Raw genomic sequence first — 72,089 nt, 5'->3', positions numbered from 1 at the left:
GAAACCGGATAGAAATTAGAGAGCAACTTAGATCAATATTTTTCATTCATATCCAAACACTAAACATACTTTGCGTATTTATAGGCTTACAAAACAAAGTGGAATAAAGATAAATAACTAACAGTACGTGCATGTGCATGATGGAGGTACCACTAACCCACTAATTTAACTAAATGACAAATAATATAAACAATAAAATATAGTAATTGCAATAAAGAAGGAAATCATGTAGATGACTGAGTCTTGCATGGATTTCGTGGGTTTGTTGAAAAAGGCACACAACAATCCCGCCCGGTTGAAAACGTTCTTGTCCTCAAGAACGGAAACAATTCGCCACGGTGGTCGCCATTCGATTCGTCCGATTGCATTTGGTGCAGTCTCAACCGGTCGCCATGGTGGGCGCCACTCGCGCCTTCCGTTTGTGGCACCTTCCGCTTTATCTTTTTCATCCATTTCCAAGGGCACAAGATTTATTTTTTCTGCAATACTTGCATAACACCCATAAGCAACATCTGCACTTCCCATATGGTGAAAAGTGTTGTATTTTGAATCATACAAATAATATTCATTTTCCTTACTGCAGGGGTGTACAAGCAAATCGACTTCCAAGTCTTCCATTTCTAACCCAAAATTTGCTTTGTTAATAGCCTCCAACAAAGCCGGTTTGTTGATGGCTTGGAGCAATTTGTTAGAGTCGGGAAATGGCTGGGATGGTTCACGTGACGATGTTGGGGCCAGGGTCGGGGCAAGCGGATTAGCTAATGGCGATTGTTTTGGCGGCGGCACGGCATCGGAAACGGTTGTAAGTTGGCCGAAGATGGTGGATTTTGGGTTTGGTTTCACGGTGGTCGTCGCGGGTAACGGGACAGGCTGTGCGGTGGTGGAAATGGGTGGTGGAGGTGTAGGGGTTTGGGCTTCCCACATGGTTCGGAACGATCGGAACTCGTTGAAGAGGGTTTGCAACTGAGATTCGAGCTTTACAAGGGATTCACTCATCCATTGATAAAACTCGGCTTCGGAGAGAGCATGAGCAACCATGGTCCGGGGGGATCACGACAGCTCTGATACCACTTGATGTGGTTCCAACCGATAATCGATTGGCCAAAGAAACAAGACGGAAACCGGATAGAAATTAGAGAGCAACTTAGATCAATATTTTTCATTCATATCCAAACACTAAACATACTTTGCCTATTTATAGGCTTACAAAACAAAGTGGAATAAAGATAAATAACTAACAGTACGTGCATGTGCATGATGGAGGTACCACTAACCCACTAATTTAACTAAATGACAAATAATATAAAGAATAAAATATAGTAATTGCAATAAAGAAGGAAATCATGTAGATGACTGAGTCTTGCATGGATTTCGTGGGTTTGTTGAAAAAGGCACACAACACTGTACACCAACATCCAACGGTTCTAAGCTAACAGGCATGTTTTCCTACCTTTTTTTCGCTTATAATATATGCAATTATATTATAGAATATGGATTAAGCACTCTTTGAAATAGTTTCAAACTTATATGTGTCCAGGGTACTTATATCCTTCTCCACACGTGTGTGAGCATTAACTTGAGGCTTAACCCTAGTTATTGAATGGAGTGAGGTCCAGTCAAAGGTGATTGGGACCCACTTTCATGCTGGAAGGATATATAACTCCCATTTACATCAACAGGGGATGCCACATTTACATTTTCTTTGCTTTCCCATTAGAGACTTTGGATTATTAGGTATTATCTTTTGCCCTTTTCCTCCCTTTTTTAAGTATTGCCATATCTTTCTTTGACTATAGGTTTAGTTCCTAAACACAAAGGGTTGAGTAATGTTTAAGACCACATAAATTTGCTCCATTATTGCATCATATAGGTTGATAAAGCCAGAATAGTGCCTATAGTGAGTTGAAAACCTTATGAGAAGGACATTATTAAAGCATAGTAGTCAAAGGCGCACTCCTTGAAGGCACAAAGGCACCTAGGTGCACATGAAGTCTGATAGGAACACTCCGGTGTTAGTTATCGAGTCTATAAGATCCAATTGGATCCATCTTTGTATCAATTTAGTCTCATAGGAACACTCCGGTGTTAGTTATCGAGTCTATAAGATCCAATTGGATCCATCTTTGTATCAATTTAGTCTCAGTTTATGTTACTTCTTTCGATTTCGATTTCAATTGTTAGTAATCATAATCCTATCATTGGTCCGACTTGCCTCACCTCTGCTCTCCTTCTAATTTCAATTTCTAGATCTGTGTCACATTCGGATCTCAGATCCAATTTGATTTCAGTCTGCTCGACCTGCCATTGAACTGCTGAGACAATGGTGAATCCGACATCTAGTCTAGATTGGATGTTCACAACCAGCAGATTCAACAATTACAATCCGATGTTGCGGAAATCAAATCAACGTTGAAATCGGTGGAAGAAGAACATGTTGAGTCAGCTGAATTTACACAACATGAGAAGAAAAGGGAAGAAGAGTCGTTTGGATCTAGTTTTAGATCTGGATCAGTATTAGCTCAACTGGAGACGATAGTTTCCAGATCTGAAGAACGCTTGAGTGGTTGTGGACAATTGATGTCGAAAGGTCATACAGATTCACGCTCTCTAGGTTATGATTCTAAATTGCCTACTCCAAGTACGCCACTTGCTTCCGTCAGATCTAAATCTGACAAAATTCCGATCAATACTTCACAATCCGATATGTTTGGCGCTGTTAATATGTGATCGATTAGCTCTTATTATGTATCTTCGTCTCCTGTGGCTCAATTGCCTGTGCTCATCTCCGGTTCTGAAGATAAGTCGTCTGGTTAGGGAAGTTTGATGTCGACTAGGGCTAATTGGGCTATATATGATATTGTACACTGGAAATTGGGCTCTGAACCTGTGATGGGTCACATGTGGGACTGAAAATAGTTGTAGATCTGGATTATGTTGATCTGGGTCGTGGTGTGGGGTAGAAAATGGTTGTAGGCTTGATTTTTTCTGTTTTGAAATTGCATGAGAAGGGAAAAGTTCCATTTGACAGGGGAAATGATTCATTGTCTCACCGTCTTTTCAATGGAATGCGATTGACGTTTTCGACTACGTGGCACTTATGGCCATGCATGGGCAGCCTCTACCGCCAGAAGACTCATCGGATGAGGCCCTTATTGGCATTCCGGGACACGTTTCTGATCAAAGTCTCGAGTACAAGACTTTTTGAAGGGGGAAGTAATGATAGGAATCATGTTCTAGTTTCTAGTCTAAATGTCAATTGTCTATTTTAGGAGGGGGTAAGTGCAAATAATATAGTATAAGTATGAGTCAGTAATTACTTGGGGAAGGGGGTAAGAAAATACGTAAGTTTGTTAGGCTCTAGCTTGGCTTAGAGAGAGGGCGTAGCCCTGGGAACACTTCGGTGTTAGTTATCGAGTCTGTAAGATCCAATTGGATCTATCTTCGTATCAATTCAGTCTCAGTTTATGTTACTTCTTTCGATTTCGATTTCAATTTCAATTGTTAGTAATCATAATCCTATCAAAGTCCCATAAGTAGAAATAAAATTGGAGATAGAGAGGCCTAGTTTAGCAGACCTAGAGATAAATGGAGAGTGGAGAAAGAACGTTGAGGGAGTTTGTGATGATCGGAAAAGAGGGAAGGAATCCTTGGAGAAGTGTCAATAGTGTGTGAGATTCTAAGAAGACACTTTCAAACCCTAATATTTGTTGAATAGCATTACATTATAAAATTGTTATGCCTTGATTGTATCAAACTAGTTGATGCCCCGCCCGCGTTACGGGGCAATAGCCAAATAATTCTCAATCAATTAAAAAAACACTACTATAATTTTGCTAGAAAAAAAAACTAAAACGATATTTTTCGGATCAGGGCAAAACTGTAATTTTTCAGGACTAATGAGCGAGTGTTAGGCGGCTCCTTGACATGGAAAAAAATTAAATGAAGTCAACCAATTAAAAAAATGTTTTCTACTTTTGCTAAAAAACTAAAACGATTGGAAAACGTAACTTTTAACTGAGGGCGAAATCATAATTTAATTCAGGGATAAAATCGTAAATTTAGTAGACCAATGGGGGAGTGCCAGGAATCTGCCGACATGACTGTAATTTTACATTGGGGGCAAAATTGTAGTTTCACCAGGAAAACAAACAAAAACGATGGAGAAAATGTAAATTTAAGTTGAGGGCAAAATCGCAACTTGGCTGTGAGAAAAAAAAATAATGGCAAAACTATAAATTTATACGAGGCAAAATCGTAATTTTGAACCGAGGGTAAATTGGAATTTTTAGCAGGGAGCAAAAGCGTTAATTTATTTTTAAATGGGGGTGAAAACATAACTTTGAACCGATGGCAAAATCGTAATTATAAGTGAAAAAACTAATGGCAAAACTGTAAATTGAAACGAGGCAAAGTCATAATTTTTAACCGGGGGCAAAATTGAATTTTTTAGCTGGGAGTAAAAGCGTAAATTTATTTTTAAGTGGGGGCAAAAACATAATTTTGAACTCTTGGTAAAATCGTAAATTTAAAGGGGGATAAAATTGTAAATTTGTTGGGCTAATAGAGAAGAGCTGCCTGGCACTATTCCCCTGACGTCCATTTTACCCAATAGAAAATCACTATTGCTCCAATTGGGTTTTTTAGATATTGAATGTGAGGTTATTTTTTTATGGTCTTTGAGCTGACCTAGCCCTTTGACTACTTATGATTAAAGATTACGGTGTAATAATATGCTAAATTAATTTGGGAACTCAATAAAGAATATTGAACTTTTCTCGTTAGTGGGTTGACCGTTAGAAACTGATTTATAACGGATTTCTTTGTTTTATTTTTGAACGGCAAATTTCTTACTCGTCATCTGTGGGACTTAAACTTAAGACCTCCCCCTCTCAAGGCGTTTAAAAGTTTTACTTTCACTAATGGATCACCACCCCTATTGGTTCTAACGGATTTCTTTTGATGTCTAAGACTGAGGCTTTGGCCTCAAAGTCTCATTCTAACGAATTTCTTTTGATGTCAGTGCTCCGGGTACACCACAACAATAAAAACGAGTTGTCAGATCAAAAGATCTTACAATTTAATTAACATAATATTGTCTAATAAACCCATCATCTTTTGAGTCATTGAAGTTAAAATGTTACTCTTATAATTAAGGATTCGAACCCCGTTAAAATCGAATTTGATATAATTTAAGCTCTTATCAAAACTATAATCTTTTGAATCTATACTATATAATAAAAGAAACCATGTTAGGGACACATGACGCTCTATGAGGCATTCTTAATTATTTTTTTTAAATATTTATTATGAAAAGTTAATTATTGATAATATTAAATTTAAAATTTATAGAAGAGATTTAATGATAAAAATAAAGATAACTGATAATAATATATTAATATTATAATCATATATTAATTATTAAAATCTAAAAAAATATATTAGCGTTTTAAATATTTAGAGTTAATTACATAGTTAGTCCATGTGGTTTGCATAAAATAACATACTTAGGTACTAATAGTTTAAAATCACCTTTTAGGGTATTAACTTTTCATTTTGTAACGTTTGGATGTACTAACTTCTAGGGTATTAACATAGTCCCTTTGGTTTGCACAAAATAATATACTTAGATACTAATAGAATGTGATTTTAAACCTACAAATAACGTTAATACCTCCAAACGTTACAAAATGAAAAAGTTAATATCATAGAATGTGATTTTAAACTATTAGTACCTAAGTATGTTATTTTGTGTAAACCACAGGGACTAACTATGTAATTAACTAAAATATTTATAAAGATAAAGATTTTATTTAATTGGTAGCTTTAATTGTTTTTATATTTGATGATAAGGACAACAATAACTGATAATCACATATTAAAATAAAAATATTTATTTTAATCAACTATTTTGTTAAAAGGATTTATTCAATATATGATGTAGAACATATATATTTTTTATACATGTAGTATAATTAGAATCCTACCTTTAATAAAGGATCGCATTATGGTTTTACACTACAATGAAATAATAATATTACATCATAATATCCAACTTATCTCTTGTGTATTTAATATTTTTTATTAAAATATTTCTTTTTTTTCTGCTGATTATCCAACATCAAGTAATACGTAAGTTTCTAACCTAATAGTAAATAAAAAAACAAAGTAAAATGTTATAAACCATGTAATACACAAATAAAAAATAAAGTGAGATGTTACAATAAGTAAATAGTACCTCAAAGTTCATTTTGTTAGAAAACACATCTTGATGACTAAATGTGTTAACGGATTACATTATTCGTGTAAGACATGTGTTTATTTAAATCGTGCAATACACGTGTTTTTAAAAGATGTAACTATTTTATTACTTAGTATATAAAGTTATATTTATTCAACCCATGTAATACACAGGGTTCTAATCTAGTTGGTAATAAAACAATTTTGATGCACCTTTACCAATTTTTGAATTGCAAAAAGGTGTTTGATTTTGACATTATTACATTAGATGATCTCATGACCACATGGAGGCCATATTTGTTGACCAAATAAATGCATTGATATTGAATGATATATTGGGAATGTGTATATCAAATTTTGTGCTTCTTGTTAAAATAATTTTTGTTTTCAACTGTAAATTTAGATCACTAACGTACTACTGAAGTATCATCGTGTCATCAGTAAAATCACTCGATCATATTCATCTTCACTAGGCATAATGCATGTACGGCTGTACACCAATTAAGGAGGAAGCCTAATAAATACGAGAATAACCTCCCTTGAGGAAACCATGTAATAACCTCCCTTATTGGTTTCAAAGCCTTATCCCACTCCAACAATGACACTAGGTTATAAAACCATGGGCTCGTTAAAATAAATGGCCTATTACTTTCACACTAGAGTACTTATGATTATGTGAATGTGAAAAAAATGTTGTCATTTAATGTTGTCATTTCAGTGTCGTATAGGTAAGAATTAAGAAAGCACTTACACTCAATTGCTTTAAGAGGTGTTGTGGTCATATGGGTATAAAGAGGTTTTGTATCAATTTCCCCTGTTAACATTTGTAGAATATACATATGTGTGTGCATGTGTGCCTATCACCTTCTACTTCCTAGGATTAAAGATCACAGTTTAATAAAATATTGACCATTTCTCGTTAGTAACTTGACCTTCAAGATTGTTTTATGAGGTAGTGGCATCAAAGTCCCCCGGTCTAATGGATGCCTCTTGATGGGTTAAACATGATCCAGTGCTACGGTTACACCTCAACAATGAAGACTAATTGTCAGGTTATTTTAACAATAATCTTTGAAATTTAAACTAAACTAGGATATAGTGTCTAATGAACATGACATTTTTGAAACTAGTATTGAAACTTTTTAATGCACCTTTACCAAATATTGAATTGCAAAATAGAGTATGATTTTGACATTATTGCATTACTTGATCTCATACCCACATGGAGACCATATATGCTGACCAAATTAAATGCAATGATCTTGAATAATATATGGGAATGTACATATCATTTCTAATTACAGTTGTGGCCTAGTAGAGGGAGATTTGGGTTTTTTAATAGAGATCCAAGTTCGATTTCTACTTGTGTCATTTTGGGGTGGATATTGGCAACAAAGGATTTGAGCTAGCCCTTGTGTAAGGTTGTCAATTTGATTCTCGAGCCTAGCCGGGTTTTCGTCCCACCGCGTGTTATGCCAAAGAGTTCTGCTCTTGTGGTGGCACTACGACTGTCAATTGGCAGCCGAAGGTATGGTTTCCCAGGGAAACGCCAAAAAAATCAAACCCTGAAATCAGCATGGGCCCCGTTAAGACAACATATTTTAGCCGGAGTGGGGCAATATAGGGTTGTCTGATTTGGGAAGTGTGGTAACCTTATACATGTAGTTCATTGTTTTAAAAAAACATATCATTTCTTATATTACTGTAAAAATAAATTGCAGTTCAGTTTCATTACAATTGTTACATGCCATGCCACATTTAGAGGGTGTTTGGGATTACGTTTTGAAATGATTATTTGATTATTGCGTTTGTAAAACATAAATAATCTAAAAAAGTGTTTGGATGAAAAAGTGATTATCTGCCTCCAAAACGCAGTTTTGGAGAAGCATGTACCTACATGCTTTTTCAAAATGCAGTTTTAAAAACGCAAAATCTATTTTGAAAACGCAACACCAAACACACCCTTATTAACATTCTCCTTTTTACCATAATTTATACTCTCAAACTTTACTTCTAAATTAGACCTTTTATTTTTGACAATCAAAAGAATTGAACTTTTACAAATTTAAAAAGACGTCTTATTCAACTGTTATGTACCGTTAAAGCAAATGCCCTTTGGTTCAAAGTGTCTCTTCTACCATTCAAAAGTCTAAACTACCACTAGCTTGTAATCTTGTATGGTCAAAGGTAATGTGTAAGGATTTATGGTGCCTTGTTTGTAGAAATAAAACCACATGTAGCTAAAAAAGATATAATAAATATTGCTATGATAAGGTAGATGGGTGATTGCATCAATCTTTGAATCCTGAAGAATTACGTACAAATCTATTGGAAAGGGACATTTTATTTTATATGATTGCATAGATATCGGTACGGGTGACTTACCCATTGTGTGTGATGATGTGAGTGTCTAGAAGCTCCCACTTAGCAGAGTTGGAAGCAACAAGCTGGAAGCAGTTGCACGAATAACTAGCAGCTGGAAGCTCGGTTAATCTACACACATCAAGTCCTGAGACTGTAAAGTCAACTCGATCTGACTTTATCAAAAAGTATACAAAAGTAACATTGAGAAACACAATTCAAACTTCCACCAAAAAGGAAAGGCAACCTACATAAGCAACACATTAAGAAGCTATCTCTTAATGGAACCATTAAGAATTTTACCAATGAGAAGGTAGAAGAATGTGACATGTGATGATTTACCATTCAGAGGTTACCTTTTAACCATTCAGACTTGAGGTTACCTCTTATTCATTCAGAGATTTTAAATCATTAAAATGTAGCATCTGAATGGTCATTAAGAGGCTACCAAACAACCCCTAAATAAAGTCCAAAATGCCATATACTGAAACTAGAGGGGCCAAAGTCAAAAATGGATAACCAATCAAATGGAATTTCTCTTGTATAAATTAACCACATGTTTTTATTGTTGGTGTTAAAAAAGACAAAGTAGACGGTGTCGTTTAGCAGCTACAGTAAAAGTCATGCGTGGTGGCTGGGGAGGCAGTGAGGACCCACCACCGGCGTACCGACCACCGACTTCCGGCTTTGTCTGTGGTCAACCAGTATCATTTTAACTGTACAGATAGACAAACTCACACCCTTATTTTATTACTATATAAATATAAATATAAATATATACACAATACTTTGGGTTATATTATAATAAATTTAATAATTATAAAAAAAGTATTTATGTACACACTTTATTTTTACAGATGTTATAGTTTTCTTTATAAATAGTTATTAACCATAATTGTTAGGGTTATTATAAACTTATAATGGATCATCTATATTTATGGGCATAAAAACTTATATTATGTGGTTGCCGGTAACATGTAGCTTAATTATAACAAAATTGAAATGGCAAATGGTTAAAAGAAACAACTTTTAAAATAATCGATGTATTGAGTAAACTATTTCTTTTTCTATATTTTTAAAGTTTGTTGATTATATAACCAGGACCGGCTATTGGGCCGGTCAACCCGTGTCGTCGTCTGAGGCTCAAATTTTCAAAGGATCTAAAAGGTTTTAATTTATAAGCTTTTATATATATAGTAAATTATATATTTAGTATTGCATACATTTATTAAACAGAAAAATGTTGATAGTAGAGTAGAAAAAACTATCTCAAAATGATGTAGAGGTTTAAAGTTTAAGTCTTAACTCCAACATTAAGATCTTTTTTTTTTTTAATTCATTTCTCTTGACTATAATTTTAGGGCCAGTTTTTTTATGTCCTCCATGGTGTAAATTTTTTTGAGAGTTCTTAGGGATGGTCCTGTATATAACATAAGTTAAGACATCCGAATCAATGAAGACTTGGTAAGTTATTTCTTTGAAAATAAAGCAAGAGGATTTAACATGGTAAGGTATTTCTTTTGACGATAAAGCAAGAGGATTTAACAACGAAGTCTTGGTAAGTTATTTCTTTGACAATAAAGTAAGAGGATTTAACAAACAATAAAAATCGACCAAACCTACAGTAGACATTAAAGAAAGTCGATTGGGTTGGCTGGTTGAAGATCTAAATAGTTCACTTTTTGACGGGTTATTCGGGTTTAGAGTTGGACTCGGCTATGTAAACCAAACAGGTCATTTAACATTATTATTTATGTTATAATTTTTGAAGTACGTAACTAATTATCTTTACAATAATAATACAAACTGAAGTTTTGAGAAGAAAATAAAATCCATATATGTCAACATATCGTCAAATTGATAAAAACCGGTCGGTCTATCCAACCTAAAGCACTCACATCCCATTTGATATAATTCTATTTATCTTAATATTTTATTGTTTATAGGAAGTTTTCAAAAAAAAAAAAACTCCAAATTCACCTCTATCCTATAAGGTTATGTGTAATGGGGCGCGAGAAAGAGCCATAGCGCCGCTATGGCGCCAAGAACACCGCCCCCCTGGGCGCTATGTTTCAAAAAATGGGGGAGGGCGCCAGATTTTTCGCGGCGTTATTTGTTGTTTGGTTAATCATTTGGCCAATCAAAAATAAGAAGAGTTTTTTTATATTAATTAATAAAACTTAAAATTATTAAATAGGTAATGATGGGTAGGGGCTTTATGACTACGGCCTCAAATTGCATAACGCCCCATAAAGCCCCGGGGTGACGTGGCACGACACGTGTCGCATAACGCCCCTAAAAGGGCTTTATGACTACACATGGCCTAAATATAAAGCATGATGATTTTTACTTACATTATAATAAACATATGGATACTAAAAAACAAGATATGAATGCGACACTTTAGCGTGTTTGGTTTGTAATTTTCTATTCTTGACATAGGAATAGATTCAAACTTTATCCACGTTGAATTTTGCATTCAAATTTGGGAAAATCCGTAGTATTATAAAAAATCCTTTTGCACGTGGTTTGTCACTACATGCACGTGTCAGTCGAAAACCCCAAGACCGGAAGAGATCAGGAGTGTTGACTCGTTTACTGGTACGGAATTTCAGGACAAGTATCCTCTCCACTCACTTGTCTTGGAGAGACCCACGAGTATGCATGCATATTCCAACCTATAATTTAATTTAATTTAATTAAAAAAATTAATCTTGAGTCATGACCTTTAATGAAAAGTTACCTATAACGAACTAGTAATGAAATGTCATAATTCTTTGAGAAAAGTTGTAACCTTTTAACAAGATGTTAAAAAACGATAATGGTATATTTGAATAACTATTATTGGAAGCAATTTATTAACATTTCTTTGTTGTTTGTATAAAAGAAAATTACTATCAATCATGCATTTACGTAATCATATTCTTATGATTTTACATAGTATCCTTCCTAGTTTATATATTTATCTCACCTTCATCGTAGACTCATATTTTAATATATTATACAGCATAAAAATTAAATATATTCCAGACAAAAGCAGGAATTGATATTTAGTTGATCAACGTCATATACATTACATTACATTTGTTATTAGTCACATCTTTTGGTCCCAACTCATACCTGTGTTAGTTTATCTGAAGGGCAAACCCAAAGTATGAGGCTCTCGCATAGTCGCATGCCTTAGGTCTGGGTGCGTCAAGCCAACTTTTGCATTGTAGATGCATAACCGCACCACACGTCCGGCCGCCGAACAACCAAGTAGTGACCTCCATTAATCAGGTCACCATAAATGTCCAGCCTTCGTATAAGACGCACATAAGGTCTGTCCCTGATAAATGACGTCATCTAATAAGCAAGTAGGGGTGCAAACGAGCCGAGCGGCTCGCGAGCTACTCGAGATCGGCTCGAGAAAAAGCTCGAAACGAGCCGAGCCTTATTGAGCCCGAGCCGAGCTTGAGCCTAAAACAAAGCTTGTTTGTTTATCGAGCCCGAGCTCGAGCCTCGCATGTGAAGCTCGTTAGGCTCGTCGAGGAGGAGTAATAGTGGTAAGAAATATTTATTTAATTTTATAATTGATTAGAAAAACTATGAAACGGGAATATACCAAAAAAAAACGTATCACGCACGGGGAGAGAAATATGTCGCCCCCTACCAACCTACAAACTCCACTCTTTTGTTTGTTTATTAGGGTGAAGGGGGTGCACCCCTAATTAGGTGAGTGAAAATTTTTTTTAACCCAATCATACGTTGCCATGTCATTTCCCCTCTATAACTCCCCTCTTTTCCAAAAACGTACGGGGTGCACCCTTCTTAGGGGAGTTGTTTTTTTATTAAAAAAAAAAAAAAAAAAAGAAAACAAAAAACTGATTGGTTGATACAAGCATGGGGCCCACCATCTCTCTTTCTCTTGTTCGGTGACTGATCCACCCAACCACCTCACCGAAATGGGTAACCGCATGAACGGCGGTGTCTTACCGCTCGGCGAAAAGGGTCACCGAAGGGGGTTGCCGAAGGCACCCCGTTCACCCTTATGCTCGTACATGGATTAATAATTACCATTATTAATTATTAATTAATTATTTAATTAGGCAATATTTTCAATTTCGATTTTTGTGCTTCCTTATCCACGAAAATATTTTGCTTCAGTTTTTTATTCCGCTTTTTTCATTGGTTGTCTTTACAAAAAAAACTAACCTGACAACATATCACATTTTTATGTTATGTCAAACAGATTTTCATATGTATAATCAGATAACATGCAAATATCTTATCTTACTTTATTTTCATGAATTAACATATTCTTTTTGTATAATTCACTCTTTATATTTTTATACTTCTTCACGTGAATGTTTGTTGACTACGTAATAGAACGGTCATGTACACAAAACAATTTTGGAGTATATGATTTTTTTTTGGAGGATGATGGTCACTTGTGTACATTCAAATACATTGATATTTCGAATACATGAAATTGTTGCACGTACATATCTCGTTCTTATAAATAAATAAACCCTTTAGAATAATAAATATAGCAATTTTAGATCTGTAAGTTTGTGGATTAAGGAGCAAATAAAGGTCCCTCGAGCCTTGCACCTTAGAATTATAAAAATAATATTCAAGTTACTGTGATTATCAAATTGAAAATTAATCATATGTGCCTTAAGCCCTAGCCTGTGTAGGTTCATGAACTCCCCCATCACATTGCTTCTCATTTCTTTATGCAAAACAGTTCGGGTCAGCCCATTACTGGACGGGTCGTTGGTAGAAAAAAAAACAAGTCGGGTTTAATTCAAAAAGACATGATAAAGACAGCTACATTAAATCATAGAGCTAACCAGTCAAATTATTTACAAGTAGAAATCCCGATAAACTTGTTTATTGGTGTGACTAAAAGGAGACATAGCGGTCTGTCACCACACCAATATACTTCTTTTACATGTGTTTTCTATTTCGTTATCATTATATTATATTATATACTGATAAAACATGTACATTGGAGTAAATTTTTTAGTTTTTTTATTGTTTTGAAAGTTTAAATGCATAAACCTACCTCCTTATTTCAAGAAGTAAATGAAAACAAACTATTTTCTTAAACATCATCATTAGAAATTTAGAATAGTGATTGTGTGCTCTTTCAAATGGGCCTTCCATCTTTTTAGTTTAGTATGATAAGTCCAGCCCATACTATTTAGGATGGCTATAAGGTGCATAAATGGGCCATGTTAGAACAACTTGGATCAAAATAGGTCAGTTAAAATGGATCAGGTCAAAAGCTAAAGTTACAATCAAAATATAAGTTAAATAGTTGTTTGTTTTCCTCACTTGTTAGTCTTTTTTTATCTCCTCATAAATTCAAACTTCAAATCCCATTTAGTATGATTATTAAGAAACAAACTATCAGCAAACATATTAGATGTAGGGATGGTATATGTGTTGGTATTGTACTGAAATGGTATTGTATCGCGTAGTACATAAACCGAATTTGTATAAATCTTAATACCGAATATTGTATCGTAGAAGCACATTTGAGAATGGTCAAGTCTTCATCCAAAAACATACCGAATATTACACTGCCCCCCATAACTAAATGCTAACAAAATTACTCTACAAGATCAAAAATACTATATAGTATCATTTTACAAAATTACTCTACAAAAGATCAAAATTACTTTACAGTTTTTTGGGGGTTAGTTGAAATTTTGATAATTACCATACAAGACCAAAATTACTCTACAAGAGTAATTTTGATAGTTACTCATAATTACAAAAATGACACCGTGTTTTTTTTTTTTCTCTTTTCCTTCAGTTTGTATGTTTAGTACGTTAAGTTTATTTGTATTTAATCTTTATCCTATGATTAGATAATAAAAGAAAAACATGTCCGGATAATCCATGTGGTTTGCTTATCTTTCACCTTTAGTCCTCAACTTTCTAAGATTACATGTACGTTTCTTGTGGTTTACTCGATTGTTACTTGGATAGTTCCCCAACTGGATGGTTGTTAATTTTTCTAGTTAAGCACATATGAAATGACAAAACTACTCTTACTATAAAAAAATATAGCACTTAAAAAGCTAAAAGAATAGAATTAATATTTAAGAATTTAAGTAGGGCCCACCACCCACAAGTGTATATCAATAGTCAGAATTTGATGATAAAAATATACTAGTGTATTTTACGATTTGATGAAATAAATCAATGATCAGGATTTGTTCACTCAGTTCAGAAATACACTAATGTTCACTCTAGAACCCCACTCAAGAACCATAAGAACAAATGAAAAAATAATTAAAACCAATTTTTTACCTCATTGTAATTAAAATACAACATCAAATAATTCATTTCTCCTCTCAAAATCACTCTCATTAGATTTTTTATACACGTGTAAATGTTCTTTATTTACGAATTCACGTAAATTTAATTTTCAACATTGTATCCGAATAATAATAAGTGTATATTTTTATGAATTTGAATTGTTTTTGACCAAGTTGTCATATTTTTTTCATTCGTTCTCACGGTTCTCATAGTATTTAGCGTTCTCATTTAAACATTTCACACACACACACACACACACATATATATATAGGGTTAGGTTAACGTACAAATGCCCTTATCGTACATTACGTACACGATCATCTCAGCCGTCAGATCTTCATCCCACATTGAAATCGCATGTTGGTTTTTTGTAACAATTTCGCATTTTGGTTTTTTAACATGCGATTTCATCAAAATTACCACATGTGAAATTGTTATAAAAAACCAACATGCGATTTCATCAAAATCATCACATGCGAAATTGTTACAAAAAACCAACATGCGATTTCATCAAATTTATCACATGCGATTTCATCAAAATCATCACATGCGAAATTGTTACAAAAAACCAACATGCGATTTCATCAAAATTATCACATGCGATTTCATCCATGCTATTTTATAACATATGATTTCACTATATCGTACGTATTGTACGTTAAGGGATATTGTATTTTAAACTTTCACTATATATATATATATATATATATATATATATATATATATATATATATATATATATATATGTTATTCTAAAATGCATCATTGTTTGTGGTATAGACATCTCAACATTTAAGAAACCCTAAATCCAACCTTAATGGGTTGTTCAACTAAAATCCGAGACTAGATACAAAATATTTTGTCTTTTGAAGTTTAAAGACAAAAGAGAATAAAGGATACAAATATTGCTAATTTGTATATGGTTTAATGTTCACTCATATACACATGATAATATGAATGGTCAATTTGAGTTGTGTTGTTTTGCTAACGCGTCACATCAACTAAAACACATGGCTATTGGGTTAATACAAGGTGTTCATACTAAGACCACCTTTAATGGGCGAGATTCCGGCGCAATTCTCCTCCAATAACGCTCGATTCCGCTGAGCCTCCACCCCCTAGGGCGTTTTCCGGCGTGATTTTACAAAAAAAACTTCCCGGCGTGATTTAAAACACACCAATTCCACCGAGCCCCAACCAATCAAATCTGTCTTCTTTAATCTTTATGTTTGAACAATACCTTTTTTTTGTTAGTTTTTTTTATTTTATTTAATTGTTTATACCCTTTTAACATAATGCCCACATTCCCACTACACCCATTTAAAAACGCTCAATAACACCCCTTGCTGACTGTACTGCCATATGATAGAAAACGCCCAAGGGTGGGGGCATTATTCACCCTTACCACTACGCATGGTCTAAAAATTTTATAATTTGAGTTGTGTTTTTTTTTTCCAACACGTTACATTAGCTAAAGAAAACTTAGCTAATGAGTCGATGCAAGATGCTCACACTTAATTTTTATGTAATTATGTGCATAGCGTGATGTTCTTGTAATCTTATGTACCAATTAACATCACCAAGATATCATTCCATGCAACCACACATAGTTGAAATAGAAACAAACAAACAAACACATGGTTTCAAATAAACCAATTCCCTTAAATAAAAGGCAACCCACCTTTATGACCAATTACCTTAATCAAAAGGCAACCTACCCTTATGATAGATAATTCTTTCTACCCATTGGTTCTATGATGAACATAGATGATGTACGTCATGTAAATTACATATAATATATACGAGCCAAAATTAAACTCACGACTCCAAATTGCACTTCATGTCTCGAGCATATAAGCAACTATCACGAAATAATATAATTATCGTATCACATGACCAAGTAAACTGAAAACTAATTTTTTTTAACCAATATAGATAGTAATGTTTTACCTTTTTAAATAAAAATGCATAGTTTAAAGAAAGTAGTTGGTATAAGTAGCAGTGTGACGGATCTATAAAACCTTCATATGGGTAACGTTTTAAAAGAAAGGGGTAACGAAATCGAAAAAACATCAAAAAAACGTCAAATTTTTCAAAAATTTACACTACCACCGGAGCGTCAAGGGGTAGTGGAGACTACCCCTTATCATAAGGTACATCCGCCCCTGATGAGTAGGGTGCAAACGAACCTAACGAACACGAAGAAGACCTTGTTTGTGTTCGTTTGTTAAGATATCTACGTGTTCAGGTGTTCAAAATTCCAATTAACAAAAATCAAGTCGTTTGGAGCGCTGTTTCGAGGTATGTTTTACATCAGTAGACTCGTATCCTCGTTCTGATACAAAGCTCTAATACGTCAGTTTGTAATTCAGATTAAGTTTTTTTAACTGAGGACCGGCTGAAGAAAAATAGGTGAAAGGTGGGACTAACATGGAGAATATTCAAAGGTAAAAGTGTCTTCTTCCTCTAAATATAAAAGACATGGGGGTGAAGGGTAAAATAGTAATTTTCTGAAAGTAGGAGCAACCAAATACATTTGACTGTCTTCTTCCTTCCTTTCAAAAAGTCACGGACACGCACGCTTCGCTAACGTAAGCGGCCTTTGCTAACTTACGCAGACACGATTCCACTATCTTCCTTCCTCATCTCACTCACTAACTAACTAACTTACGCTGATTCTGAACAACAATGGCGGAACATAGGTGGATAATACTGTTGCTGTTAATGTCTCTGTTGTTGCTTGCAGAAATGCAGGTTTCTCCTCCTGCAATGGCAGCTTCAGGTAACTAACTAGTTTTACTCTCGTCGTTGCTGAAAATCTTATTCGATTTTTGGTTTGAGTTTGATTGATAGTATTCAGTTTGTTTGTTTGTTATTCCATCAATTTTCAGACTGTTTTTGTTGATGTTTATGCCTCAGAGCATTTCAGTTGTAATAATTTCCAACTAAATGTTCCTGATTATTTGTTAATTGTGTAGATTTAGTATTAGAAATGAACGCAGCTAAAAAGGTAATAAAATATAAAAATAATGTAAAGTGTGAACTCAGAGGTGCTTCGTTTAGGGTTTTGAGTTAGCATTATCGGTAACCAAAACCGAAGTCATCGGTAGGTTCGGTACTTCGGTTTATTTGGTTAATTTGTCGGTTTAGGTTCGGTTTATTCGATTAATTTGTCGGTTTAGGTTCGGTTTAGTCGGTAAATTTGTCGGTTTCGGATTGGTTAATAACCAAACCAAACATTGGCTAAATTTTTTGTTTAGAAATATACATGTAATGGAGGTAAAAGTACATGAAACAGATATATTAATACATGAATTTGATGTATAGATAAATAAAATGGAGGTATAAACACATGAAATGGAAATATAAAACAAGAAATGGAGATATAAAAGCTAGAAATATACGAAGATTTTAATGATTCGGTTCGGTTTGGTTAATTTCGGTTAACCGATGGTACAAAAAATATCCAATAACTGATTTTCGGTTCGAATTTGTCGGTTTTCGGTTCGGTTATTGCTCACCCCTAACAGGCGTATTGACACTTTATGTGCTTGTTATAGCCCGTGTTGCCGTGCATAGGGGCATATAAGACTATGGGTAGTGGTTTAAGTACAATGTAGAAAATGTTTGTGCCACGTCACTGGCATGTAGGCAGTTGGATTTAACTAACTAAACCTCAAAAGTGTTTAGTTGTTTAACTAAAAATTATATAAAAGAAAAAAATATAAAATACAAAGTTAGTGATCGGTTGATAACCTGTGGACCCCATCTCTCATCTGCTTCGCGCCCGTTAATGGGGTAACGAACAAGGGGCTGTTGCTCCCCCTTGCCGCCCCCGTGTAGTGGCTTGGCGTTGAAGTGATTTGAAAAGATGGAATGACTAATGTGAGGGGGGGGGGGGGGGGGTTTCGTTCCACAGTATCGCTTATTAAAAAAAAATTCTACTCTTATGAGTACCTACTCTACTTTTTTGGGTACTTTCTTTCTTTCTGGTACTGTAAAGACTTTTTTATATAAGAATCAATATCATATATAAGGTACATTGGTACAAAGTAGATTTTTTCAAAATATTTTAGAAATTCATGGAACTACACTGATATGTTATATCTATATAATACCTTAATGTTTCATTATTCATGAAGGATTTATTTAATTTGCGGTCCTTTTCACTCATTAAAGCAGGTTGCCCGTTGAATATCAGTGGCTCTAATTTTACTCATGCTGCCACCATTTGTTCCCACACGGAATCAAGAGCAAGTTGTTGTCGTTACATCAACGCCCTTATCGCAGTTTCAATTGCTCGTTATGCAAACACGAGTAACAACCTAGGAGTTCCTCCAGAACTATCCGATATCTGTCTCCAAGCCATATCCCAAACGTTGGAAACACATGGAATGACAAAAAATGCTACGGCTTTTTGTGGATTCGGGACGAGAATTCATGTCAATTACGAGTGCCTCGGAATAAAAACAGTCGATAAGATGCACCAATCTCCAAAATTTTCTAATGTCACGTTGCATTGTAGAGCACCGTTAGGTGAGGGACGTTGTAAAAAGTGTTTAAACGCTGGAATTTTGTTTTTGAGGAATTTAGTCGGAGCTGCGGATAATATCACGTTAAGTACTTGTAGAGATGCAACGTTTGTTGCTATTGCTAGCCAAGTTGACGATGTAGCGGCTGTTGAGACCGCTGACTGTTTTTTCGGAGTTCAAGGACTCAGTAGCACTTCAGGTAAGGCTGGTTTTTTTAGAGAAATTCTTAATAGAGTAAAATGCCATTTTCGTCCCTGAGGATTTGCCAGTTTTGCGACTTTCATTCAAAGGTTTGTTTTTCCACATCTGGATCCAAAAGGTTTGAAATCTTGCCATTTTCATCTGGCTCGTTAAACTCCATATATTTTTCTCCGTTAAGTCAGGGTTATTTCCGCCTTTTTTGTTAACTAAAAGGGCAATTCGGTTTTTTAGGGGTATTTGCTCTTTTTACATAGAGTGAAAAGACCGAATTGCCCTTTTAGTTAGCAAAAAAGACGGAAGTACCCCTGACTTAACAGAGAAAAATGGATGGAGTTAACGAGCCAGATGAAAATCGCAATATTTCAAACCTTTTGAATTCAGATGCGGAAAAACAAACCTTTGGACGAAAGTCGCAAAAATGGCCAAACCTCAGGGACGAAAATGGCAATTTACTCTTGTTAATATTATTGTAAACTGTTGATTTGTTGCTTTAACAGGATCCTCCACACCTATATCTTCTTCACCTGGGTTATCTCCAAGTTCGTTTGGTGCCGCGGGCCCAAGTCAACTCTCTTTGACCGCACCGGAAATTAGACACCGTTCCTACCATCTGTCACTGGTTCCTGCTGTTGGCATTGCAGTTACAGTGCTAGCCGCTATCATGCTGGTATTAATGGTTTTCCTTATTCGCAGAAAAAGTAAAGAACTCGAAGGACATGACATGACGATTGATAAAACCTCAACGGAAACAAAATCGCAGCCAACAAAAAAGTTTCAAGACGGTAATTGATTGTATAATCTTTACATGGCAAATTAAGCGGTTCACCGGGCCTGGCGGGTTGGGTTACGGGTCAAAACTTGTTAAGTTTGTAAAAGGCCACTTTTTTGAACGGGTCAAAACAGGTAGGGTTGGGCTGACCCGTATACACTTTTTTGTCTTCTCTTTTCTTGAATTACATAGAGTTAACTACGTTTTTTGTCCATGTGGTTTGTTGAAAACAACCATTACAGTCCATTAGTTTAAAAATTGCCAAAACAGTACCAATACTTTTACTTTTGTAACAATTACAGTCCACCTCCGGTAACTCCATCCGTTTATTCTGTTAAGTTTTGATGAAATGATCAAATTGCTCTGTTATTATTAAAAGGGGCCCACCTTCTTCTTCATCGAACAGCCAACCACCGCCAACTCTGGCTGGTCCTTGTGGTTTACCAAAATTTTGAATTTGGTCCCTAACTTTCCAAAAGTACACGGATGGTCCCTGGGGTTTGCACTTTGTAACACATCTAGTCCCCATCTTTTTTCCAAAAGTACATGGATGGTCCCTGTGGTTTGCATTTTGTACTCTCTCTCTCCCTTTCATTTCTCAGATCTCCTTTATAAGGGAATTGGTTGGAAGTTTATGCAGGTCCATCATCTATGTTTACAAAGTTCAGTTATAAAGAGACGAAAAAAGCAACCGACAATTTTAATACGGTTATTGGACAAGGAGGATTTGGGACTGTATACAAAGCTCAACTGAATGATGGTTCAATGGTAGCAGTAAAACGTATGGATAAAGTTTCAGAACAGGCTGCAGAAGAATTTTGCAGAGAAATTGAGCTTCTTGCTAGACTTCATCATCGCCATCTTGTTGCCTTAAAGGGATTTTGCATTGAAAAACATGAAAGGTAATTGTTATCGTTATTCTCATACATCACCATGTAGGGGTGCAAACGAACCGAACGAACACGAACAAGACTGTGTTCGTGTTTGTTTGTTAAGAAATATATGTGTTCGCGAACCGTTCACGAACGCTTATCAAACGAGATTTTATGTTCGTGTTCGTTTGTTAAGGAAATGAACTTGTTCGTGTTCTTTGTGTTTGTTTGTTAATTTTAGGCAACGAACGTTGACGAACACAGACGATCACAAATTAATGTTCATGAACACAAATGGAAACAAATGAACACAAACAATCGTTCATGAACAAAATATATAATACACTAACACTTACTAGATATTTATTTTGTCGGAATTTTGAAGTATTTAAATAAATATAAAAACTAAAAACACTAATGAACTATTGAACACAAACGAATACGTTAACGAACGTTCACGAACATAAACGAACAAACACGACCTCCGTTCAAGTTTTGTTCATTTAACTAAACGAACGAAATTTCTTGTTCGTGTTCGTTTGTTTAATAAACGAACGAACACAAACGAACTTCCCGCCGAACGGTTCACGAACTGTTCGCCGAACGTTTGGTTCGTTTGCAGCCCTATCACCATGTGTTTTCTTGCTTATTATTAATTTAGAGGTGGTGATTGTTTGAGGCAGGTTTCTCATGTACGAATATATGGCAAACGGGAGCTTAAAGGATCATCTTCACAGTATGTAATTTTATTTTTTTATGATTCTTTAATTCTTCTTCTTTCTAAAATCATTATGCTTTTGCACAGCTCCGGGTGTGCCTCGGCTGAGTTGGCCAACAAGAATTCAAATTGCAGTTGACGTGGCAAACGCATTGGTAATAAACTAATAATGGCAAAATTCATAGTTAACTTAAAAGAGCTTTGGTATTTATTTATAAAATATATTATTCTATAAACATATTTTTGTGTCCTCATCTTATGGAATTTTTTTATAAAACATATTTCAGGAATACCTCCACTTCTACTGTGATCCGCCTCTGTGCCATAGAGACATCAAGTCCAGTAATATATTACTTGATGAGAATCTCGTAGGAAAGGTAATGAAAATTGACAATTATGTCCTTCAAATACTATAGGGCAAATTGCGCGAAATAGGAACAAACTTTACCTTTTTTCTTGTTTTCCGCAACCAAATTTAAATTAGACGCGAAATAGAAACCAAGAGGTATAAAGATAAAGGACAATCCTTGAAATTCACTCGACAAGAAGAGTGAATTTCAAGGATTGTCCTTTATCTTTATACCCATTTTCAGGCGCTGTCCTTTATGTTTAAAATTGACGAGTTTTGTCCTTTATGTTTTTATATCATACACGTTTTGTCCTTTAGGCCTAACCCAGTTAGTTTTTTCAGTTAAATTTGGTCATGTGCTTTGCACATGAGGGTATTTTTGTCAATTCAAAGGTTGCAAAAGCTTTGAGCTGTAAATCTGCCGTTGAACTTACCTTTGAATTGACAAAAATGCCCTCATGTGCAAAGCATATGACCAAATTTAACTGAAAAAACTAACTGGGTTAGGCCTAAAGGACAAAACGTGTATGATATAAAAACATAAAGGACAAAACTCGTCAATTTTAAACATAAAGGACAGCGCCTGAAAATAGGTATAAAGATAAAGGACAATCCTTGAAATTCACTCGACAATTTATTAGGATTTTAGTAACATACACCGAATTGATTTTACCTGTATATTGCTGACGCGACACTGGTTAATGCCACATCAGGCGTCACATTAGATGCCAGTTATACAAACAATGTTTCTGCGAATTTAAAACGATCTGTCTTTTTTAATACTTGTGATCCAGGTTGCAGACTTTGGGCTTGCATACGCATCTAAAGATGGTTCCGTCTGTTTTGAACCAGTTAATACAGAGATCAGAGGAACTCCAGGTTAGAAAAAAAAATCTATAGAGCAAAAAACTTAACGGAAACCAACGTTGGTCAGATTTCTAATTTTGGCTAGAAAAAACAATCGATATTTGATTTTAATTTTTTAAGTTTAAGGTCATCTTCCAAGCTAACCCGTTTTTAGGTGCCATCTCAGGGGAAAAAGTCAACATGGTCAAATCTAATGACACGTCAGCGACCATGATGATATTTTGACCATGTAATCTTTATAAGTAAGGGTGCGAACGAGCCGAGCCGAGCCCGAGCTCGGCCAGGCTCGAGCTCGAGCTCGTTTAACATATGAAAGCTCGAGCTCGGCTCGATTCGAACTTTATTTTAAAAGCTCGAGCTCGGTTCGAAGGTAATTTTCCAAGCTCGAGCTCGGCTCGGGTTCGACTCGTATAGTATTATTAATTAATTTATATTAATTATAATTATTATTATACATATAATTTAGTTATTTTTTTTATATTTATATAAATGGTAATTATTATTATATAATATATGTTTAATATATTAATTAAAAATATATAAACAGAAAGCTCGTTTAGGCTCGCGAGCAGGCTCGAGCTCGATAAGCGAAGCTCGGGCTCGGCCGCTCGGGCTCGTTTACTCGAGCTCGTTAAAGCTCAGCTCGTTCGAGTAGCTCGGCTCATTTGCACCCCTATCTACAAGTTTACCCTATCAATCAGTTTTCTCAAAATGTTGATTTTGTTCTAGCATAAAAAAGTTGGTTACCTCATATAAAATCAGGCACATGTCTAAATAGACACTTTAGACTTTTACTAAATTCAGTTGCATCCTGTAAAAGATTTTGATCTTTTTAATTGAACTCAGGTTACATGGACCCAGAATACGTCGTGACACAAGAACTAACAGAAAAAAGTGACATCTACAGTTACGGGGTTGTACTACTAGAACTAATAACCTCTAAACGAGCCATACACGACAACAAAAACTTAGTCGAGTCATGTCAAACCCTAATGACATCAGAATCGCAAATCATCGAGCTAGTGGACCCCACTATTGGCAACTCCTTTGACTTTGACCAACTTCATACACTAATCACACTAGTGAAATGGTGTACCCAGAGAGAAGGGCGGGCCCGGCCTTCGATCAAACAGGTGTTGAGACTTTTATACGAGTGCGCGGACCCCATGCATAGTGGCTTCGTTGAAACTTTATATGATGTGAAAGGGAGAACAAGTAAAGGTAGATCGCGTAGGACTTTGAACCAAAGTTGGGATGCAAGGGGTTTAGCATCTTCTTCTAGTACCTCGCGGTCTTATTGTAGTAGAAGTTTTCTACTCGAGCCCGGATCGCCTCAGTCTCCTTCAAATATACCATCTATTTAAGGTGCTTTGGTTTGGTGGTTGTACACTACAACCATGAATCAACATTGATTGTTTTTGAATTTGGGGTGATTTAGATGTTCATGTGTTATTCAATGTAGATTTTGTTGTGGTTTAGGTTCTTAAGGTAGTAATTTTAGTATCAGACATTGCAGTTGTTTACCATTTCTCACAGTTTTTTCATTTGTCTCAATTAACTTAGCTTCACTTTGGACACAAACACAGTTTATACTTGGTATATTAATAATAACTATATACAGTTATTATTGTCCAAAAGTTGTGATAAAAATCATATTCAAAGTTGCTAGCGGCTCTTAGATTTCCATTTTCATTATTATTCCAACGGGTACGTGGTTGGACCACAACTGAATTTGTAAACAACTAGTATTAACACTCGCGTTGCGGTGGGGGGCGTAAAATCATGACAAATAGCACCATGGCCACAACACCGCTAGCGACGACCAACACTGAGGTTGCGACGTGTTAATACGGAGAAATTAGACCAAAACATAATACATAGAAAATAATTACTAAGTCGATTTAGGACCTGTGCGTCACGATGAACCTATCAAACGGTAAAAAATAGACGACCATAAAAACGTTGAACCACACACGCACGTTGCGTAATGCTAACTCGCAAAATTTAGAACGAAGCGTAAAACAAAATGTAAAAATGTTGAACCACACATGAATGTTGCGTCGTGTTAACTCGCAAAATTTAGAACAAAACGTAAAACGAATTTTTGCGAAATATGAAAAGTATAGGGTACCAAAATTGAAAGTAAAAAACTTCTTAGGTTAAATTGACAAAGATAGTTTTAGGTTAAAAGTAAAAAACCAAAATAGTTTTAGGTTAAAAATGTAATTTTATCAATTTTTTTTTTTTTTTGAAAATCTCTCTAAGCATAGAGTACAATTACTCAATGCATCAACATGTTGATAATTTATAATGGATAAATAGAACCGAGGCCCAGACAGGAACCGAACCATTATACGGGTACCATACGGTACATACTGGAACCAACTTGAAATGAATTTGAAAAATACAAGAACCGATAACTAGACCGAACTGGGATGGGGACTGAACCATACGAGTAATGGACCAGACTGAACTGAATAGTTGGTTTGGTTTGTCATTTTTAACCGTTAAAAAAAACAAATTTTACACACATAAAAGGTAACATGAAATCAATTCCAAATTTTGCTTCATCAGTTACAAATACATGCTGTCAAACATATCATATATCGGTTCATCATAGCGCTTATTGGCTAATTGCATAAAGATCGCGTTGGCAAGCAGTTCGAATGCTTGCTGATATTCTAAAGTGTATTTGTATCGACCGTGTGCAACTAGAGTAGGACCTTGTGGTTGTGTAAAAAACTGTGACTGATAGGCATATTGTTGGTATGGAAACAACTGTGCTTGTGGTTGTGTCAGGGCCGGCCCTGGGAGGACCACCGGCCAGAGCCCGATATTTCCGAGGGCACGCTATTTTTAGAAAAAAACCCGATATGTATATGTAAAAATTTCTTTTTTCATAGGGTATACCTATACAAACACCAACATAGGCCCACTTACAAAACTATTATTATACTTTAGATTAGTTATTAGCCCATTAGCATTAGGTTTAGACCTTTACTGAGCCCAATACCCAATTTTGTTAAGGCCTAAGGGCACGTTTTTTGGAGCTCGAACAGGGTACACGAATTCTCAGGGCCGACCCTGGGTTGTGTAAAATTTAGTTGTGGTTTATACAATTGATGACTCGAGTTTGAAGCGGCTCCTCTCACGCCCTCTTGCGCTTGAACCGACTCCTCGCGATTTAGAAGATTTCTTGGTTGTACTAACCTTTGATTTTTGTGTATCCTTTGAAAAATATTTGTGTCCAGAGTAGTGTTTGAATTTTGGTGAAGTAGTGTTTCAATATTTGTGTATAGAGTAGTGTTTGAATGTTGATATACATAAATAGAGTTTTAACTTTGAAAAAAACTAACTTTTTAAAAGAATAACTAGAATTACGACCCGCCGCAATGCGGCGAGAATTCTTAGTTATAACTAACTCGATTTAGGACGCGCCCGTTATGTTGAACCTGTCAAACGGGAAAAAAATAGACAATGTAAAAACGTTCACTCACACACGTACGTTGCGTCGTGTTAACTCGCAAAATTTAGAACGAAATATAAAAACGTTAAACCAAAGACGCACGTTGCGATGTGTTAAGTCACACAATTTAGAACGAAGCATACAGAGAAAAATTTGCAGAAAATGAAAACTATAAAGGACCAAAGTTGAAAACAAAAAAAGTTGTGAGGATAGATTGCAAAAGATAAAAAAGTTTTGTGTTAAAAGTAAAAAAACAAATAGTCTTAGGTTAAAAGTAATTTATGAAATACTTTTATGTGAAAAGTAAAAAAATCAATTTTTTTGTAAAACCCCCAAAGCGAAGGTTACACACATAAGTAAAAAAATGAAACTGATTAAATCGCAAAAGATTGAAACTTTTGAATTAAAAGTGAAAAATCAAATTAATCAAAGGGGTTGAATTATATAAGATGGAAACTTTTGAATTAGAATTAGAAGTGAAAGTCAAATTAATTAAAGGGGTTAAAATACCAAAGATTAAAACTTTAAACTCAAATTGTCAAAGATTAAAACTTTAGGGTTAAAAAGGAAACAGATATTACCAAAGGTTAAAACTTTAAACTCAAATTGTCAAAAATTAAAACTTCAGGGTTAAAAAGAAAACAAATATTAAAACTTTAAACTTAACTTGTAAAAGATTGAAACTTTAGGGTTAAAAAGGAAAAATCCAATTTTTTTTTGAAAAACTCCCAAAGCTAGTTGTACAAGTACCATATGCATAAAGTAGTTGGTTTTTAATAAGGTTTTAATTCCAACGGCTCCATAGCCGTTCCCAAAGATCAAAAAGAGACAATTCTCATCAGTTAATATGAAGCTCAACAAATTGAAGACCAGATACACTGGGTAGTGGTACACTCCGTCCATTCTTAGGGTGGAGGGTATGGTTAATCACCCTAGAGTGTTTGAGTGAAATTTTATACAATAATATTATGCCATGTCAACTCTCTATTCCACTTCCCATTTTGCACTCAATTAGGGGGTGTGGTCAATCACCCTAGAGTGTTTGAGTAGGTTAAAAAATAAAGAGTTAAATGCCATTTTAGTCCCTGTGGTTTGGGTCATTTTGCCAGTTTAGTCCAAAGGTTTCATTTTTAACTTGTGGGTCCAAAAAGGTTTCACAGTTGCCATTTTAGTCCACTGGGTTAACGTCATCCATTTTTTCTGTTAACGAGAAGGCCAATTCGGTTATTTTATATGACTGAATTGCCCTTTTAGTTAACAGAATTACATACAAAATGACCAAATTGGTCTTCTCGTTAACAGAAAAAATGGATGAAGTTAACCCAGTGGACTAAAATGGCAACTGTAAAACCTTTTTGGACCCACAGGTTAAAAATGAAACCTTTGGACTAAACTGGTAAAATGGCCCAAACCACAGGGACTAAAATGGCATTTAACTCAAAAATAAAAAAATTGTGATTGGTTGAAAGGGGTTGGGACCCACCATTAAACCTCTCTCCCTCCTCATTCCCTCTTCCCGCATCGGTGAATATATACCGAAAAAGTGCAAAATTTCGGTGACTCAAACAACAGAGGGTGGTCACCGATCGGTGAATCCAACTCACCGCAACAAGTCCCCGCTATTATACCCCTCACCCTTAAAAGTAGGGTGAGCAAACTAACTGTCATAACCGATAATCGAATCATAACTGGCATAATTGAACCGATTTTAACCGATAACCAATATAACCGATGGTTATGAAGCTTTGGTTAACCGATATAACTGAAACCGAACTGAGCTTGTAATATTAAGTCTATAATTTGATACAATGAATTTATGTTTTACAATAACCATGTAGAAATTTTTTACTAAGAAAAAAGTATGTTAGTAACAAAATAATATTGATGTAGATGCCCTTATTTTGATGAAGGACCGAGATATTATGATCGTATGAATCTTCTATATAACACCGAGTACATGATTACTTTGCTAAAAGAAATCCTACATCGGTAGCTTAACAAAAAAAAAAGAAAAAAAACGTAGTCTTCGTTGGCTTATGAAAAAGACCCAAGTTAAGTCCAACATGATGAGTTTCATTCTTATTTTGTAGGCCCCATTAGTATAATTTTCTAACTTTATCCTAAAAGTTAGTTTTAGTTAAAGTTTTTTTTGTTAATAACCAAAATTAACCGAAACCGAATCATAACCGAAGTTTGATTATGGTTATGGTTAAGAAAATCCATAACCACACAAGCGATTATGGTTAATGGTATTTTTTGAAAGATTGGTTATAAACTTATAATTAATGGTAAAAACCGAATTAAACCGGCCCATACACACCTACTTTTTCATTCAAATGCGGAAATTTTGTTTTAAAATATTAAATCCATGTTAAACCAAACACCAACTCATGTCTCGAGGCTTAATGGTCAAGCACTCAAGCCTCAAGCTATGATTATTTGATCACCCTTTCACGAAGGCCCAATCATGGTTGGGCCCACATGTGAATCTTGTTAAACCCAATAACATATCGGGCCCACAATGTGCCAGCTCAGATATTGTAGAGGACCCACCAAACTCAACACACATTTAAATACATCCTCTCCCTCTTTCACTCTCTCCTTCATTCTGATTATAAAAAATATCTCCAACAACTTCGCCGGAGGAATTCCGGCGAACACGTTGAACCTCCGCCAATGGAAAACTCCAAACAAACACCTTCGATTCTCTCCAAGCAACGCTCGTGGTCACCGGACATCCACCGCGACATCGAATGGCAGAAACTTAAAAACAATCAACGACGTCGTTTCCGCCACCGCCGGAGCAAGAGCATCGACGGTGCTGCTACTGACACTGACATCACTGACGATGACGTCAAGGAGCTCAAAGCGTGTTTTGACCTAGGTTTCGGTTTCCTTCCGTGTACCGATTTGGATCCGAAACTCTCGCATGCTTTTCCGGCACTCGAATTTTACGCTGCTGTTAACCGCCAGTATAATAGTAGACTCCTGTCAAGGTCCTCTTCGTTAAGCTCCGATTCTTCGTCGAGTTCTTCGTCTCCGACCTCCGTGATTATCGATCCAAGTAAGCAAACTCAAAATCACTTTTCTCGTCGTTTAAATGATTAAATAATCAAATCTCGTTTGATTTAGTGCTGTTTCGATTCGATTTGATTTGATTTGTTTAGCTGATGATTTGTCTAATTTTTGATTCGATTATTTGATTAAATCTCGTGTGAATTAATGCTGATTTGATATGTTTAGATGATAATGAAGTAAACAAACTCAAAATCACTTTTAATTCAAAGCACTACAATGAATTTGTTCAAACGATCAAATCTCATTTAATTTAATGCTGTTTTGATTCGATTTGTTTAGGTGATAATTCAAGTAAACGAACCAAAAATCTGAAAATTACCTTTGGATGCACGAAAATTAATTCGTTTAAATGATTAAATATTAAAATCTCACTTAATTAATTAAATGCTGTTTTGATTTGATTTGATTAGGTGATGATCCGCAAAAAGTGAAGATGAGATTGAAACAATGGGCGCAACTGGTTACATGTTCAGTTCTGGAAAGTTCTTCTTCACAGCTAGCGAATAACAAATCTGTTGCAGAATAGAAGAAAGAGGTGATCAAGTAACAGCATGTGTACATATTAAATTGAATGAAAAAACTTCCTTTGCTAAAGAAGGAATCAACATCTGATTCTATCTAATCTAATTTGGTAGAATATTTCTGCAATCATTGAATGATTTTTTTTAACTTTAACATGTATTTTTGAGCATCTAAGTTTTGATATATGATAATACATGATTTAAGGAAAGGATAATGTTGATGATGTACATAATTTAAGAAAGAATATTAACCAGAATTGTTGTAAATATATATATACATAAAATAAAGTTGATGATAACATGCAAGTAAGTACATGCATGCTAACAATATGTTTTGGTTGGTTATTTGTTGCACATAACATACAAATGATATGTAATATATTTACATGATACAATGTTATTCAATCACTATGGAGTGTTTGAGACTAAAGGCGTTCATAAATTGTTGAAATCATCCTAGCCAAAGCGAGTCAAATAGTTGCTTGGCTTTAAATATATATATTATTCGGGTTACGGTTTGGAACTTGAAACCGGGAGCCAACCATGTAAATCGAGCCGTCCGTATAATTTTACATATTTTTTTCATTTTAGAAACATGATGTTATTATATGTGTTATATATGTATGAGTATGACCCATCTTATCATTTAAAAAAACTTATACAAAAATTATGATGTCTAAAAGAAGTTGTTCTAAACCGTCAAACCACCAGAACCACCGGCCGACACAAATCAACTCGACTGGTTTGGTTTGGTTTGTCTTTTTCTAAAATTATAGTTAGCGATTCGGCCAAGAATTTGTTGTAAAAACCGACAGTGACTATTTGAGATTTTTTATTAAAACTGATTATGAACTGCAAAAATGATAAAATAGAATCAACTTTAAAAGTGTTTAATGTTTATTTAAACAAACTATTTAACAAATTAACTTTACTTATTTAACAAATTACTGAAATTAGTTTTATTGATATGAGTTATTTCTTTCTTATTGCTTATTTATAAAGTAATAACTAGATAAGCATTATCTATAATCAACCCCAAATACCGTATACATTAATTATACACTATATAAATTATCAACTTTTGTGTGCATTAGGAGTTGTAAATTATGTTTGGGGAGTTTTACAAAAAAAAAGTTGATTTTATACTTTTGGTCCAAAAGCATTTGATGTGTTATTTTTAACCCAAAACTATTTGGGTTACAACTTTTAGCTCTAAACTTTTTATCTTTTCAGTTTAACCTAATAACTTTTTTACTTTCAACTTTGGTCTCCTGTACTTTTCATATTCTGCAAATTTTTCGTTTTACGCTTCGTTCTAAATTTTGCAAGTTAACACGGCGCAACGTGCGTGTGTGGTTCAACATTTTTACGTTCCGTTTTACGCTTTGTCATAAGTTTTGCGAGTTAATGAGATGCAATGTACGTGTGTAGTTCAACGTTTTTACGTCGTCTATTTTTTTCCCTGTTTGACAAGTTCGTCATAACGTGCGGGTCCTAAATCGACTTAGTTATTATTTTCTATGTTTTACGTTTCAGTCTCATTTTTTCGCCGCAAATTCAGTGTTTGTGGTCGCTGGCGATGGTATGACATTGATGTTATTTGACATGGTTTTATGCCCCCCGTCGCAACGCGGGGGTGTTTTTTCAAAGAAAAAATGGTTATGCATATGGTTGTTGTAACCTTATCTTTGAGGGTTTTTAAAAAAAATTGATTTTTTTACTTTTCACTCAAAAGTATTTCATAAATAACTGTTAACACAAAACTATTTGTTTTTTTACTTTTAACCCAAAACTTTTTATCTCTTTTGCAATTTATCCTCACAACTTTTTTTACTTACAACTTTAGTCCTTTATAGTTTTCAATTTCCGCAAATTTTTCGCTTTATGCTTCGTTCTAAATTTTGTGACTTAACACATCGCAACGTGCCTCTTTGGTTTAACGTTTTTACGTTTCGTTCTAAATTTTGCGAGTTAACACGACGCAACATGCGTGTTTGGGTGAACGTTTTTACATCGTTTATTTTTTCCCGTTTGACAGGTTCAACATAACGTGCGGGTCCTAAATCGACTTAGTTAAAACTAAAGAATCCCCGCCGCATTGCGGCGGGTCTAAATTCTAGTTTTACTTATTTAACAAATTAATTTTATTGATATGAGTTATTTATTTCTTATTGCTTATTTATAAAGTAATAAGTAGATAAGCATTATCAATAATCAATCCCAAATACCGTATACATATAGATAGATAAGCATAATAAGTAATAATCAGTCTCATATACCCTCTTAAGATAACTAGATAACTATATTGATGAATAATAGACTCGTGTCATAAACATAAATTATGTTTGTTTGAGTGATAATTTATTTTGATAATGATAGTTAAACAATTTTATTATTCGTTTCCAAATTTAGCTTGTTTGTTAATTTAGTAAAACTTAAAAATAAGCATATATTTTCACTTATTTTTTCAGTATCTATACTATATAATAAAAGAAACCACTTTAAGGACACTTGTCATCGTATTAGCTAATCTCTTATAGATAATTATAATTTTAGTTTAATCTATTCAAATTAATTATAAAATAACCCTCCTACTAAATATTATTTATTTTAATATCTTATATTATAGATAATGCTCTTACTAAATATTATTAAAATAAATAATATTTAGTAGAAGAGTTATCTTATAATTAATTTAAAGAGATTAAACTAAGCGTAAAATAAAATCTATACATATAATAAAGTAAATCAATGTGTGACACGTGTCATTCATTGGAGGCGTCTATTTTTTCGTTTTCCCGCCTTTCTTTCATATTTATCTTCTAACAATTTATCTTTTAATTTGTAGATAATATTAAATACAAAAATATTTTAATAATTGTAAATAATATATTAAATAGAAAAATGTTTATCTGATAACTATACTCCTTTTATTGAAGTTTTAAAGGGTTTCACGCTTTTTTGCACCTTGTCTTTTATGTTTTAAATTCTAGGATTTGGCTAAAACACACTTTGCCATTAATCACATAATTTTTTTGGATTTATTAAAAATTCATGACTATATTATATACTTATAAGCTTGAATATATATGTCAAACTTAAAAATTATTCTTCAAAAATTCAGTAACATCTATACTCAATATATAGTGACACATATCATTTATTGAAGACACATATTTTTTAAGTTTTCCCGCTTTTCTTTCATATATATCTTCTAATAATTGTAAATAATACCAAATAGAAAAATGTTAATTGAATACAAAAAATATAGGATAACATCAAATGTATATCGATTACTTAAATGAGTATACACATGTATGAGATTTTTTTACTATTATTATTAGTTTCATTATTTATCAAATATATATAAGTGTTTCCGTCTTTGATTTGCATTTACAAGAAATATTTATTATAAAGGGTCGGCTCAACCATTTTAGAGGCCTAAAGCAAGTTTCAAAATCGGGGCCCTTCTTGCCTATTTTTTTTCTTATCCAAAAAGAATAAACGACGGTCGATCGGCCTAAAGGAGATTCAAACCCAACCCCTTAAGGTACACAGATGACATGCGCGCCAACTGGGCTACAACCTTTTAATAACAAGGCTCATACCCATATAGTATATAATTTTTTTTTTTAATCTTGAGGCCCTATACATTTGGTGGCCTGAGGCCCAAGCCTCAAAATACTTGGGCTTGGGCCGACCCTGTTATTACAGTTTAAATTGTTCAACCCGTGTAACACACCGGGAACTAACCTAGTAACTACATATAATATATGCCAATTATATGTTATAATTACAAGGTGGTACTTTTATCGGGTTAGTGGGTTTGAACTAACTTGAATACAACTCATATATTTATTCATGTCATATATCTGAACCATAATTCGGGCACCTTTAAAACTATATGAGACGGTCCTGTTATTTATAATGTATCTGGACATGACACGTTTATAAAGCTTTATGTGTTTTTACTCCAAAGTTAAATGAGAGGGACCTTTTATTTATAATGTATCTGGACATGACACGTTTATGAAGCGGATTGATCCATCTAAATCCCTAAATGACTATGTTTCCATTTACATGTTGTACACACAAAAATGTGCAAATTATTTGAATGAATAAAAAGAGAAAAGAGTTCTGTTTTACACAAGAATTGCAAGGAGTTTTTCACTTTCACGTGAAAATAGTTGCCAAAATTTGTTTTATTCGTCTTTAACCACTATCCAAGAAATAAGAGGACCACTTTCTGCTTTCATTAAAAAAACCCAAAACAAATTATCATTTTCTTTTTACCTTTTTAGTTGCCACAATGTGTCACGCATCTTTGATTGTCAGTTATCTTTTTCCATTAAAAAGTATCCTGAGTTAATGTTTTTAGTTATTTTCTATAAACTGAGATGTGTTTTTTTCTTGTCTTTAAAAACAATGTTTTCTTTATGCTTGTTTTTATTTTTAAATTAATTGCATTCGACATTTTTGTTTTCTAGACAAACAAGTTTCTTAGAACAAATAATATTTGTGAGTGTAACGCTAAAAAGAAGACAAATTGCACGCAAAAATAAAGATGTGCAGTTGAATAAAATTAGTAACAATTCAAAATGTATACAAAATGAATATTACCAGATGAATATTACCCACTCGCCCACTATCTCCTTTTCTAATTTCCTCATTAAATTTTCTCTTCTGAATGCGTTTAACTTTTGGCACCATTGTCTTTAAATTTTCACCCAACTGCCTTTGAGTCAGACCCGGGTTGGGTGTCGTATCAATACTACCTGCCCGGAGAACTGACTTGTCCTCAAATCGAGTAAAAAAAGCTCATGGTGACCCATGCGGACCTATGTTGAAAACCCGATGTTGTGTCTCCATTGGCTGAGGAGGCGTATCAAGGTGACCCTTTTTTAAAGTTGATAGTGAGACATGTGGAGGTGTCAGAGCTGCTGTAAAGTGTTGCAACATGGCAGATTTTGTAGGAACCGTTCGCATAAATAAATAAAATAAACAAATTTTTATTACTGATTACAATGCAAAAATGAAGAAAGCAAAATTACAATACAATTACAACTGAAATAAAACCAAAATACAAGAATGGGGTAGAAGGAGAATGGCGGAGGCACGTGTCCACACGCTTCCCTTAAAACAAATTCCGAGTCTCCCAAGAGTACTCGTTTTGTTTCCCAGGGTACAACAGCCGAAGCAGCGTACTGCCGGAGTTCGCCTACAACCCGAAGGTTACCTTGAAAATTGCTCGAGAAAGATCAAGAAGCTTTTGAGAGAAAGTGGTGTTTGCTGTTGTGTTACTGGTGTTTGTCTGCAGTGGGTATGGAGCTGTATTTATACAGCTCCTGGTTTGAAACAGCCAAAAACGAATTAAATGAGAGGTTTAAATTACATTAAACGTCTTCAATGCAATTTAATACGTCATTTAATTCTCAGTCAAAGCCTATTAACTCGTCAGTTACGAAGCTGGACTGAAACTGCACTGTCATTCAATGCTGGAAACTTCTGCGCGCGCGCGCGCCCAGGTCTGCACGCCCATGCGCGGTGCGTCCTTTTGGCTCACTGCCATGCGCGCATGCGCCACGTCACCATGCGCGGTGCGTCCTCTTGGCTCAGGTCCATGCGCGCGTGCGCCACGTCACCTGTGAGCCTATACGAGCGCGCCACACAGTCGCTCGTATTGGCTCACTTTGGTGCGCCGCGCACGACACAGTAGGACCCATGTACCATGCACGCAACCGCGCGCCTCCGTGCCATGTGTACTCGCGCGCGCATGCGCATGACTGTCACGTCATGCGCCGCATCACCTACCACTTGGTCCTTGCAACCCTTGTGCTCCACCACGCGCGCGCGGTCAAAAATACAAAGGCGGCTCTCAAGCGGCTCGCGGTGATGCGAAGTGCAAAGTGCGCCATCAAAGCGCCACGTCGCCCACGCCACGCGCGCGCGCGCGAGTGAGTGTGTGCGAGTTAGGGTGCTCCGCACCCTTCGCGAGGACACTAGTGTGTGCTTACATGAAACAATAACGATGGAGAGTTCCACCTTAAATACCCATTTAAGTTCCATCTCTCCTCCTATGTGGGACAAGGTGCTACTTTCCCTTTTGTTTCAGCATTCAATGTTTCAAACACCCAACTTTGAGCATCGATATCTCTTTCATCTTAGCTCGGTTTTGGACTTGGTTTAGTTCGTTGCGAAGCTCTTCCAACATAGAACACAAACCCACAAATAAATACATAAAACCCGCTCATTTTAGTATATTTATTTCTAGTCCAAAATAGGAAAAAATCATTTTCCTATATTTGTGAAAAATGCTATTTTCTCATATTTTTCCAACAATCCCCCACATGAAAAATGCTATTTTCATCAAATTTCCAACAATCCCCCACATGTATGGAAATGGATCTTTTCCTTACACTTTTCAACGATAAACTTCGACAGTTGAGTATTGCAAGATAGGTAGGTTGAAGCCTTTGAACCTTCTTTTGTGAAGCGCACTTAGCTTACTAGCGGTGTGTAGATGCGATGTCCTTGAACATACCCCCATTTGTGTAAACGACAATACACTTCACACAATACTCTCCCTGGTTTGGCCAACTCCTCATTGTCGTGTCCTATTATGGTCCTGGAACACTAGCCTGGTTCTGCGAGAGCTCTAGGATTTGCGCACCCCACAAATCCATTTGAAGCGACCCCACTTCTCTCTAACATAGGTGATTCCCATGAATCATTAAAAGCATCATGGTTATTTGATTTCCCGAAATCATTAACCTTAATATGCTTAACCTCACTTCATGTCACTGATTGGAATGGACTAGGAAGTATATATAACTCCCTTTTATTTAGTTTGGGGTACTCCCCCACAGTGACTCCGTTTTGGTAATATGATTAAGTTGTCCTATTGAACTTAGATCTTGGGATCTCCAGTCAACTAAGTTAGGTTTCCCTCATATTCCCATTTACCACCGGCTTTAGTCCCATTCCTCTTGACGACGTTTCTACTAACTCTCTGCTTAAGCCTTTTGTAAACGGGTCCGCAATGTTATCCGCTGATCTCACATAATCAATTGTGATAACACCCGTTGAGAGTAGTTGTCGTATCGTGTTATGTCTACGCCGCATATGCCTTGATCTGCCATTGTACATCAAGCTTTGAGCTCTACCAATCACTGATTGGCTATCACAATGTACACATATGGCTGGTAAAGGCTTTGGCCATCTTGGAATATATTCCACGAATTGACGTAGCCATTCCGCCTCCTCGCCTGACTTATCCAAGGCGATAAATTCGGATTCCATTGTGGATCTTGCTATTACCGTTTGCTTAGAAGACTTCCAAGCAATAGCAGCTCCTCCAAGTGTAAACACGTAACCACTTGTTGATTTGGAATCTTTATTATCCGATATCCAGTTTGCATCAGTGTATCCTTCGATCACTGCTGGTTGTCGGGTATAATGCAGTCCATAATCTCTTGTGTATCTTATGTATCTAAGCACCCTCGTGATAGCCTTCCAGTGATCCGCGCACGGATTGCTGGTGTATCTACTTAGTCTACTCACCGCGTAAGCCAAGTCGGGTCTAGTACATGTCATTAGATACATGAGACTGCCAATAATTCTTGAATACTCTAATTGAGCAACTCCATCTCCTTTATTTTTCTTGAGATGTTGGGAGGTATCAACTGGAGTTCGAGCTACACTCGTATCTCCCGAGTTGAATTTTTCAAGAATTTTATCCACATAGTGAGATTGACTTAACACAAGACCTTCTTGGGTTCTTATGATCTTTACTCCAAGAATCACATCCGCTAAACCCATGTCTTTCATGTCAAATCTCGCTTTCAACATGCTTTTAGTAGCTTTGATAATTTTATCATTACTCCCAATGATAAGCATATCATCTACATAAAGGCATAATATCACATAACCTTCATTTGTGTCTTTGAAATAAACACATTTGTCGCACTCATTTATTTTGAAACCATTGTCAATCATGACATGATCAAACTTTTGGTGCCATTGTTTTGGTGCTTGCTTCAAGCCATACAAAGACTTGACGAGTTTACATACTTTACCCTCTTGACCTGGGGCGGAGAAACCTTCAGGTTGCTCCATGTAAATCTCTTCTTCTAAATCGCCATTTAGAAATGCGGTTTTAACGTCCATTTGGTGAACTTCCAAATTTCTTAAAGCCGCTATAGCAAGAACCAATCTAATCGAGGTTATGCGCGTCACAGGCGAGTAGGTATCAAAGTAATCTAGACCTTCCTTTTGTCTAAATCCTTTAATCACCAACCTAGCCTTGTATTTATCAATACTTCCATCAGTTTTCATCTTCCTTTCGAATATCCAACGATATCCAAGTGGTTTGCAACCAGGTGGAAGATCTACTAACTCCCAAGTATGATTTTGCAATATAGAATCTATTTCATTTCTTATTGCTTCTTTCCATTGAGGTCCTTCTGAAGAGGAAACCGCTTCGCGATATGTATTGGGCTCGCCCTCAACCATATAGCTAACGAAGTCTAGACCGAAGGATTTTTCAACCCTTGGGCTTTTACCTCGCCTGCGATCACATTCTTCAACCTCAGGTTGTTCATGTGTCTTATCATGAAGTGCCTCCTCAACTGGTGTAGATGAACTTTCACCTACTTCAAAATTAGGTGTTGATGACGTTGCATGTGTTTGTCTTCTCAAAAGAAACACATTTTCAAAGTAAGACACAACGTTAGGATTCACCTCCATAATAGTGTTTACGTGTACATCAGGATTCTTGGACTCATGTACAAGAAAGCGATGTGCACTACTTTGATGCGCATACCCAATAAATATGCAATCAACAGTTTTGGGTCCTATCCTAAGAGCCTTAGGAGGTGGTACAATCACCTTTGCTAGGCACCCCCACACTTTCAAGTATTTGTATGAAGGTTTCTTCCTTTTCCATAACTCATATGGAGTTTCATCTCTCTTTTTGAGTGGTATCTTGTTCAAAAGATAATTCGCCGAGAGAATGGCTTCCCCCCACAGTTCCTGGCTCACCCCAGAACTTATCAACATGGCGTTCATCATTTCTTTCAATGTGCAGTTCTTTCGTTCCGCCACGCCATTTGATTGTGGAGAATAAGGAGGTGTACACTCATGTACAATGCCACTTTTTGCGCATAAATCGGCAAAAGGTGCAACATATTCGACTCCTCGGTCGCTTCGCAAAGCTTTTATCTTCTTTTGAAGTTGATTCTCAACTTCATTTTTATACAAGATAAATTTACTTATTGCTTCATCTTTACTTTTTAGTAAATATACATAGCAATATTTAGTACTATCGTCAATAAACGTGATGAAGTACTTATTTCCACCTGTTGTGGGTGCCGCTTTTAAATCACAAATATTAGTGTGAATTAAATCAAGGGGTTCGGTTATTCGTTCAACCGATTTTGATGATGATCTTGTAAGTTTGGATTCAACGCATGTTTCACATTTATAGTGTGAATAAATATGGAATGTTGGTATACAATTTAAATTGATTAAACGGCGTATTGAATTAAAATTAACGTGACCTAATCTACCATGCCATTTATTCGATTCAGAAAACTCAAGCATATAAGTAGAAGTAGTAGCAATTTTATTCATGTTCTTGACAGCCATTACATTCAATTTGAACATACCATTTTGGGCGCCCTTGCCTACATACATTCCTCGTTTAGTTAGTATAAATTGATCACTCTCAAAAACTAAACGAAATCCAAACTTGTTAAGCAACCATCCCGAGACTAGATTCTTGTGCAAGTCTGGGACATACAACACGTTGCTTAGAGTGAGCTCCTTCCCCGAAGTCCACTTCAAGATCACCGTTCCTTCACCCATGATGTCAGCGGTGGCTGCATTTCCCATATACAGCTTCTCTTCTCCAGAAAGCGCCTTGAAGGTGGTAAAGAGGCTTTTGTCTGCGCAAACGTGACGGGTCGCGCCCGTATCAACCCACTATCCTTTTGGAGTGTTGGTCACAGTATTGACCTCATCCATCATTGCGCTTTTGTCGGAAATCATTGCCACCATAGGCATTCCGTCTTCATCCACCATGTGTGCACGCCCACGCTTTGGTTTCTTGCATTGGTTAGCCCGATGCCCCGGCTCGTCACAGTTGTAACAAGTCCCTTGGAACGTTTGAGGTTTCTTTTTCACAACCCCTTTATTCGGTCCAAGGTTGCTAGCCTTTGCTTTCCCTTTGTCCTTTTCCCCTTGCCCTTCGCGCCCTTAGAGGATTGCCCATGCTCAACCAAATTTGCGCTAGCAGAAGTTTGCGCAAGGCTGCCTTTTAGGGCAATTCTATTGTCCTCTTCAATCCGAAGACGAACAATAAGGTCCTCTATAGTCATCTCCTTTCGTTTGTGTTCAACATAATTCTTAAAATCCACCCAACTAGGAGGTAACTTTTCAATCATCGCTGCCACTTGGAATGTCTCGCTAAGTACCATTCCCTCAGCATGGATGTCATGTAGTATAATTTGCAACTCTTGGACTTGGTTCATAACAGTCTTGTTATCAACCATTTTGAAGTCCAAGAAACGGGCGACAACAAATTTCTTTCTTCCCGCATCCTCCGTTTTGTACTTTTTCTCTAAAGACTCCCATAACTCTTTGGAAGTCTTGATATTACAGTACACATTATACAGTGCATCCGAGAGACCGTTAAGTACATAGCCTCGACATATGAAATCCGAATGCTTCCACGCATCTACCGCGCACTGTCTTTGTACGTCGGTCTCCCCTTCCACAGGTTGGGGAGCGGTTTCCGTCAAGAACCTTGCAAGGTTCATGGTGGTCAGGTAGAAGAACATCTTCTGCTGCCACCTCTTGAAGTGTAGACCCGAGAACTTCTCGGGTCGTTCAGCGTGATTGGCCACTGTGGACGCTCCCACAGTGGTGGCGTTCAAGGGGGTTCCTGTCACAACACTCGTGTTGTTAACGTTGACATTATCGGTCGACATGCTGAAAATTAAAATTTTAAAGTTTAGTCAAAAAATCTGATTTACGCAAAAATCAGAAGTAAACTAGTAAATTTTAATTTACCACAAATTTACTGTTTAGGCTTCTAAGTCCAACTTTGAAGACCAAAACAAAAAATTTTTAATAATTATAACTTACTGATTGGCTTCTAAGTCCAACTTTGAAGACCAAATCAGAAAGTTTTAGCAAATTTAAGGACAATTCTGAAGTAATCCAAATTGTTTTCAACCAAAGTCGCTCCTTTGAAGAAGAAAACAAAAAAATCTGTTTTTAAAACACAATCTGAGTGAATCAAAACTGGTTTGAATCACAAAACAGAATGGTTTTGATTACACGAACGGTTTTAAAAATTTGTTTTAAGATTGTAGGAACCGTTCGCATAAATAAATAAAATAAACAAATTTTTATTACTGATTACAATGCAAAAATGAAGAAAGCAAAATTACAATACAATTACAACTGAAATAAAACCAAAATACAAGAATGGGGTAGAAGGAGAATGGCTGAGGCACGTGTCCACACGCTTCCCTTAAAACAAATTCCGAGTCTCCCAAGAGTACTCGTTTTGTTTCCCAGGGTACAAAAGCCGAAGCAGCGTACTGCCGGATTTCGCCTACAACCCGAAGGTTACCTTGAAAATTGCTCGAGAAAGATCAAGAAGCTTTTGAGAGAAAGTGGTGTTTGTTGTTGTGTTACTGGTGTTTGTCTGCAGTGGGTATGGAGCTGTATTTATACAGCTCCTAGTTTGAAACAGCCAAAAACGAATTAAATGAGAGGTTTAAATTGCATTAAACGTCTTCAATGCAATTTAATACGTCATTTAATTCTCAGTCAAAGCCTATTAACTCGTCAGTTATGAAGCTGGACTGAAACTGCACTGTCATTCAATGCTGGAAGCTTCTGCGCGCGCGCGCGCAAGTTATCCTGGTGCGCGCGCGCCCAGGTCTGCACGCCCATGCGCGGTGCGTCCTTTTGGCTCACTACCATGCGCGCATGCGCCACGTCACCATGCGCGGTGCGTCCTCTTGGCTCAGGTCCATGCGCGCGTGCGCCACGTCACCTGTGAGCCTATACGAGCGCGCCACACAGTCGCCCGTATTGGCTCACTTTGGTGCGCCGCGCACGACACAGTAGGACCCATGTACCATGCGCGCAACCGCGCGCCTCCGTGCCATGTGTACTCGCGCGCGCATGCGCATGACTGCCACGTCATGCGCCGCATCACCTACCACTTGGTCCTTGCAACCCTTGTGCTCCACCACGCGTGCGCGGTAAAAAATACAAAGGCGGCTCTCAAGCGGCTCGCGGCGATGCGAAGTGCAAAGTGCGCCATCAAAGCGCCACATCGCCCACGCCACGCGCGCGCGCGAGCGAGCGTGTGCGAGTGCGAGTTAGGGTGCTCCGCACCCTTCGCGAGGACACTAGTGTATGCTTCCATGAAACAATAAGGATGGAGAGTTCCACCTTAAATACCCATTTAAGTTCCATCTCTGCTCCTATGTGGGACAAGGTGCTACTTTCCCTTTTGTTTCAGCATTCAATGTTTCAAACACTCAACTTTGAGCATCGATATCTCATTCATCTTAGCTCGGTTTTGGACTTGGTTTAGTTCGTTGCGAAGCTCTTCCAACATAGAACACAAACCCACAAATAAATACATAAAACCCGCTCATTTTAGTATATTTATTTCTAGTCCAAAATAGGAAAAAATCATTTTCCTATATTTGTGAAAAATGCTATTTTCACCTATTTTTCCAACAGATTTTGAAGGTTCTGTTGGTACCCATTGAAGTTTATGTATCTTGTCATGTAACTGTCCGAACACGATGTGATGTTTGGCCTAGAGATTAAAAATACGAACATCTATGGTTTCACTTGAGTGATTACTTGTAAACGCTATGATCTGATCCATATCTTCGGTGCCCTTGTTCATGGAAAATACTTTCAAAACCGATTGAACACCCAAAATTATCTCGGATACAATGTCGTTATTACTAGATCTGTTCCACATCAACTTTTCCTTGTGCAGGTCTTCTTGCTCATCACTTTTTCCTTGATTTTTTCCCGATTGTTTCTCATTAGTTATTTCAAAATCATAATTCTCATAAATTCGTACAACTATAGACACAGAATGGTCAGCCATTATACTCTCCTATGCCACCATGCTCTTCCAATCCTCATCTTCTTTTTCACGGTAACTGCCATCTACGATCATCTGAATCTTGATTGGTGCAACATCACCCCTTAATTAAGACACTATGGCGTCGAGGCGGGATGCGATTACCACTAACTAGGCAACAAATTTGTCACACCCTGATATTTTATTACACCCGGTGGGCCTGGATGGGGTATGCGTGACGAGATTTGTCACACCTCCAAAATCCACACGCGGAGTACCACCGCTTGGAGGCGTGACATGACCAGGATCAAGCCATCAATCATATTGAACATAGCATAATATAAATAAGATAGTTCGCAAAATCCAATTCAATACAATTGATGTTCTAAGCCAAACATAATTAAGTAGCGGAAGCATAAGTATGTAAACCCAAAATAAATCATAAGTTCAAATATTCGAAGCGTTAAACATAGTATTCATGATCTGTGCTCCACAACGACCTGCTCCTTCCTAGTGCAAGCTCCAAAAGTACCTAAGGTCCTGCAAGGCATGCAGCAGAGAGTCAACAACTAGTTGAGCGAGTTCACAGTTAGTAGTTCAGTAATAGTATAGTGTGAGTAGTAGTATGTTCGTTTGTTATGTCAGGTATCGTATCAATTTCCATCGCGGCCTCCCAGGCAGGTATGCGAAGATATTAGGGGATGTTTTTCCCAAGTGTTCTAGACTAGGTTTATTTGTATCGCGGCCTCCCAGGCAGGTGTACGAAGATTAGTAAATTTAGTTCGCGGCCTTTCTAAGGCAGGTGTGCGAAGTCAGTCATAATATCGCGGCCAACCCTTGGCAGGTGTGCGAAGATCAGTTCAATAAGTGTTACTAGTCTAGCCGTATCTTATTGTTAGGTTCTATCATCTGAGTATACACAATAATTCATCAAATCCCATTCCCACCCGGGAACCCCATGCCTTGGCTGTGTGAACTCACCTTGGGTTTGCTCGGTATGCTAAGTATGTGCTCGAAGTAAATCAATCACGTCCTAAATACGTACGTATGCATAATCAGTTTATATCCAAGTTGTTCACGTATAGGTATAATCATAGAAGTACTAGTATGTAACCGTTATCACATAAGTCATGCACATCACTTAACAGCAGTTACTTAATACAGTTAACTTCTAACAGAGTCTAACTAAGTTACTGTGCAGATATTCAAGTTGGCGAAACACATGTTGACGAAACACATTCTGTTTCGTCAACTACCCTCGGCGAAACAAGGTTCTATTTCGTCAAACCCCCATTGGCGAATCAAAATCCATTTTCGTCAACTGTCTTTGACGAAACACTTCCCCTGTTTCGTCAATATCAGTTCCGCCAAGTTGCCTATTTCGTCAAGTTGTCAGTTACGTCAACAACAGTTACAATTTCAGAAACCCTAAACATGCTAACAGCCGTCAACAACATTATCGATCAAACAACAATCATGCAGCAATCATAGGATCATCATCTAATCATCATCTAATCATCACCTAATCATCAGGAAATCATCATAATACTAATACCCATCGTGATCCCTAGTTTATGCGTACACCAAGCCGATTAACATAGTATGTCTCATTATCGAACCCTATTAGCATGCCATCAACATTCAGATCTCACCAACAACATTCTAATCGATTTGACAATAACAACCATTCCGATTAAACATCAAGCAAGTCGTTAAAATCATAACATTAATCATTAGTCGATAACCCTAATCATACAAGTTGTGTAAATCGCAGATTATCATGGTATTCCTTGGCAATTCATAGACAAATAAGTGCTAGAAATAACTAACCGAGAGCTAAACGAGCGACAAGAACGTAACGAGTGGACTCTTGGATGATGAGTTAATCGCTAGAGGGTCTCGGGAACACACACACAGTTGCCGTCGGTGCACAGGAGCTCTAGGGTTTTCAGTTTTTCTAAAGATTGTGAAACAGGAGGTCGGTACACGTTTTAAACACTCATTAACGTTTTGGGCCCGTAGTGGGCTTCGGCGAAACTGGGCCGGCGAATCACATTGTGTTTCGTCGAGAATGGGTTGACGAAACAGGCTTCTGTTTCGTTGAGTGGTCCTTGGCGAATCACAACTCTGATTCGTCGAGATGGTTTGATGGTGAATCTAGTTCTGTTTCGTCAGGCACTATGTGGTTTAATCAGTCTAAGTCTAAGTATTTCATAATAATTCTCACATTATGACAGTAGTCACATATATGCACAATACCATACGTTTCATTAACACATAACATGTACAGTTACAAGTCAACAAGTCAACTATCAAACAGTCAAAGTCAACGTGCATTTAATGCGAAAATGAAAGTCGAAAGTTCGAGTTGTCACAAGATTGATATCAAATACACAAATAGCACAGCGGAAGTCTTAGATTTAAAATACTATTACAAGTAATAATGCCCGAATGTTCAAAATATAATACAGACGGATAGTGTATCAAAAGATCCACATGCGGATCGTAAATTTACAAAATGAACAGGCTTCTTATGCAAGGAGTTGCAAATTCCTCTTAAGCATTATCGGGCACTTCCAACCTATTTCGTAACCTTGCAACCTCTCGCTTAGTCTTTTGAAGATACATCAGTTTACATTGGTAAACACAAATAACCGACATATTTTGAAAATATTTTAAAATCATTTTCATGTTAACTTGGGATAAATTATTTCTCATGTTATCAGTTTTACAAGCTTGACAGTTCATACGGGGCCCGGAAACTATGGCTAGACATGATTAACTAATAAACCACATTATTACCCTTATTGGGTAAAACTCGTATTGGGTTATAAAAATCATTTTAGTATAGCATTAGCATCTCTTAGGTGTATGCCTACATCCTGTGCTTAGGTCGTGGCCACTTGCAATTAAATGAGCCGACGATATCTAGGACACAATCGTATTAACCCCAATGACTTAGTTCAAGCAAAATGAACTAAAACGGGTTATTTGAATTCCAGACACATAGGTCATCGATCCCATACCCAACCATGCGGTAATAATATACCATATCCCAAGCCCGTATAGGGAAAATAGGTTAAGAGTATTTACCTGGCTTAATAAGTCTTACAATGCAAGATAATAATAATAAGCACAATCGTAATCAATTAAATAAGCTTGGTTGCAATCTAATGGAATGCCTTAGTCTGGAATGAATGGTATAATAACCAATTAGAATGTTAACGGGTCTTATTCAAGTTATAGACTTGGACCGGTTAACTTAAATTAATGAAAACTGTGCGATACGCTAGATTAAGCGATGACCGGATAGAATGTAGTTTAATCCTCACAAGTACTAAGACTTGTATAATATGGATAAACAATATACATTCTAGAATTTGAAATGAATTTGAAAAGATTTGACCCGTTTTGGTAAACTAGTTACATAAGCTAACCGTACGTGCATAGGCGGTATCGGGTGATCGGATGAGCTATAAACAAGTTCCATATGCCAAAATACTTTAATTATGTTATAACATCAGTATGTTATCAACTTTGTTTAATCATTATGATTTAAAACCAAAATATGCAACATAAGGGCATTTTAGTCATAATGTGACATAATTTAAGAACTTGTATAAAAATTTAAGTTATGAACAAGTTCATCCTGTCAAAATATGTTAATTATAATACCATATCAGTAGGTTATTCATTTCATATGTTTATCATTGATTAAAACCATGTTTTGCACAAAAAGGCCAATTTGGTCAATAATAAGCATATTATAAGAACTTGTGTAAAAACTCAGAACTGACTATGATCAAGTAGTATAATAACAGAGGGTTATTCTACACTATAATATGATCATAATACAACTAATAATCAGTAGCTAAAGTTTCTAAATCGGGCCATAATCGAAAGTCAAAGCAGAAGTCAAACTGCTTGACTTTTGGTTGCAAACCGACACACAAACTGTAAATGACGGGCTGAACATGTTTATACATGTTCTAATATTATTTACCAACTGATTTAGTGTCAAAAACATGAGTTAAAACAATTACAAATTCATTTTATAAGGTTTTTCGAAAATTTGCCTTTTGACTTTTTATTTAACTTAAATTTGACCCGTCATTGAGGCTAAATTCAAAAAAAAGAAAAAAAAATTGTAGAGACCAAATTTGTAATTTATCCCAAACCATATCTACCATCTACCACCTACCCGCTATGAAATAATTTTACCCAAATTACTACATAATAATATTTTAGTTTTGTATATGTATATCCCATCAAAAAAGATAAAATAATGTGAAGAAACACAGAACTAATTTTAGGTTAATTAGTTGGGTTTATGTTTCAAACATGAGGGTTAATCTTTTTGATCCTTCCTGAGCTTGAGTGAGATTCCTTCCTGCAAAACAGTAATACCCCGTTAAGCTCGTTAAGAAGGGAATATGTGGGTTTCCCTCTTAACCACTCTCCGGCGTGAGAATAAGTAACTGCTTTGAGGAAATTAAGTGTGTGTTAAGAGTGAGAGAATATAGAGCAGAATTCCTTAACCTGTGTATGAAGGTCCCTATTTATAGCCGGAGTGGTGTAGAAGAAGATGGGCTGATGAGCCTTGGGCCTCAAGGCGACAACAAGGAATACCAGTTTTGTCCCTTTGGTGGCGACCCTTAGTGTCTTCTAGAAGGTCTTCGGAGCTAGCGCATGTTGATTGGAGGCACGTGTCCGGGTTGTCGTCCTTGTCGTCCTTCTGACATCAGCAGGTGAGTGGAGATAATGGGGCAGTTGTCGCCGCCCCCTGATTGGTGCCACGTAGGCGTCTTTGTGTACCTTTTGTCTCCTGCACGATTGTTAATCGTGGAGCACGATAGGGTACAACCTGCCGGACGCTGATTAGCTCGTTCTTTTGCCACTTGTACCCTTGATGTTTCCTGAAATGACCCTGTGCCGCTACCCTCGCGCGAGCTTTGGTGTGTGTCCAACTAGTCGACACAAGGCTTAGGTCTTGAGGGCTCTTATTCACGATGCTAAGTGTTAAAACTGATGTTACATCTCATTTGGACCTCGCGCGTGGCCTAGGTTTTGCCTAAGTAACCCGCGCGGGGTCTGTAGATTAATTAGATTAAGGGTAAATTACATTTTTCGTCCTTTATGTTTGTAGCGAGTTACAATGGATGACCTTTAACTTTAATAATTACAGTCACAGTCCTTTATTTGCAAAACATGTTACACCTTAGGTCCTTTAACCCTAACCTGGTTACAACTTTCAGTTAGGTAAGGTCATGTGCAACCCATGTGAGGGCAAAACAGTCATTTAATAATATATATATATATATATAATATTATATATATTCACCAAACCACACTCTGCCTCTTCAAACAAGTCTCCATGGGATATCATCACTTTCCTAACATCCACACATTCTTCTTCCACTTCAATTCATCTGGTAATTCCATTAATAATGTCTTCTTCAAATGTATCTATTTCTAGAGTAGAGAATGGCACAAAGACAAAAAATCATACCTCTAAATGTCCAGAAGAAGTGATATCTGGAAACGGGAATCCTTGTCGAACATCCTTATTAATGGTTCTACATAAAACAGCAAGCATGAAACGGGTGTGATTTGCAGTTCCTTGAGCATGAAACATCTTCAATACATCAAGTCTAGAGATCTGCAAATCGAGCCCTAATTTAGGATGGATGTTGTTCAACTCCAAATCGCGAGAGGAATTTGAAGGAATCTGAAGGAATCGAAGGGAGATCTGCGAATCGAAGGAATGCTGTTCAACCGTCGTCTTCTTATATTTTTGTTATTAGTTAGTAGGAATTTGAAGGAATCGAAGGGAGATCTGCGAATCGAGCCCTAATTCATCTGGTAATTCCATTAGGGTTTTGAGTTGGGGTTTTGTGAGGGGGTGTGGTGGAGATATGGTGGTGGGTGGTGGGTTGGATGGAGAGGATGGTTGTGGGAGTGATATGTAGAGAGAGAGGGAGGTGTGTACAGTGGAGAGAGAGACTTGGGAGATGATGATGATTATTTAGCTTTACAATTTTTATTTAACTTTTTAAATTTTGATAGTTTTTTTTAATTAAATGACTGTATTGCCCTCATATGTATTGTATATGACCTTATTTAACTGAAAGTTTTAACCAGGTTAGGGTCAAAGGACCTAAGTTGTAACAGTTTTTGCAAATAAAGGACTGTGACTGTAATTATTAAAGTTAAAGGTCATCCATTGCAACCCGCTACAAACATAAAGGACGGAAAATGTAATTTACCCTTAGATTAATTTATAAGGAGTATGGTTCAGCGCGCGACCTGATTGGTCTGCACGGCTTTTTAGGACCATACCCCTTCAGAATGGTTTGGTTTGCCTACCATGCACGAGTTGAATATTGCAAAGAAACAGAGTATGTAACATAACATGTTACCATAGTTCATAACATAAGTAAACATTGAAATACCGTTCAACAAAAGAAAAGTAAACATTGAAATATGAGATATTAAGACAACGTTTGGTATGGGGTAATGGAATGGACGAAGGAATGGAATGAACGAGGTAATGGAATGGACGAGGGAATGCAATGAACCATTACCATTCCATGTCTTGTTTGGCTACCATGTGAATGGAATGAATTATTATTGTGTATTGTTCGGTAGGTAAGAAAAACGGAGTAATAAAATTAGCGGTGAGTGGTGGTGGTGGTCGGTGGTAGTGATTGTGGGTGGTTATAGGTGACGGTGGTGGGTGTCGGCGGCGAGTGGCAGTGCGGCGGTGATGACGAGTGGTGGTGGCGACAAGGTGGCCGTTGGTAGTGGGTGGCAGCAAAGGTGGTGGTTGGTGGCGGCGGCTGCGGTTGGTGGTGGCGGTGGTGGTGGCGTCGACGATGGTGGTGGGCGGCGGCGGCAAGTGGCGTTGGCGGTTGATCGCAACTGTGGGTGATAACGGTGGCGAGTGGGTGGCGGCGGCGGCGGTGGCTGTCGGAGTGAGGTGGTGGCGGGTAGCGACAATGGCGTCGGTGGTGGGTGGTGGGTGGTGGGTGGTGGTGGTGGTGGGTTGCGGCGAAGGTCGTGGGTTGTGGTGTTGTTGATGAATTGTGCAAGAGGGGATGGAATGGAAAGAAAACATGGGGAGTGGAATGAATGATTTTGAGGGAATGAAATGTCTTTTGGAATGGGTGATTCCATTCCATTGACCAACCAAACATTCTTTTCTTCATTCCCTCGTAGTCATTCATTCTATTCCACCTCTCATTCATTCATACCAAACACTACCTAAGTGCTAAGCCTAATCTAATAAATTCATCCTTAATCAATTCTTTGCTTTAAAAAAAAACACATTTCCAAGTTTGATACATCCAAAATTTCAAACACATTACACATAACCATAATAACTGTGAAGTGTCAACTCTCAAGCGAATAAGGTGGTAGTGGAGTGGTAAGGGAGATACTTGGTATTCTAAGAGACCCAGATTCGATTCCTGCTCTTCTCATTATTTTCTGCGACACCTGACGATGATGAGAGACTACGCGAGTAGGCAGAGATCGCTAGTTCTATCCTTAAATTGAGCATGTTTTACGGTAAATTTCGTCAGTAGACAATTTAAATGATTCGTTTTTCGTTAAAAAACAAAAAAAAATGTAACTCTCAAATTAATGAAACTTGAAAAAAAAAAAAAAAAAACCCTCAACCAACTAACTAACCCCTCCATTGGTTAGGTGAGTCAACCAATATGAATATTCTAGCATAGACCTAGACTTTGTTTGTGTTTCTGATCCATCCATCATTCTTCATACTCTTCACTTTAACCCTAATTCATTCTCATATGCTTCTCCCCTACATCAACTTCTATTTCTTCAATTCTATTCATCAATTATGAGCTTCCTAAACCCTAATCACAGGCCATCAAGATCAACCACATCAGTTCATCATCTACCTACATCCAGCGTCGCATCTAGCTCATCATCATCTTCATCATCATCGTTATCCTTATCATCAACCAGTGCTCACAATTCCCGAAAAAAATGGTCGAATCTGTTGCCGCTGTTTCTAGTTCTAGTGTTCATAGCGGAGATCAGTTTTTTAGGTCGCTTAGATTTGACTAAGAATGCTGATCTGCTCAATTCATGGACCGAATCGTTCTATCAGTTTACCACGTCTTCATTTTCGTCTAATTCGATTGATTCGGTGGATGAGGATTCGATTTTGGGGGTTTCTGGTGCAGTGGATTTAGGTGGTGGTGGTGGTGGAGAGAGTTGTGAGGAGTGGTTGGAGAGAGTTGATTCTGTTGTGTATGCTAGGGATTTTAAAAAGGAGCCTGTGCTTGTTACTGGTGCTGAGCAGGTATATATATATATTGTTTGTTACTTGATGCACTTTATATGTGTCTTGTGATTTCTGATGTTATTGTCTGAGTAATGATAAAATATATTTGTGTTGAAATTTAAGATGTTTGAAAGAAAGTTTAGTCGATAAGTGAATTTGATCGAATGATGCTCATAGTTGTTAATGGCGAATAGCGACAAATAGCAATAAGGTATGTTACACTAGAATCAAAAAATTATATAGTTGTTAATGGCGAATAGCGACCTGTATGTATGTTACATAGCGAAAAACGATAAATAGCGGGGGCTATTTTATAAATAGCGATACACTAGAATCAAAAAATTATATGTATATTACATCAAAATACACTGGTATATACGCTATTTTACATGTATATTTAACAAAAACTTAAAATCCAGCTATTTTATGGCTATATTTCACTATTTATATTTAAAAAAAACTGAAATCCCGCTATTTATGGCTACATCATAGTATTAAAAGCTTTAAGCGCACTCAAGGCGCATAGGCCTCGCCTGGGGCCTAGGAGGAAGGCGCAAAAAAAGCGCGGGCCTGAGAAAAAAAAAGCGTACAACAAAAAAAACATAAATATTTTTATATAATAGAACATTAATACTACTCTTCAAATAAAATAAACTAAAGCTATTATATAACATTCGATATTGTCTATTTAGTACCAAAAGTTATAAAATGCTAGTTTATTAGTGTAGCAAAATAGTTTCGTTAGATAAAAGTAGAAATCTAGCTAGAATCTTGCCAGAATTTAGAGAATTTGGCCGAAAACTCTCAAGAATCTAGGAATCTCGCCGGAACCTGCGCACGAACCATCACTTGGAGAACTAAAGTGCAATTGCCTTGACTTAAGGCGCAATTGCCTCGCCTCGCTAGGAAATTGGGCCTAGGCGCAAGAGGCGATGGCTTTTAACAACTATGGGCTACATACATTGTAGTGACCTTCGACCTATACGCTACGCTATTCGCTGTAGCTATAGCGCATCGCTATCGACGACTGTGTTTGTAACATGTAAGTTGTCCTTGATGGAGCTGTATAGAAGTTTGAAATAGTTATCCTCATAATTATAGGTGAATATGAAAGGTCAATTTACAGAATTAATCTCAATGTTGCAAGACCATGGGAATACAAGTGTGATCTTTAAATACTAAGATTCTTGGATTCTGGAAAACAGAGTGGGGGCTTACGTGTTGTATCTATGTACGTATGAATGTGAGTGTGTAACTGTGTATATAGAAAATAGGGAATGGATGATAGATAGATTAGTTTAGGGAGATGTTAATCATGTGTAATAGGTTGATTACTCATGTTCATTAAGATGAATCCAGTTGTCTTAGAAGTGTGATATTTTGTCGATTTAGATTTCAGTTTTGAATAAGATCTTGCCCATGTTCAACCTGCAACACCGACAGGAAGCCTTTTGCTTTTATGAAAAACTTCTTGTTCGAAATGTGTTGTGTACATTTTAGTTGCACCATTAATATACTTTGTTAAGTTTCATGGTGGTTACTGAACATGAATTTGGTATTGATAGGATCCAAAAATCTTCAGTTTACGTAAGGATAAAATCTGTTTCTGTTTTGTTAGACATCTTAGCTACATCTAAATTTAGAACTTTTTTTATTCAAAATTTATTTATGAATTAGTGGTTTTAAAGATACTTTAATGTTGTTTAATAATTTGTTTTCTGAAGGAGTGGAGGTCTTGTGCTGTGGAATGCAAGTTTGGGTTTGACAATAATAAAAAGGCTGATGCTGCATTTGGGTTGCCCCATGGAGGTGGTACAGCTGGCATTCTTCGATCAATGGAATCCGCTCAATACTATCCTGAGAACAATCTTGATTTGGCACGACGGTGGGTAAGAACTATCTGAGATAACCCAAATGACATTGTTTCAACCTTATAATTTCTGTTTTTGAGTCCTGGCAGTTCTGAACATTTTATGAACATTACTATGTCAATAATAGAAAACAGGCAATGTTCAATAAAAATTCTATGGACTTTTGCTGTATTCTGTCATAAGTTATTGGACTTTATTAGTGCATGCTTAAATCTCTTGACTTTTACCCTGCTCTTTATTATCAAATATAAAAGTCCTTTTTTGCATGGTTGAGTCCCTGTCCTGTACTTTTCAAAGTTTAAATTAAACGTCCTTTTTCCATGATTAAGTCCCTAAGCTTTATTAATTTGTGTAGTTTCTAGAGTCCTGTGATTTAATCATTTAAAGATATTGTCCAATGACTTACGCTTGATTTCAGCTTCTCTTTTATGAGTTATGACAAATGCCCTGTGAAAACATAAAAATAGTGAGGAGTTATATTAGTGTTTATGATTTGAAGATGAGACTTTAGAGGCAAAATGTCTTCAAGAAAAATACTTTGGCCATAGTCTTCAATCTTCATTATGTTCTTAGATAGTTGTTATACTTGATGAAGGTTATGTACCTATGTGCTAATTTTTGGAGGATATATTGTTGAACATCTACTGTTTTGTCTTATGATTATGATGATGTGGTATATTCTATAGTATATGTCTCACACCCCACATTTTTTAAATTTAATTCTAGAGTTAAATGCCATTTTAGTCCCTGTGGTTTGGGCCATTTTGCAACTTTAGTCCAAAGGTTTTATTTTTCACATGTGGGTCCAAAAAGGTTTCACCGTTGCCATTTTAGTCCACTGAGCTAACTTCATCCATTTTTTCTGTCAACGAGAAGGGCAATTCGATCATTTTATATGTAATTCTGTTAACTAGAAGGGCAATTCGGCCATATAAAATGACTGAATTGCCCTTCTCGTTGACATAAAAAATGGATGAAGTTAACCCAGTGGACTAAAATGGCAACGGTGAAACCTTTTTGGACCCACAGGCGAAAAATGAAACCTTTGGACTAAACTGGCAAAATGGCCCAAACCACATGGACTAAAATGACATTTAACTCTTAATTCTATTACAGTAGCTTTAATCTAAGGATAAATCCTCAAATTTCTGCATCAGGAAAAGAACCAACTGATTTATAAGTAAGACATGCTATGTGTGGAACATGAAAAATTAAACCTTTCTAATCAAGTTGGAATATTGTTGAGTAGTTGACAATCCATGTTGTATATTGACATTGTTTCGTTCATTTATATATTACTTCATATTCTCTTCTTCAATGTTTATGCTCATAACTTGTATACGAGTCAAAGTTAGTTGTTTGATACTTTGATTCTTTAATATCATTCTTGATTACAAGTAAACAATAGTGATGTTTTTTGCATTAGATAAGGATATTGATTAGTAGTTTTAGCAAGACACGAGTAACTGTTAGGAAAAATCTATATTGGTGTATTATGCTGAATTTGATTTTTAAAGACGTGAAAGAATTAAATTAGGCATCATCGGAGAGCTGGCTGACCTCTTAAACATCAACCAATTCAAATTGTTTGTCATTACTCTTTTAGTATAATTATTCGGGTTTTAACAGTAGTTTTTTTATTTAAACTTAAAGGAAAACGCTAATGTTGGAGGTATTGATGTGTTATGGTAACCATCTACTTGTCATCAATTTTTTTTGGTAACAATCTTAATCAATTGTTTAATTTTACCTGTAAATTGCTGATGTGATGCGGAACTGCTTGATGACAGGCCACATGCTACATATGCAAAAAAATTAACGTGAAATACTTAAAAATAGATTTATATACAGGTTTGAATAGTTTATATATTTGCAAAAGTTATATATTTAATTAAAAGGCAGAATTTGATCCATGTTCTTGCTAAAGTTGGCTGCATCTAATGTCAAGTTGTTTTCTAAATTAGAAAAAAAAAGTGTTATTGTTCATAATAAATAAGTTGGATTAATATACTTGCAAACAAAATGTTACCTGGTTGCGTTATATGATTAATAAAATTGATCATCTTACAGAAAAGGGTACAACATCATTATGACAACCAGTCTCTCCTCAGATGTTCCTGTTGGTTATTTTTCATGGGCAGAGTATGATATAATGGGCCCAGTGCAGCCCAAATCCGAAAAAGCATTGGCGGCTGCATTTATTTCAAATTGTGCTGCGCGTAATTTTCGTTTACAAGCCCTTGAAGGACTTGAAAAGTCAAACATCAAAATTGACTCTTATGGTGGTTGTCACCGTAACCGTGATGGGAATGGTAAGCATAGTGTGTTTACATGTAATATTTGTTTTCCTTTTTTATTTTATTTACTATATTTTTGGTTCTGTCTTCTGTTAAATCATTAAGCCTCATTTTGATACAAAATTTGGATAGTAACGTTTTTTTTTTGGCAGTGAATAAAGTTGAAGCATTGAAGCGTTACAAATTTAGTTTGGCTTTTGAAAATTCCAATGAAGAAGACTATGTCACTGAAAAATTCTTCCAGTCCCTTGTTGCAGGTACATAAACTTTATAATATTTGTGTAATAATCATAGTTGTCGATAACGAATAGCGACAAATAGCGACGGCTATTTTACAGATAGCGATTACACTAGAAAAAGAATTTTGAAAATTTTTATATGTATATTACATCAAAATACCCTTGTATATATGCTATTTTACATGTATATTTAACAAAAACCTACAAATCCAGTTATTTTATAGCTATATCTAATTGCTATTTACATCCCAAAAAAAAATACCTAATTGTCACTAAATACGCTATTGGTCGCTATGACCCATATAGCGACACTTGGTAGCATGGCTACATAGCGCGCTATAGCGGTCGCTATAGCCGCTATTGACAACTATGGTAATAATGCATGGTACAAATTTTGCTTCTTGGCAGTGAATAACATATATAGAAGAAGTATATAGTTTAAAAACTCTTAGAGACTAAAACCTATGTAACATATGTAACACATGCTTGTAACACCTATGTAACATACTTGTAAAACCTATGTAACACCTACATAACATATGTTACATCCGAGCTATAACATAAGATGTTACACATGTTACGTTAAGCAGTATAATTATTTTATTTAACAAAAACTTAAACCTGCTCGTCTTTTTTTGGAAAAAGCTGCTTGAAAATATGCATATTACATGCCCTAATTTTTTTATAAACAAAACGGTCTTTTACGTTAGGGTTTAGTGGGTTTAGTCTCTAAGACGAGTTTAATATGTATCCTTCCCTATATATATTCTAATAATGCTTGATAATAGACTAAAGCTAAATGGTAATTTCAGGAACTATTCCTGTTGTTGTTGGTGCTCCAAATATTCACGATTTTGCTCCTGCACCTGGTTCTATTTTACATATTAAGGAACTAAAAGACATTGAATCAGTTGCAAAGACCATGAATCGCCTTGGAGAGGATCCCATTGCCTACAATCAATCACTAAGGCAAGCTCTTCTTTTCATCATCATATATTAAAAACTGCAGTTTTTCCGTTTACAATTTATTTGTTATAGAGTAAACTTCCGTTTTGCTCCCTGTGGTTTGGTCACTTTAACGGTTTTGCCCCAAATCTTTAAAAATAGCCATTTTACTCCCTGATGTTTTGGTTTTGTTGCCAGTTTGCTCCCTGTGGGGAGCAAAATGGAAAAACAAACAATTTGAATGGAGTTAGAGGCGGGGAGCAAACTGGCCAAAAAACCGAAACATCAGGGAGTAAAATGGCTATTTTTAAAGGTTTGGAGCAAAACCGTTAAAGTAACCAAACCACAGGGAGCAAAACGGAAGTTTACTCTTTGTTATATAATGCTTTTTTTTTTTTACAGATGGAAATACGATGGGCCCTCTGATTCTTTCAAGGCCCTTGTAGATATGGCTGCTGTTCATTCATCTTGTCGGTTATGCATTTTTCTGGCAACAAGAATCCGAGAAAAAGAAGAAAGTGCGTTATCCCCAAAACGCCCCTGCAAGTGTGAAAGAGGGTCTGAAACTGTATATCACATCTATGTAAGAGAGAGAGGGAGGTTCGAGATGGAGTCGGTTTTTCTAAAGTCAGGAAACCTGACAATGGAAGCCTTAGAAACTGCGGTTTTGCTAAAATTCAAATATCTAGACCACGAACCCATTTGGAGAAACGAAAGGCCTGAAAGCATAAGAGGGGACAAAAACGTGCTCAAGGTTTACAAAATATACCCGGTTGGCTTGACACAAAGGCAAGCTTTATACACATTTAGTTTCAAAACTAGTACGGCATTTAAGAGTCACGTAAAAAGCAACCCGTGTGCAAAATTCGAGGTCGTTTTCGTGTAATCTAGTGCTAGTTTTCATTTTTTAGAATGCCATCGTAATCTGTAAACGTTAATCCCATATAGCGACTTTTGAGCGTCTGATTAACACGGGATTTACTAGTATGAGTGATGAGGGAGGATAGATGAATATGAAACTCTTCATGTGATTTTGTTTTCTTGTCCTTTTGTACTATTTGTTATGTAAAACTGTGGTATTTGATCTTAACCGATTCAAAAGCCGGGTTATGTATTTCTGTCCTTAAATTTTTGGTCAGTCTAGTTGTGATTAAAACCGATTTTTTGATCATTTAGGCCTTGAAACTGGTTTAGTAATGATTAATGAACTAACAAATAAAAAATAGTGATAGCTACACTAATTAAAGCAGTGGTGTCAACACAACACATATCAAAATTTAATTTGTGTAGCAACCAAATATTATTCTCTCTTGAACTACCGTCAACAAGAACATTAGCAGCACCTGAGTTATAGACCAACATCAGTAGGAACCCACTCCTAGGGCTGTAAACAAACCAAACGTTCGGTGAACAGTTTCGTGAACCGTTCGGCGGGAAGTTCGTTTGTGTTCGTTCGTTTATTAAACAAACGAACACAAACAAGAAATTTCGTTCGTTTAGTTAAATGAACAAACATGAACAAACGTCGTGTTCGTTCGTTTTTGTTCATGAACGTTCGGTAACGTGTTCGTTTGTGTTCGATAGTTCATTAGTGTTTTTAGTTTTTATAGTTATTCAAATACTTCAAAATTCCGACAAATTAAATATCAAATAAGTGTCAGTGTATTATATATTCTGTTCATGAACGATTGTTTGTGTTCGTTTGTTTTCATTTGTGTTCATGAACATTAGTTTGTGCTCATTTGTGTTGTCAACGTTCGTTTTTGTTTGTTGCCTAAAATTAACAAACAAACACAAACGAACACGAACAGGTTCATTTCCTTAACAAACGAACACAAACATAAAATCTTGTTCGATAAGTGTTCATGAACGGTTCGCGAACACATATATTTCTTAACAAACGAACATAAACAAGGTTTTGTTCATGTTCGTTCTGTTCATTTGCAGCCCTACCCACTCCCATTAGTATGAGAATCAGATTATCATTATCTTTTTGTTGATATGCCACTGCAGAACCGTAGTTATTATTATAGACTACATAAAACTCGAAGTTTTATAAGACACTGTGTCTTATAAGTTACAAGAGAAAAAAATAGTTTCAAAATTAATTACAAGAATAATAATAAATATTAAAATAACTATAAAAAGAAGAAATAGTCCACGTCTTAAGCGAAAAAAAAATGGTTAAAATTAGGGGGTGTTTGGCTTATTTATGAATTTTTGAAAATTAGTTTTAAAAAAAGTGTTTGGATTAGCTAATGTGGTGGGAGAAATAATAAGTCAATAATTGTTTTTTAAAAAAGTGTCTGGCTTAACTTATTCATGTAAAATGACTAAGAAGCTTCAAAAAGTCACAATGTTCTATGAAAAGTTATAAGACCATCCGTAGTGTGGCAATATTTGGGCGTTTTTTTGCCTGAAAAACGCCCCAAAACGCCCGCACACCACCCCTGGGGGCGTTTTTCTTCAACAATTTGGTTGGGGTATGCAAAATAAAACGCCCGATGGAGATATTGTTGGCGAATCACAGGTAACCTTCTTTTTCTTTGACCAATCACTTTTTTTTATGTTTTTTTTATTTATTTAATTCTTTCACCCCTTTTAACGTAATGCCTACATCCCTATTAGACCCATTTTAGAAAACGTCCGTTTATGCTCCATTGCTGTCTGAGCTGCCACATGACGGAAAACGCCCAAGGGTAGGGGCATTACCACTACACATGGTCTAAGGAGTTTCAAAAAGTCACAATGTTCTAACTTTTCAAAAGTGACTTTTCCTCTCTATACAAGAAGTCATTCACTTCACCGCGGTAAAACCCGGTTCGGCTCGGTTTCGAACTGGCGACCTCTAGAGAGGCCTAGTTCTAAACTTCATTGCCACCACCAATGTCCTTTAAAGTGATTCTAGTGGGAGTTGAACTTGGGACCTCAAGGAGAGAAACCAAGTGACTAACCACTAGACCAACTTGTCATGACAAAACTTTTTCACCTTGTTAGCTTTTTATCAAAGGCAATAAGTTATAAGAAAGTGTGGAAAAGCTTAGCCAAAGACCCCTTAATTACAAGATAATAAATGAAATAATAAAATAACCAAAGTGAAAAGAGAAATTCACCAAAGTCCACGCCTTTACCATTAATAGAATAGAAGTAGTATATTTTAAATTATCTTTTCAACGATTTGCTTCAATATAATTTTGTTTGTCAGTTTGTGGTCGACAATCTTAGAAACTTAAACCAGACTCCAATGTAACAAACGAGAACATGGTTTTTGTGGCGGCTTGGCTTGGCTCGGCTCTCATTCGTGCGGGCGACTGCCTCTTCCATCTTCTCTAAAGCCACACCACACGACCTCCTCAACCGTCACCTATCATTTACATCCACCCAACAATATTAATAGTAATTCCACAAACCATCACATAACAATATTGTTAATTAATAATACTTTAATAATAAAAATTATTAATATCAATTTCTTCATTTTTTTAAAACCTAGTAGTCGTAGTCGTATCTACCTTTTCAATAACAAACTTGTAGAATATCTTGTGCCCTGCTGAAGTAAGTTCGGGTTGTATCACATATTCAAAACGCTAAAAAAACCATGCTGAAACAACATATATTCATAAATCACAAAAAAAAGTTGCGTTGTAATTTTAAAAAATCGTAATTTAAAATCTGTAAAACCATGACTAAGAAATCCATTATTCATTAGGCCGGAGGGTGTGGTTGGAGCCCCCCTATGGGCTTTAGCCTTAACTCAGTTATACCCTCATGTGGGGTCTATTTGGTCAGATTTAACCACAAAAATTAACAGAGTTAGGGCTAAAGTACATAACCTGCAAGGGTTTGCAAACATCGAATACGTTTTCTGTAATTATTGAAGACAAAGGACACAGTTTGTAATAAGTGACATACATAAAGGACGATTTTTTGTAATTTACTCAAATTTTAAATGCGTATGCCGGATGCTTTTGGATAAAAATTAAATGTCGTATTTCTAATAAATATTTAATGAAAATAAAACGGATTACGAGTAGTGCTTATATTTAACTAGGTTAGAACCATGTGTATTACACGGGTTGAATAAATATAATTTTATATACTAAGTAATGAAATAGTTACATCTTTTAAAAACTCATGTATTGCACGATTTGAATAAACATATGTCTTACACGAATAATGTAATCCGTTAAAATATTTAGTCATCAAGTTGTGTTTTCTAACAAAATGAATTTTGAGGTACTATTTACTTATTGTAACATCTCACTTTATTTTTTATTAGGTTAGAGAGTTGTGTATTACATGGTTTATAAAATTTTACTTTGTTTTTTTATTTATTATTAGGTTAGAAACTTACGTATTACCTGATGTTGGATAATCAGCAGAAAAAAAAAGAAAAGAAATATTTTAGTAAAAAATATTAAATATACAAGAGATAAGCTGAATATTATGATTTAATATTATTATTTCATTGGAGTGTAAAACGTGATAATGAGATCCTTTATTAGAAATAGGATTCTAAATATATCATGTATAAAAAATATATATGTTCTACATGTATTGAATAAATCCTTTTAATGGAACAGTTGATTAAAATAAATATTTTTATTTTAATATGTGATTATCAGTTATCCTTGTCCTTATCAACAAAATATAAAAACAATTAAAACTAACAATTAAATAAAATCTTTAGAGTTAATTACATGGTTAGTCCTTGTATTTTGCACAAAGTAACATACTTAGGTACTAATAGTTTAAAATCACATTCTAGGGTATTACTTTTCATTTTGTAACGTTTGAAGGTATTAACGTTATTTGTAGGTTTAAAATCACATTCTATTAGTACCTAAGTATGTTATTTTGTGCAAACCACAAGGACTAACTATGTTAATACCCTAGAAGTTAATATCTCCAAACGTTACAAAATCAAAAGTTAATACTCTAGAAGATGATTTTAAACTATTAGTACCTAAGTATGTTATTTTATGCAAACCACAGGGACTAACTATGTAATTAACTCAAATCTTTATCTTTATAAATATTTAGAACGCTAATATATTTTTTTAGATTTTAATAATTGGGTGGGGTTCGGCTACAAAGTCCATTTTTCCTACAAAGTGTACAAAGTCATAAAACACCACAATTTTAGCTATAAAACACATTCAAAACCCACAAATAACATAGTGAATATCACTAAAACATAATATCAAAACCCTAACAGTCCTTAAAAACTTCAAACACATCATCGTACAACTATGAATATAAAACACAACATGATAATCAACATAAAATACACTAATGTTAGTCATTTGATAATCAAAGCCTTATCATCCAAAACACAACACAAAACCCACAAATATGGTGTTTTAATAATCTTCACTATGTTATTTGTGGGTTTTGAGTGTGTTTTATGGTTGATATTATGATGTTTTATGACTTTTTACACTTTGTAGGAAAAATGGACTTTGTAGCCAACTCCCACCCTTAATAATTAATATATGATTATAATAATTAATATATTATTATCAGTTATACTTGTCTTTATCATTAAAATCTCTTCTATAAATTTTAAATTTAATATTATCAATAAATGACTTTTCATAATAAATATTTAGAAAAATAATTAAGACTGTCTAATAAAACGACATGTGTCTCTAACATGGTTTCTTTTATTATATGTATAGATTAATTACTGTTTTGATCATCACGATCCAAGCCTAGCCAAACCCCATAAAGGACACCACATCTAAAGGTAATTACAAGCCAAATAATCAAAAGCCTTTACAAAATACACCTTAAAAATAAAAAATCATTATGCGTTTTTTTCTTTTTTTGTACCAATCCACCGTTTCATTAAGAATCAAACGACCATCAAGGATTTGTCAGTTTTTTTAACAAATTATCAATAACGTTTGTTAATCTAGCGGCAAGAAGTTTGGCTAATTATTTAATAAGATTTGTCGGCCGAAAACGAAAATCTGATATTACATCAGGTTTGTTATCTTTGGGATAAAAGTAATGAACGTTGGGTTACACTCCCTTGGAATATGATAAATCCACCATAAAATCCATACATCGTCTTGAATCAATTCCCAATATTTCTTGATGAATGTCAAAGTAAAACCGTTGGGACCCGGAGCTTTTTCATTATCGCATATCCACATCTCGAACTCCCCCCAACATGGGAATGGACTCCAATAAGTCAAAGTAAACTAACTGGTGATCAATTTGGTTAAATTTACAAGGAGTCCCGAAGTAATCGCTACGTTGAAAATGCTTAAATTTTTCTATAAGAAATAGATTAAAAACATCTTTTATATCACTCGGGTTTGATACCCACACACCTTCATGTTATATCCCTAATATTGAGGATTGTCTTCTTGTTTTATTAATCAAAACATGGAAGAATGAATTCATCTCCATCATTGGTCCACTTGAATTTTAACTTTTGTAGGTTTTCTTTGGGTATGAGGCTTTCAATCTTATGCATATCTTCCTTATTTTTCTTTCTTTCTTGAACATTTAAGTCGACACTACTCACTAGTCACTAGTCACTAGTACCATTTTTTATTTAGTCTCTATCCGATCAAGATGATGGACGAGAGCATCAAGATTCCTTTTTTCTGCTTCTTTCCTTTTCTGTTCCAAATATACATGACACTTAGTCATTTCCAGCAGATTAGCGTAGACCATGTGGCGCAAGACATAGTACAATATGTACGAGCATTAGAGCATGTGGCCAATAGGCGTACGACAGGTTGTGTCCAGCAGTGCAAGATCTTGCAGTATACAAAGAGAACCCTCAATCCTCCTCCTTGTAACGAGCTTCACGGTGTTTTTGTTGTTTTGCAAGATCTTGCAGTAATCAAACGAGGACGAAATAAGATTAACCTTTATTTGGACGAGACAAAACCCACAAATTAACCTACGGATTAACTTGATGTTTATTCACCCACTAATCAAAATGCTCAATATTTTCATTAGATATCATTTGAAGTATGTGTACAACTAATTGCCAATTAATTTTGTTACATCTATATTTTTAGCAGTTATATTTTTTCCATTAAATTCCCACAGTAAAAAAATGATTCAATTAGATTTAAAATTAAGAGGCTATCAAGTTGTTCGGTTTCGGCTGGTATAATCCAATTTCATATAAAAAAAGGAGGATTTCCATAATTCTTTTCACTTTTTCAGAACTTTTAAAATATTATACATATCATTGCACAAATTTCCAAAACATAATATTCCGAGTTCTTAAAAATTTGAGTAGTCATGATATTTGTGAATTTAGATTAAGATATACAGATTCCCCTTTTAAAAATGCTTATATAAACAAGTGTATTATTTTTCCATTCTAACGTTTACGGTGTCCAAAAATCATTAAACTAAAAAAAAAAAAAAAAAAAAAAAAAAAAAAAAAAAAAAACAATCCACACATAATTCAATGTTCAAAATAAGCCTTAGGGGATAAGGGTGGTCATCACTCATTCACAACTTTCAATTGAGTTTCGCCATTCATCAACCATTATTCCATCACTAGTGCCGGATTTTAGTGGAAATGCCCATCACTCACAACACCCAACAATATCCATCACTCACAACACTCAACAACACCCAACAATACCATCACTCACATCATCTTCACGCGTGATAAATATCACGCATTGTTAGTTTAACGCGATATATAGTTTGGTGACGATGGTGTTTGAGATTGTATAACTCGTTCCATCACGGGTAAAAGTATGCCACCCCGGGTCCCCTTACAACAAAATTTTAGACTCATGTCAAAGTAAATATAAGAAATAATTAACAAATATAAAATGAATTAACCGTTAAATATATTGGTAGCCTCTTAGTGAAAGATTTTGAGTAATCCCATACAATAGATTAGGATTTATTTAGGCAATGTGGTAGTGTTGTACGGTAGAGGCCCATCTTTGGAGAATGATCCGTCACGTAAGCGCTACGTCATAGTTCTTGGAGGATGCCCCTCCAAGGATGAAACCATGGAAATGGATGATGCGCCTACCCCACCAACTTTATTTATTTTTTTAATTTCATCTACTTTTTTAACATTTATTAAATAAGATATAAAAATAAAATCATTATTTTTTAATTTCTATAATTTTAGTGTAAGATATATTTAATTTTACATACCGACAACGGGGTGTTTGGTTGTGCTAATATACGCCTTCGCTAAGGCCTCCTCCTCGATCCTCGTCCACGGTTTTGCCTTCGCTTTCGAAGGTTGATTTTGGTCAACCGCCGCTTGCTTTCCTTTTTACGTTTAGAAGATTGCGGTTGCGTCTCTGGAACGATTTCATTGTCGTCTTCAACGGGTTGTGGTGGTTGAGAAGATTCAACGGGTTGTGGTTGTTGAGATTGAACTTGCATGTTGAACGGGTTTCGCATCATCATGTTTTGTAACGATTGCATTTGTTGCATATTCGAAAAAGCGTTTGGAGATTGTTGAAAACCCGCAAAAGCGTTGACAGAAAATTGCGAGAAAGCGTTCGTTCCATTGAAGGATAGTAGCCGGGCACCGAAAAAAAGTTGGGGTTTGGGTTGTTTTGGTTGTTTGGATCCATTATAAAAAGTAGAAGAATGTTTATAAAAAAGTAGAAGAGTTTATAAAAAGTTGAGAGAGAGATGGGGTTGAAGTGGGTAAAAAATAAGGTATTTGGGTTGTATTTATAAAAAAGTTTGATGATTTTTGGGTTATTTTAAAATATGGCCGTTAGCTTTTGAAAAAGGAAATTATTTTTTTTCCAACGGTACCAAGCCCCAAATGTATATATTTTTTTGTCTTTTAGCGCGTGTCTGAGTCGTCGAGAGGCAGACGGGCACGACGACGAACCGGGGGGGGGGGGATGGTGTTGGGGTTGGCGACGGGCCAGGCCGAGGCCCATACCGCATAGCCTTAGGCTATGGGGTGTGGGATGGAGCCCCTAGTGTTTTATCAAGACACGTCAGCGACACGTATGATTCATGTCAGCCAGGGGGCTTTATAACGCCTTCACTTAACTTGCAGGGTGTGGGATAAAGCCTCCTATTAAACAAAATTAAAAAAAAAATTATTGGATTAATTGATGTGGGCCCCACCTGAACATCTTCTTCTTCCTCATTAACATGGTGGCGATGGAACCATGACGCCCCCTGTTAAAATGAAGGGTATGGATGATGGCAGAGGGGTGGCGCTACCGGAGGTGAGGGGACAAGGGTGACGCCCTCCACGCCCTCTAACCTTAGTGTAATAAGTATGTAAACGTTGTCTTTCAAAAAATTATTTATTTACTTGAGAATTAATTTATTACTAGTATTTAATATTTTTAATTAAATATTCCTTGATATTATAAACTACGAGAAAATGAGAACTGAGAAATACTATGAAAGGGACAAAGGGCAACTGCCCCTCAGGCACACTCAAGACCGACTTAAAAAAGCGTAGTGGTATCAAAATATATAATAAAGTCTTCTTCAATCAAATGATTGTAAATTTTAAGTTTGATTAAAGTAGACTCGGATAAATTTTACTTTGTGGGTACATATTGATGTTGATTAAATATACCTAATATTTATACACATTCATCATTTGGGACAGGACTTATCTTAGTATATTCTTTGTTCTTTATTTTTCCTAGTTCATATATGTATTTTTATTTTCCTGGTTCAAATATGTATTTGATCATTTGCTTGGTAATTGGTATAAGTGGTGTTAATTTCAAAACGAATAATATGTTGAGAATTGCTTAATTTATTTGTACATCTTACTTTGTATATGTTACACAATTGCATAAGCATAACAACGTTTATACAATTTTTAACATATTTTTTTAGAGATAAAATGTTATACATGTTTGCTCTAGGGATGTAAATGAGCCGTGCTGAGCTGAGCCCGAGCTTGACTATGCTCAAGATCGGTTCGCTTAACTATTGAGAGCTCAATTTCAGCTCGTTTCGAGCTTTGTTTCTAAAGCTCGAGCCAGTTTTTCAATCTCAAACTCGGCTCAGATTCAACTTATTTATTAATTATTTTCTATATATTTATAATCATCACTCTTTGAATGAATATATTTTTGTTATAATCAGTTATGTATAAACTTTTGTATAATAACATACCTATAAACATATATTTAATATATTAAAAAATATACAAAAACAATAGGTTCATTTGGTATTGTGAGCCAATTTAAGGTCGATAAATAAAGCCATGAGTTAGACTCATTTATTAAACATGTCTTTTTTACTTCACCTCACACTAAAGAAATAGTTTAACCTCTGTTAACGTCCCTTAAATTAATAATAATACATATGTATAGCATGTTGTGTGGGTATGTAATTTTTCAATGCTTGATTCTTTCTCTCTCTCTCTTTTAGACTAAAGGGTATGGGGGCCGGCTGAGGCCCGGCGCCGGTCCCCCACACCGCCCCCCTGGGGCTCGGCTCGGCACAACCGGCACCCCACAGCCGGGGTAGCCGGTCCTCCTTCTCCTCTTGCCTCTCACATATACCTATACATACATACATACATACATACATACATACATACATACATACATACATACATACATACATACATACATACATACATACATACATACATATATATACATAAAGGGGTTCATCCCCCACCCCCTAGGTCCATCCCCTCCAAGCCACTCCTACGTGGCGCCGACGTGGCGGCCCATCCTCTTGAGGATGGGGCTCTCCATACCCTCTAGTCTTATAGTAAACTCATTAACACGTAAAACTTTTAATGCCCCTTAATATATCTTAGGAGCAGTAAAATAGACATTGACAGATACCAACTAGGATTAACGCCTATAAACGTTAGAGTATACTAGACGGCCTAAACTCAAAACACATTTAACTATTAATTTATTCAACAGGTGGTATGATCTAAATTGTCGTTGTCTTGTTTCTACTTCTCAAGGTTAAGAAGACACACACACGCCCCTTAATAATATCCAAGAGGCACCACCCCACACACCACCTCTCCCCTACATAAACCGCCATACTTCTCTCTCCACCTCCCAAACACCACCACCACCACCACCACCTCTCCACTTTCCGGCAGGCAACATGTCACCTTTTACAGTCAAGTTCATCACACCAAATTCACTTCTCAACCCCACAAACCACCTCAGCTCCACCAAACTCTATGCAACCCCATCACAAACCGCCGTACCAGCCCCTCCTCCGGCGGAGATCGCCGCCGACAGACTGGAACCCAGAGTTGAAAAGAAAGGTGGGTTTTATGTTCTAAAAGAAAAGTTCCGGCAGGGTATTAATCCTCATGAAAAGGTCAAGATTGCTAGTGAACCCATGAAACTGTTCATGGAAAATGGGATTGAAGATCTTGCAAAGATCCCATTTGAAGAGATTGATAAAGTTAAGGATACTAAAGATGATGTTGATGTTAGACTCAAGTGGCTTGGTTTGTTTCATCGAAGGAAACATCAATGTAAGCCCAGCCCAGCCCACTTTTATTTTAACTTATGTTTCAAGATTCTATTTTTAGTACCATAAAGATCTTTAATTTTGATTTAAAACTCAACTTTCTTTTTTTTGTTCTTGGATCTTTAGATCAAATAACAAGATACCCATTAATCTTTTTACTGTTCTGGTTCTTGTTCAATTTTCAAAAAAAAAAAAAAATCTTTTTTGTGGGATCATAACTTTTAATATACTTTCAAGATTCGATTTTTACACTATAATAAAAATCTTTAATTTCGGTTAAAAAACTGATCTTTTTTTTTGTTCTTGAATCTTTTGATCAAACAAGAAGATACCCATTAATCTTTTTACTGTTCTGGTTCTAGTTAATCTTTTTTGTGGGATCATAACTTTTAATATACTTTCAAGATTCAATTTTTACACTATAATAAAAATCTTTAATTTCGGTTAAAAAACTGATCTTTTTTTTTTTTTTTGTTCTTGAATCTTTTGATCAAACAAGAAGATACCCATTAATCTTTTTACTGTTCTGGTTCTAGTTTATCTTTTTGTGGGATCATAACTTTTAATATACTTTCAAGATTCGATTTTTACACTTTAATAAAAATCTTTAATTTCGGCTAAAAAACTGATCTTTTTTTTTGTTCTTGAATCTTTTGATCAAACAAGAAGATACCCATTAATCTTTTTACTGTTCTGGTTCTAGTTAATCTTTTTTATGGGATCATAACTTTTAGTATACTTTCAAGATTCGATTTTTACACTATAATAAAAATCTTTAATTTTGGTTAAAAACCTAATCTTTTTTTTTGTTCTTGAATCTTTTGATCAAACAAGAAGATACCCATTAATCTTTTATTCGAATTTTACTGTTGTAGTTCTAGTTAATCCTTTTGTGGCATCATAAAGATCATAACTTTTTGTCCAAAACAAGTAAATATCATTTTCAAGATTCCATTTTTACCATAAATTTCGGTATAAAAATGATCTGAATCGTTCATTATGGAATCTTTAGGTCAAACAAGAAAATACCCATGAATCTTTGATTCCAATTTTATTGTTCTAGTTCTAGTTCTAGTTAGTCATTTTGTGTCCTCATAAACATAAGAGTAAATTATGATTTTGGCCCCTGTGGTTATATCACTTTTACATATTAGCCCAAAATAAAAATTTTTAACATATCTGCCCCCATGGTCTCTATAACTAACCATTTTGGCCCCCATGATCTCTAGACTTAGGGGCCAAAATGGTTAGTTATCAGTGGCGGATCTAGGATTCCGACCAAGCGGTAACGTTTTATAAATAAGCGGTAACGAAATCGAAAAAACGTCAAATTTTTCCAAAATTTACACTAATTTTTCCAAATTTTTTCCGACCAAGGGGTGGCGGACGCCACCCCTTAACTACCTATAGGTCCGCCCCTATTAGTTATAGAGACCATGGGGGCACATATGTTAAAAATTCTTATTTTGGGCTAATATAGTAAAAGTGATATAACCACAGGAGCCAAAAACGTAATTTACTCTAAACATAAAGATCATAACTTTTTGTTCAAAAACAAGAAAATTCCCACTAACCCTGTTCATCAATGGCTTTTTATGTGTGTAGATGGTCGATTTATGATGAGGTTGAAGCTTCCAAATGGTGTAACAACTAGTGCACAAACCAGATACTTAGCCAGTGTGATAAAGCAGTATGGTGATCTAGGCTGTGCCGATGTTACCACACGCCAAAACTGGCAAATTCGAGGTGTTACGCTACCCGATGCACCCGCGATTTTTAAGGGTCTAGATGAAGTTGGGTTAACAAGCCTGCAAAGCGGTATGGACAATGTTAGGAACCCGGTTGGGAATCCGATTGCAGGGATTGATCCATATGAAATAGTGGACACGAGGCCGTATACGAACTTGTTATCGCAGTTCATCACAGCTAATTCGCGAGGGAATCCGGAGTTTACCAACTTGTAAGTTGTAATTTACTTGGATCTTGAAGTTTTTATATATACTTTCTGATTGTTAAAAAAGATATGCATTTTGACCTTTTTGATTGGTTTTTTTGTAGGCCAAGGAAGTGGAATGTGTGTGTGATTGGTTCACATGATCTTTTTGAACACCCTCATATCAATGATCTAGCATACATGCCAGCTACTAAGAACGGTAGGTTCGGGTTCAATTTGTTGGTAGGGGGGTTCTTTAGCCCTAAGCGGTGCGAAGAGGCTATACCTCTTGACGCGTGGGTCCCAGCCGAAGACGTGATCCCATCTTGTGGAGCGATTCTCGAGACATATCGTGATCTTGGTACTAGAGGGAATAGGCAAAAGACTAGAATGATGTGGTTGATCGATGAACTCGTAAGTCATCTTTTTTAATCTTTGGTTCAAAACTACAAATTTTCATTTTTGAAGGGTCTTTCTTGCTAATTTGTGTTACTTTGGGGTGCAGGGTGTAGAAGGGTTTCGGTCAGAGGTGGTCAAGAGAATGCCCGAACAAGCGTTGGAGAGAGCATCGACCGAAGACCTCGTTGACCCAAAATGGGAAAGAAGGGACTTATTCGGTGTGCACCCGCAAAAACAAGAAGGTCTTAACTTTGTGGGCATTCACATTCCAGTTGGTCGTGTCCAAGCCGATGACATGGACGAACTAGCACGGTTAGCCGACGAGTATGGCTCAGGAGAACTTCGGCTAACCGTGGAACAAAACATCATAATCCCAAACGTGCCAAACTCAAAAGTCAAAGCTTTACTTGACGAGCCACTTTTAAAAGAAAAGTTTCTACCCGAGCCGCCTATTTTGATGAAAGGACTAGTAGCATGTACGGGTAACCAATTTTGCGGGCAAGCGATAATCGAGACAAAAGCTCGTGCACTAAAGGTTACAGAAGAAGTCCAAAGACTTGTTTCAGTAACCCGTCCAGTACGAATGCACTGGACAGGCTGCCCAAACACGTGCGGGCAGGTACAAGTGGCGGATATAGGGTTTATGGGATGCATGACTAGGGATGAAAATGGGAAGGTTGTTGAAGGGGCAGATGTATTTGTGGGGGGTAGAATTGGAAGTGACTCACATTTGGGGGATATTTATAAGAAGGCTGTCCCTTGTAAGGACTTGGTACCTTTAGTAGTGGACATTTTGGTTGATAAATTCGGTGCTATTCCAAGGGAAAGTGAAGAGGGGGAAGAATGAAAAGAATTGTTGGTGCATGGGTTCAAAGTGTACATCTAAACTAAACTGAGGGACTGAAACTGAAAGTTGTAATAATGCTGAGAGGTAACATAAGTTAAATGTTGTTCAAAGGTCACACATATATCTTAATTTTTGATTATTCAATAGTTATGTAATAATATGTATAAATTGGGGATCAGTTGAGACTATACAAGTATCCCCCAATTTAACCTTGTGATTTTATTTCCTCGTTAATAAAGTTAAAACTTGTGTAAAAATATTAGTGTATGTTAAAATAAGGTTGGACCAAGACGTCTATAACTAACCTGGTTGGCTACTCTTGAACTGTCTTTGTTTGGGTTACTGGTTAACTTAACTGACTATGACGTTGAC

The 72,089-nt window shown here is 35.9% G+C and overlaps 5 protein-coding genes across 8 annotated transcripts in view; 4 read left to right on the top strand and 1 right to left on the bottom strand.

Annotated features, from left to right (window-relative positions):
• The window catches only part of LOC110938241 (U-box domain-containing protein 26), a 3,161-nt gene extending 1,674 nt beyond the window's left edge, over positions 1 to 1,487 (bottom strand). The window contains exon 1 of the mRNA XM_022180698.2: positions 1,407 to 1,487. Within this exon, the coding sequence (XP_022036390.2) occupies positions 1,407 to 1,440 (34 nt within the window). The 5' untranslated portion in view covers positions 1,441 to 1,487. The remainder of the gene's footprint in view (positions 1 to 1,406) is intronic.
• Positions 1,488 to 17,481: 15,994 nt separating this feature from the next.
• On the top strand, positions 17,482 to 24,775 carry LOC110938243 (probable receptor-like protein kinase At1g49730). 4 transcript variants are annotated; one of them, XM_022180700.2, is made up of 9 exons: positions 17,482 to 17,695; positions 19,096 to 19,644; positions 20,144 to 20,428; positions 21,047 to 21,317; positions 21,971 to 22,023; positions 22,093 to 22,160; positions 22,293 to 22,382; positions 23,149 to 23,233; positions 24,068 to 24,775. In XM_022180700.2, exons 1-9 carry the CDS (start codon positions 17,602 to 17,604, stop codon positions 24,583 to 24,585), a joined length of 2,013 nt encoding a protein of 670 aa, XP_022036392.1. In that variant the 5' UTR covers positions 17,482 to 17,601; the 3' UTR covers positions 24,586 to 24,775. The 4 variants fall into 4 exon arrangements, with proteins under 4 accessions (XP_022036392.1, XP_022036391.1, XP_022036393.1 ...); XM_022180699.2 differs by having other exon boundaries at positions 19,093 to 19,644; XM_022180701.2 differs by having other exon boundaries at positions 17,483 to 17,695; positions 19,093 to 19,644; positions 21,056 to 21,317.
• Positions 24,776 to 29,279: 4,504 nt separating this feature from the next.
• On the top strand, positions 29,280 to 30,456 carry LOC110938244. The gene is made up of 2 exons (XM_022180703.1): positions 29,280 to 29,751; positions 30,176 to 30,456. Exons 1-2 carry the CDS (start codon positions 29,364 to 29,366, stop codon positions 30,289 to 30,291), a joined length of 504 nt encoding a protein of 167 aa, XP_022036395.1. The 5' UTR covers positions 29,280 to 29,363; the 3' UTR covers positions 30,292 to 30,456.
• Positions 30,457 to 51,146: 20,690 nt separating this feature from the next.
• LOC110938245 (glycoprotein 3-alpha-L-fucosyltransferase A) lies at positions 51,147 to 58,206 on the top strand. Its single transcript, XM_022180704.2, has 6 exons — positions 51,147 to 51,744; positions 53,451 to 53,611; positions 55,668 to 55,909; positions 56,047 to 56,151; positions 56,946 to 57,102; positions 57,481 to 58,206. Exons 1-6 carry the CDS (start codon positions 51,277 to 51,279, stop codon positions 57,962 to 57,964), a joined length of 1,617 nt encoding a protein of 538 aa, XP_022036396.1. The 5' UTR covers positions 51,147 to 51,276; the 3' UTR covers positions 57,965 to 58,206.
• Positions 58,207 to 68,023: 9,817 nt separating this feature from the next.
• Positions 68,024 to 71,974, top strand: LOC110938246 (ferredoxin--nitrite reductase, chloroplastic). The gene is made up of 4 exons (XM_022180705.2): positions 68,024 to 68,542; positions 70,144 to 70,498; positions 70,597 to 70,885; positions 70,977 to 71,974. The coding sequence occupies exons 1-4, from the start codon at positions 68,161 to 68,163 to the stop codon at positions 71,715 to 71,717; spliced, it is 1,767 nt and encodes a 588-aa protein (XP_022036397.1). The 5' UTR covers positions 68,024 to 68,160; the 3' UTR covers positions 71,718 to 71,974.
• Positions 71,975 to 72,089: the final 115 nt, after the last annotated feature.

The sequence above is a fragment of the Helianthus annuus genome, chromosome 4, assembly GCF_002127325.2.
Source record: "Helianthus annuus cultivar XRQ/B chromosome 4, HanXRQr2.0-SUNRISE, whole genome shotgun sequence".
Lineage (NCBI taxonomy): Eukaryota > Viridiplantae > Streptophyta > Magnoliopsida > Asterales > Asteraceae > Helianthus > Helianthus annuus.
The sequence above is the reverse complement of the archived record's forward strand: the minus strand, read 5'-3'. Positions and strand labels throughout refer to the sequence as shown.

Excerpts from the sequence above, each read along its gene's own strand:
- LOC110938243 (XM_022180699.2), top strand. The coding sequence starts at position 17,602 with ATGGCGGAACATAGGTGGATAATACTGTTGCTGTTAATGTCTCTGTTG. Across the intron at positions 22,161-22,292 it reads TTGACGTGGCAAACGCATTG|GAATACCTCCACTTCTACTG; the intron begins GTAATAAACTAA and ends AACATATTTCAG. Across the intron at positions 22,383-23,148 it reads ATGAGAATCTCGTAGGAAAG|GTTGCAGACTTTGGGCTTGC; the intron begins GTAATGAAAATT and ends CTTGTGATCCAG.
- LOC110938244 (XM_022180703.1), top strand. The coding sequence starts at position 29,364 with ATGGAAAACTCCAAACAAACACCTTCGATTCTCTCCAAGCAACGCTCG. Across the intron at positions 29,752-30,175 it reads CTCCGTGATTATCGATCCAA|GTGATGATCCGCAAAAAGTG; the intron begins GTAAGCAAACTC and ends TGATTTGATTAG.
- LOC110938245 (XM_022180704.2), top strand. The coding sequence starts at position 51,277 with ATGAGCTTCCTAAACCCTAATCACAGGCCATCAAGATCAACCACATCA. Across the intron at positions 51,745-53,450 it reads TTGTTACTGGTGCTGAGCAG|GAGTGGAGGTCTTGTGCTGT; the intron begins GTATATATATAT and ends TGTTTTCTGAAG. Across the intron at positions 56,152-56,945 it reads CTTCCAGTCCCTTGTTGCAG|GAACTATTCCTGTTGTTGTT; the intron begins GTACATAAACTT and ends TGGTAATTTCAG.
- LOC110938246 (XM_022180705.2), top strand. The coding sequence starts at position 68,161 with ATGTCACCTTTTACAGTCAAGTTCATCACACCAAATTCACTTCTCAAC. Across the intron at positions 70,499-70,596 it reads AATCCGGAGTTTACCAACTT|GCCAAGGAAGTGGAATGTGT; the intron begins GTAAGTTGTAAT and ends GTTTTTTTGTAG. Across the intron at positions 70,886-70,976 it reads TGTGGTTGATCGATGAACTC|GGTGTAGAAGGGTTTCGGTC; the intron begins GTAAGTCATCTT and ends TTTGGGGTGCAG.